The sequence below is a fragment of the Haemaphysalis longicornis genome, unplaced genomic scaffold, assembly GCF_048455015.1.
Source record: "Haemaphysalis longicornis isolate Haplotype H1 unplaced genomic scaffold, Haemaphysalis longicornis Haplotype H1 scaffold_7, whole genome shotgun sequence".
NCBI lineage: Eukaryota > Metazoa > Arthropoda > Arachnida > Ixodida > Ixodidae > Haemaphysalis > Haemaphysalis longicornis.
The window spans coordinates 148,289,969-148,362,057 of record NW_027526422.1 but is presented as its reverse complement, the minus strand read 5'-3'; the positions used below and the strand labels follow the sequence as shown (position 1 = coordinate 148,362,057).

Below are 72,089 nucleotides of genomic sequence, written 5' to 3'. Positions count from 1 at the left end.
CCTCAGTACCCAGGTGCTGTCTGAATCCAATCTGAGCGGGATGATATTTTCTATTGTGCTCCAGCCACCAGGATAACCGAGTGGCCACTATTCGTTCAAATATCTTGCATACTGTAGGTGTCAAGGAAATCGGGCAAAGTGCACTAATACCAGTGGGAGGTTTCCCGGCTCGCGGATTGGCACTACCACTGAGTGTTTCCGCTCGGGTGGAATGACACCTTTGCAATTATGCTACAATAAACTTTCACTGGCTTTGCAATGAAATGCAACAGGGTGCCATGGAGATATTTTTATTACTGGCGAGTCTTTTGAATGCCATAAAGAAAATGGTTGGTTCAACATGTAGTTCCATTGCAGCCATGTCAAACTTTCGTGCAAACAGTTTCATTTCTGATAATCTCCCTGAAGCCAATAATCTTCTCCTATGTACACCAAACAGTGACGTGGAACACTGACTCCCCCATAGAAAACTCCAATGAACGGCTACTGTTTGTATTCACTGGCGAGGCCCGCATGCAGGCAACCATCTGAGTGCGCCGTTACTCGTTACGTCAGGCTCCGCGGGATGGCGGTACTTGTCCTTGCGAAGCCCATGACAGTTTTAAAGGTCAACAAATTCTACCTCACCGAACTCAAAGTATTGCCTCAAGTCCAATGTGAGTGCGATTAAGAACATCTCTGTTGACACTACCGTTGAGAATAGGGTTGAAGCGGAGCAGACGACGCACTCCGGTGCTTTTTTTTTTCTTCAGCGTGCGGGCGCAGTGGCCCAATCCACGCCATGCCCGTGGCGCATCGTATACGTCTGTGGCCGTTTCCAGTGTTGCCAAGCTAAGAAATTGACAGTTAAACTTTTCAACGAATACCACCTATACAAGTGCACGCAATTGTACTGCAACTATATAGACAACTACACTCAGCAGGCCCAATAATATCAATATGAATGTGATATCAAAGTGACATATTTAAAAATGTGCCGACATCCCAATGCAAGCATTTCTATTCTTTTGTCCACTTCTGCAGCCAATCAGAGCACTGAATCTGAACAGGGAGAAGTATGTAGTTCTCACTGCTTCTTGTCAAGGTGTCATGGGCTGCTGCACAAGTATTTTCTACTCTCCCCACACTTTCCAGCCAACAGCAGCGAAGTGGCACCCAGAAAGCCCGACATTGAATTCATGTTGATTTGCTGCACCTGTGTTTGCATTGCCTAATGCAGCTGTAAATCCAAAAGCAACAGTGTGTGTGTGAGAAGCAGCGACTTCACAGCTTGAAGGTGTGCATGAATTCATTCTAAGAGTACTACATATTCATTTAAAACTCTCACCCCAATGTCATGACCAGGAGCTACAATGTGTGTGCGAGAGAAGCAGCGACTTCAAAGCCTGAATGTGAAGTATGACTTTCATGTAATCTACTTTTATTTTATTAGAGCTTTCATTTCTTAGCATAGCTTTCTAGACAGAAGCAACAGTTCACCCTTGCAAAGGAGTTACATAGCACCTTGAACAAGTGACGTGAAACCAATGCGACCTGTTGAGCAAATCTTTCCAGTAGCTACTTAGTCTGTACAGCCAGAAGCAACAGAGTGTGCTCAAAAAGCATTGACATGAAACTCTGGACGCCTGAATTTAAAACATTCTGATATGCCGTATCGTTGTTTTCTATTCTTGCAGCTCTATAACCAGTAACAACAGTACATGCTTAAAAGTAGGAACACAGCACTCTGAATGGGTGACATAACCCATTGACGTGCTACACAAGTGTTTGCAAATACGTATTACTGCAGCTCTTCAACCTGAACCACCTTCAGTCACTGTTTGAAGATTCTCCAACTCTGGTCACATTGCCGTAGTTGCTGGTCACATTGCCAACATTGCCGGGTAGGATTCATTTATACAGCGCAGTATACCGACTCTCCGCAATCTAAATCCTCGTACCCATGTTGTGACATATGTCCTACCCACATTACCAACTCACTAGGTAGATATTTCCGCATACAACTAGACCGCATCAGAATCGTTCCTTACTCTAACTCAATTTCCTGGATGCTCTGCACCACTAGTTGTCATGAATTTGTATAGGCTTCCTAAGGCGAGACCCGCTTTGGGGTGGGTAGGTAAGCTCCTCCGGTCCTACCGCGATCATGTTGGTGTTTGGGCTGGGGAGTTTAACGCTCCACATCCCGATTGGCTATACACCTACACCTCACCATCAGGTCAACTCTTAAGGCGGGTGAGTCAGCAACTGCGATTCTCTGCTTAATGACCAAACCAGTCCCACACGGCAAGGTAATAGTTGCCAAAGAGATACGGTTCTCGATCTCATTTGGGCATAAGGTTTACCTTTGGCTATATGGAAGGCCCAAGATAATTCTCTTGGCAGTGATCATCAGATTATTCGCACAACTGTACCCTTGAATGGTGCTTCAATTCTGTCACCGCGAAGTGCTCGCCTGAATAACGAGTGGTTTCCCTGACGCAATCGGTACGGCTGCGATATCTGATTTAAGTACCTGGAATTCGGCCATTCTTGACGCCTCTCGACACCCCACCAAGCTTGGTGTTCTCTCCGACACACGTCCTGCTGTTGATGCACATCTCTTACGACATTGGGATCAGCGCCTTGCGCTTATGCGCCGATTGAAGCGGAATAATAAGCGCTATCGCTTCCTCAAAGCACTCATCGATGCCCTTACAATCGAGGCTCTAGAATATGCGCGCACACTTGAAACATTCAACTGGCTGTCTTTCTGTGACTCTCAGAGCGGAGCGCTGCATACAACTCGATTGATTGATTGATTGATTGATTGATTGATTGATTGATTGATTGATTGATTGATTGATTGATTGATTGATTGATTGATTGATTGATTGATTGATTGATTGATTGATTGATTGATTGATTGATTGATTGATTGATTGATTGTGGGATTTAACGCGCCGACGCAACGCAGGCGATGAGGCGCGCCGTAGTGGAGGGCTCCGGATTAATTTTGACCACCTGGGGATCTTTATCGTGCGCCGAAATCTCGTACACACGGGCGTTTTTGCTTTTCGCCTCCATCAGAAAAGCGGCCACCGCGGCCGGGAATCGAACCCGCGACCTCGTGCTCAGCAGCGCAACGCCTTAGCCACTGAGCCACCGCGGCGGGTGCATACAACTCGAATTTGGCAACTTATCCGTTCTATGTCTGGACAGGCACGACGATCCGAGCACATCACATCGCTGCGGCTGCAGCCATGTCTTACCTTGGCTGATTTGGCTGGCAAACTTCAAGCGTCTTTCTTTCCTTTTCCTTCTTTGCCTCCTCCCTCACCTGCTGTCACTTCTTCGACCCAAGAACCTATTGATGCAGAATTTACGTTAGCTGAACTGCACGCAGCACTCACCGATTGCAAACGTGCACAACAGAAGGACCGGACATGATTACATACTCCCACTTAAGGAACCTTCGGGACTCCTATCTAGAAATTCTTCTAGATTTTATCACAGAAGAATGGCGAACAGGTACTATCCTCCCTGAGTGGAAGACTGCTAACATCCGCCCCATCCACAAACCAGGCAAATCATTTGGTTTGAACATCATCGTTATCATCACCAGCCTATCTACGCCCACTGCAGGGCAAAGGCCTCTCCCATTATTCTCCAATTATCTCGGTCCTGTGCCAACTGTGCCCAATGTATCCCCGCAAACGTCTTGATCTCATCTGCCCATCTAACTTTCTGCCGCCCCCTGCAACGCTTGTCTTCTCTAGGGATCCACTCTGTTACCCTTAATGACCAGCGGTTATCTTGCCTTCGCATTACATGCCCTGCCCACGTCCATTTCTTCTTCTTAATTTCTACTAATATGTCTTTAACACCAGTTTGATCCCTGACCCACTCCGCTCTCTTCTTGTCCCTTAATGTTTCACCTATCATTTTCCGCTCCATTGCCCGCTGAGTCGTTCTCAATTTAAGTTGAACCCTCTCAGTGAGCCTCCAACTTTCTGCCCCATAGGTGAGTACCGGTAAGATGCAGCTGTCATACACTTTCTTCTTCAGCGACAATGCTTCACAATGCCGCAGCGACAATTCAGCGACAATGAACAGTCTACGCCCAATTTCACTTACGTCCTTTGTTGGAAAACTGATGGAACGTATGGTCCTGAATCGTCTCATTTGGCCTCTCGAACATAGCCAATTCTTTCACTGGACTATGACTCGGTTCCGCGCTCAGAGGTCAACAAAGGATACAATGCCGAGAATCCGACAAGAGGTGTACGTATATCTGAGTGCAGCCACCTTAGAGCAATCATGAGTCTACACTTCCAAAAGGCGTTTGATGCAGTTTCTCACTTTGCCATTCTTGAGTGAATCCGGATACTTACGCATAGCTCCCGACTGCACAACTACATTCACAATTTTCTGACCACACGACTTCACTCTCTGGTGTTGGAGGACTACCGCCACACCCCCTGGACTCCTACCAGGGGCGTTCTTCAGGGATGTGTCCTTTCCCCTACTCTTTTCAATTTGGCACTTCGCTCCTGCCTCGTCTGCTTCATTCCATTCCTAATCTCCCCTTTGGACGGTACGCGACGATATAAAATTATGGTGTTCTACATACCACCCAGCTGAACTGCCCGGTACACTTCAGGCTGGTATTGATGCTGTCCACTTTTCGGGCCAAGCGTAGGTCTCACACTATATTCACAGAAATCTGAGTACGTCATGGTAACTGACGAGCGTATGCGGGCTAAAGCTAGCGACCAACGTTCTCACGTAGAACTCACGATTTATGTCACCCCTCTCCCACGTAAGGCCTGGCTGCGCGTCCTCGGCTTTGACCTGCAGGATGAGCGCAAGCCCTCACAGTGGTTCAATCGATGGAAGGTTCAAATTGCCACACTCACTCACATAATCGTCAGGCTGACCCCACGTCGCCAAGTCCAACGAGAACACGATATTACGAGACTTGTGAACTTTCTAATACATTCTCGCATTCGTTTTGCCCTGCCATACGTAAAATTAAAGTCATCACAACGATCGCAGCTTCAGCGGCTCCTCAGGCCAGCCACACGCCTGGCTCTAGGGGTACCTAGATACACCCCTTTCACTAAATTAGAGGCTGCTCAGCCGTTCGCGTCACTGTCAGATCAGGTTGATCTTCATTTGGCGGCACAACGCACTCCTCTCCAGCTTACTGGGCATAGCCGTCTTCTGCTATCCTCACTTCACTACGAGGTATCGTCCTTACCCGACATTACACCGACATACCCCCTTGGTATCCCCTCCCACGCGTAACAGTTCCTACCATTCCAATCAAAGTATCCGCAACATCACATCCAGGATGTCGTCGAGCTCGAATATGCACTCTTCGCTACCGCTACGGTGATCTAACAACAGCTACGTACGCAGATGCCTCCTTCTCCACCAAAGACGCACGCGGGGTCACAATAGTTGGTCGTCCTGCCCACCCGCCCTTGCAGAAGAGATACTCGGGCGTTCCTTCCGTCCTGTCTCTCGAGGCTCAAGCAATCACTGACGCCGTCTTATCCTTAGACACTCCCGGTAACCACGTCATTATCAGCGACAGTCAGGATGCTATTCGCTTGTTTCAGGAGAAGTTGCTACCCATCAATATGATGCGTGCACTTCCCTCTCATCTGGCCAAACACACTGGTACTAGCTACGTGCTGGACTGGGTTCCTGGTCACGCAGGCGTCCCGGGCAACGAGCTGTATCCGCTCCTTGTGCTCCGTCCCTACCGGAAGACTCGGAGACGCCCTGACCAACCCCTTTCCACCCACCCACGCAGGCGCGACAAGCCCGTCTACATCGACGCCAGACTGTCGACGAGTTAGTCAGCAATAGGCAGACCCTACCGTCTCCCTGTTGCGTGTTACCCCGGGCAGATACTTGCCTTATCCGGCAAGCGCAAACAGACAGCCTTCCAACCCAACACGTACTACATCGATTAGAAGGCCGTCGCAGCCCTGCACGGTTCTCTAAGTGTTCTGGCTTTCCCAACACGCCACATGTTCTTTGGGACTGTTCTGCTTCGCACCCATCACTCTCACCTCATCTTAAATCCCTTTCACCTCCTCCCTCTTTCTCCAAGACTGGCTCGCGCCGCCGGAGGGACCTGACTAAGCGGCCTGGGGGCGAGCTCTGGTGGCTCACGTTCGTCAGGTACTCCCGCCTGTATAGATAATTTCCTTTCCAGAACCCCGGACTTTGGGGGTTTTGTGTGTGTGTGTGTCTGTGTGTGTGTCTGTGTGTGTGTGTGTGTGTGTGTGTGTGTGTGTGTGTGTGTGTGTGTGTGTGTGTGTGTGTGTGTGTGTGTGTGTGTGTGTGTGTGTGTGTGTGTGTGTGTGTGTGTGTGTGTGTGTGTGTGTGTGTGTCTCAAAAAAAGTTTACCAACAACAAGAAAGATGAACAAACCAGATGTTCCAGACCAGATTTTCTTGAAGTGCATTTTTTTACCGATGAAACCATGATTTCGCGGTTTACCCTCGTGTTCTAATTTTTTCTATGTTTGGTTACTTCTAATGTTACCCCCACCTTTTTTTCTTTTTCCCTGGATTTTGATGTTACTGTTATACCCGTTTTGCACCCCTTGTAACTATAATCTTTGGTGTTAAGTTGAGCTTGATATCCATCTTTTTTTATTGTCAAGCACATGTTTCTACCACTTCTGCTTGGGCTTCATGCCTGCAATGTTGCGTAAATAAACCAACTGGGATAGCGCGCCGAATTTCTAAAAAAAAACACTAATCAAGCAAAAATACAATCTCACAATAAAAATCAATTGCACAAAAGTGTGGAAGGGGGTCAAATGAGGTCAGAGTCCATGCACCAAGATACAACCGATGCAGTGCATGAATATGAAAGAGTCTGCGAAACCAAACCAAATAAACAGGAATGAATCAATGCAGAAAAAGTTTTAATAATGATGGCAAGAACTGTAGCGATTGAAACTAGCAGCAATTTTCACGAATACAGCGCATAACAAAGGGAAATCTTTGCATAAAAAGGGGTAAACAAAATTCTAAAACGTCATACGTGGGGATTAAATTTTTCCCTCTTTTTGCAAAATATACATATGCCTTCACGTGCTGACAAATAAAGTTGTTTGTTTCTGGTAATTCACACAGAATAACCAAGGCGTAGCGTACTTGCAACAAACAGGTATGCTACACCAAGTACGCTGCAACAAATAACAAATAACTTGCGTTATCACGTACTAAGCTCCGCACGTTTTCTGTACAAGTCCAGCTTATGAAAAGCACAAACTGAACCAGCTGCAGCACTGTGTATTTGAACAGTAACAAACAGATGTCCACACAGTATACTCACAAAAATGCCTTACCTGAAAATTTTGTGTTGTATATATAGGTTGTATCTTGTAACTACCATAGTCACTATAAAAATGGGGTATGATGCCATTGTCCACCCCTGCATCCACATGGGCCAGGAGGCCATCTGGTGTGTCGGTAGGGAGGGGTGGGTTTGCGTGCTGCACTGGGCGAATACATTTTATATGCCCGAGAGGCCGGTTGTCGTCGCACACCCACCCACGTCGAGGCCAACTTGGCTGCTCTTCCTCCGAAAGTAATGTACCCGCTCCCGTTTCTGCAGCTGTCACTGCAGGACAAGATTCTACTAAACAACTGTCGCTTCGGCGGTCCTCATGTGCCTTTTTTCCTCCGCGTTGGACTGACCTTCCTGCTGGCTTAAATCCTGCGTGTGGTCGTCACGCTCCGATGAAATCGCCTGGGCGTTGCACTGACGTCTGGTGTACGCGCAACAGTGACTTCTAGCCTTGCGCTGACTTACGTAACCTGCACCCACTGCGCTGCTTCCGCTGCGGAAGCGACATTGGACCATTTCCTGGGGACACGTCCAGGACTCCCATCAGCTTGAACCCGGCACATGGTAGCCACAAGACATCGCCCAGGCAGTGCGCCCGATATTGATCGGGGTTCGCATGATCCTGTCTACAAGCAGCTGCTGGACTTTCTTAGTGCATGAAGCCGCTTGTCTTCCGTCGCTTCCCTTTTTTTATCCTTCCAACTCCACCGATTTCCTGAGGCAAACTGGCGCAATAAAAAAAGAGGGGGCCTATCCATCTTAATAGGCGGGACCTTTTAGATCTAGGCAAGGTTGCATAACTGCCCCGGCGTTTCAGGCAGCGCGGAAGCCCCGGATGGCTGAGTGTTGATAGTCGCAACGCCGACATTGCCCAAAATCAACAAAATCTAGCCTAGCACGATAAATAGGCGCATTGTGGGAATCGAGGATCGAGAAACAATGACCTCCAAACACACAGGGGTGACCCTGGAGATCGCTAGCTCCAATGGCGACTACAAGTTAAGTATGAAGCAGCTCTTTTGGCCTCGTCTCGCCCGGCACATTACCCACGTGCGGGGCCCCGACTCCTGCGAAATTCTTGCCTGAACGCATTCCAGGAACACCAGAGCCCCATTTTCGGCAGGCCGGACATGGGCCACTTTAAATAAAGTTTGATCTCTCTCTCTCTCTCTCTCTCGAGTGAGCCTCCACGTGATGATCAGCACCGGTGATGATGATGGTGACAGTGCATCAGCAATGGTGGCACAAGACGTTTCTACACGCCCCCCTCTTTATACTGACAATCAGAGCAACCGTACGAAACCTATGTATACAGCACTAAGGCGTTCAAATGTGCCAGTTAGATATATTTACCTTCGCTCAGAGAAGCAGCGATATTAAAATAATTAACGTTCTAGCCTCTCAGGTTGGTTAAAAAAACTGGCAAGACGAATCTTGTAAGGTTGTTTTTCGCAGGCGGAAAAATAAGAAGCATTTCACGTGAACCAATTGTCCCACCTTGTGGGTACGTGCCAGAAACAATAATGGCATCAGCATCACAATCATCATCACCATCATCAAAAGGGGTGAAGAAGAAGTGTTAATTGTGTGGAGTCCCCACACCGCATCCCGATAGCGCCCCGACGATTTTAAGGTAAGATTTCACTGCGCATCTCTAATTCCCGCGCTTCCTGGGCCCCTTTTTCTCGCAGTCTTTGGTGCCGCGGATGCCAGTGGCGACTTGACAGGCGGCGGTTTGTAAAACTAACACCGCCGACTTCATGCAATCATGCACCTGCGCGAACCGCACCGCTTAATCTGTTAGCACTTCACCTGTTTTAGGTGCCTCCCCGCATGCTCCAGGCGTCCTCTTGTTAACGCAGATTGTTTAAAATGTCATCATTTCATTGTCGGTCGACATCGAGATTACGCACCCGTCCCAAGTTTTGTCGCAGTAACAAACGCTGTACCTTGCGTTTGTTACTGGGACTATCCATGCCCGAATAAAAGCTCGGAAGGGCAACGGGCTTGATCAGCAGTCAAAAGTCGACTTAGGGGAATTATCACGTGTGGGGAGGGTAAGGTGAGCAAGAGGAATCGCATTAGCCTGTATAGTGGTTGTGATTTGAACACTGAAATGCATTTACAACTATTGCGGGAGAGAGCGAGAGAGAGAGAGAGAGAGAGAGAGAGAGAGAGAGAGAGAGAGAGAGAGAGAGAGAGAGAGAGAGAGAGAGAGAGAGAGAGAGAGAGAGAGAGAGAGAGAGAGAGAGAGAGAGAGAGTTGAGACTTTATACGTCCTCCGCGGTCAGGTATTCGGGTGTGGAATACACAGAGGGCCGCAGCGACTGGCAGGGCCGTGAAAGGGTCAGGGGCTCGGCCTGACTTCTTCAGGTCGTGAAACATCTGCTCCCAGAGGTGCATGGATAGAACGGTCTGCCGTGCATTCGCAGAAGGAAGTGTAGTGAACGTCCAGTGCCCGCAGGCTGAACAGAGGGGCGGATTCACAACTGTAGATTCCTGTCTGATTTTTAAGTCTCATATTTTTCTCCACATATGTAAAAAAATCTGAGGACACCTAAGGACTTCTGAAGGGTTGTGTATACGAAAGCATTAACGAATGACCAGCTTAACGCTTGAGGCGTCTCGCTTCCACGTCGCAGTGTCGAAAGGCTTAGCCATCTTGCCGCTTGAGACGCATGGTTTTACGATTCGCCCTAACGTTTTCGAATGGCTTCGATCTTTTTCGTACGCGTTGCGTCGCTGCTCGTTCTTGCCGCTGTGTGATGAGAGGGTTGACGACGACGGGTGTGAATTTCGCTGCCTATTCTTCCCCTTCCCTCTTCTGTGGGGTACTGACCTCCGCCACCTCTCGCTACTGCCGAGTTTAGGCTCGTGCTCTCGAACGCATCTTAATGGGGCCGTTTTTCGCTTACGCACTCCGATGCCGGACGCCGGCTTCTTGAGTAGAAATCCTTATTCCCGCTCTACGTGTGCAAATTTACCTTCGAATTCACGGCTGCGGCGCCACTTGTCTGGGAAAAATATTTATTTTTGTTGCTGCCGTAAATTGGCAAATGCTGAGCGGAGTTCACAGCGTTGCAAGCATTCAATTTGCCGCAGCGACAAAATTGCTTTTTTTCTCGCACGAGCGGCGCTGCAGCAGCGAATTTGCAGTTAATTCGCACTTTATGGAAGTGTTTAAGTGTCTCATCACGCTCGAAAATTGGCAGTAGTTGTCGACATCAACCCGGAAGGCACCGAAATGGCCATCGCTGCAAAGAACAAAGAAAAACAAAAACAACTCCACTAACGTGAAACCTGGTGAGCGGCGAAGAATGCAGTGTATAAGTGTATTCTTGGCGCCTTGACGTTTCTGCCAACGGTGATGAAACCGTTGGGAGGTAGAGGTATACAGCTTTGCTGCAAAAGACTCTTGTCTTTCAAGCACACGCCACGGTGGCTCAGTGGCTAAGGCGTTGCGGTGCTGAGCACGAGGTCGCCGGTTCGGTTCCCGGTTCGGTTCCCAGCCGCGGCGCCCGCTTTTCTCCTGGAGACGAAAAGCAAAAACACACGTGTGTACAATATTTCGACGCACGGAAAAGATCCCCAGGTGGTCAAAATGACCCGGAGCCCTCTACTACGATGCGCCTCATCGCCTGCGTCGCGTTGGCGTGTTAAACCCCATAATCAATCAAGCAATCAATGTCTTTGAAGCACGAAGCTCTCTAGCACGAGGCGTAAACGAGGATCCCGGTGTTTTTTTAGTACGCGCTACGAAGCGCTCCAGCGTGTTGCGTAAACGATTTTCCCGGTGTTTCAGTACCGTGGCTACACGATACGACGCTTACGACGACGACATGAGACGCCGACGGCCCAAGGGGTTTCGCCCCTAAAAATAAAGCAAATGATCAAGTGGGATCTGAACCCGCGTCGCCAGAGCAAAAATCACGTACGTAAACCACTGAGCTAAGGCGGCATCCTGCCCCAACGAAACAAAGATTAGCCTGACGTGTTTCTTGTGACAGATGAACGCGGCCGCAAGTGCGTGGAACAGGTGCGCGAGGAGGAAAGCTCTCGCTGTGGCCAAGCCGCCGCGTCAGTTGAGGCCAGCATGCCTGTCCGAGTAAGTCGCGTCGAAAGACGAAGAAACGAAAGCGGAGAAAGATGTGTGAACCCGATGCAGCAGCGCTGACGCCTTTGATTGTCGCTGGCTTTCGCCATCAATTCACGTAAGCATATTTAGATGCCCGAGGAATTTTTTTCCCCTCAAGCTCCCGGAATGGAACATTTAATAAAATGAAATGCCTTTTAAGCAGTCTTTTTTGCCGTCACGCATGCAGGACGCCGGGTTTTTCCTTTAATGGGCAACTTGAGGCTCCCGCCATTCAATTCAGAGTGTTTACACGCGGAAGGTATACCTTACCAGTGAGGTGCGTCGTACAGAAGGGCTCGGAAAATATTTAGACAAAGTGGTTTTCTTCAACGTGCGCCGAAATCTCAACACACAGGCTTTTTTGTATTTTGCCTTGACTCTTGAGCTATCTTTTCTGAATGATGGCGCTAAAGAACCAATATTGACTTCCTTTTTTCTTGTTCCGCGCAATGTTGGGCTGAAGTCGGTTCCGTAATACTTCTTGGCACCGTTACGTCAGGACGTCGGTGCCGAACTATGAATGAATGACCAAGACCAGATGGCGGTACTTAGAAAAACAGCACGAAAATTTATAGCGCAGGAAGAAACGACCAACACTCGTTTCTTTATGTCGTATCGTTTTGAGCGCTGTTTCTCTAGGTAGCATAATGCACCAAGTAGCCCGCTTCAGTTCACTTGTTAAATGGCCGTACTCGAATCTTCCCTGCAAATAGCCGGAGACGAAACCTGCAGTGGAGCTCGTTACTTCCTAGGCCGCTGAAACACCGTTATAGGTCCAAACACTGATGAGACCCTTTTGTGGGGCGGGGCGAAGCTAATAGCCAACCTTAAAGTCTGAGAATCTACCCGAGAACCAAAAGTACAATTATAAATAACAATCACGGTAGGTAAAAGTGCCGTTTGATCGATTATTCAATCATACTCGTTAGCCAAAGCTGTGCTTCAACTAACTATTCAACCGAAGCTGTTTTATTGCTATTTAATATAAGTGTAAGGACTAGATAAATGCATTTACAGACGACGGTCTCCAAGTGAGCCATTGTGACGACATGACTCTAACAGTCAACGACTGTAAAACGGGCTGTTCGCTTTTCTACATTCACGATGTGGTTGCTTGCTCAACATTCCTTTATGCACTTCGCAACGAGGTGACGCATTTACAGTGAGCGTGCGAAGGATTCATCCACTTAAGGGTATGCAACTAGTGTGCATCCAGCTAAGATGAAGGGCAGCCAAACTGGGTTATAGAATACCACCGATAAATAGGAGTTATAGTACTTATTTGGGAGAGCGATAAGAAGATTCGCCTAAGTAGCAAGAAGTGCGCGACAAGGCTAGGGAAGGACTCGTCGCAAACAATGAGAATGCATCGGGTGAGTGGTAAGTGGGATTAGTTAAATATCTACTCATTCCTATAGGTTGTTTAGACTTTACACTTTACCAGCAGTGAAGTCTCATCTCTCCAAGGCTAGCTCTCACAAACTGTATCCTGCTGTTTTTGGCGTAGATTTACTTCTAACACAACATAACCTTGAAATCGTACCTTGTTTGGGTTCCCTAGCTCTTGCCAAGCTACCTACTTTTCTTTGTCAATAGACAAGCGTATATTATTTTCTGTAACCCCCCTGCATCTCTCAGGCTTTCATACAACCGGGCTTCCGGTGGCCGACTTTATACCCGCACTTCAAAGCTCCAAGTCTGCGTAATTCTGTTGCAAAGCTTCTGTGCTCTTCCAGCGCTGCCTGCGTACGGCGATTTAAAGAATACGACTTAGATACAGCCATAATGTACGACCGTCAATCGAGACATTTTACATCTTTCACCTTGAAACGTAAAGTGCGCACAAAACTATGCACTACCCCCCCCCCCCCTTTGTAATTCCTCCACGTGTGAATCCAAACTCACGGCTGCAAACTCAAGAATTCCCGCACAGCAAGCAAGGCCCATCCAAGTTTCCGCATGCAGAATGTAATCTCGTTCGTGGTCTGAATGCAACATTGGCACTTAGTAGAGAGTTTTAGCCTAGCGACTAGCGTACGCTACGCTACCGGCGGGCACCGGAACGCAACTGCGCAAGCATGCGCGTTCACAGCGGGCACTTGGGGCACCGAGAGCTGGACACCGGACCGAATCCGCACATGCCAAGCGTGTCGCGGTACTCACAGCAGGTATCGTCGCGTAAGCTAGACGCTACAATAAATCTCTCTAGTATACCGGAAGTGCAGCACCAAATTTGCTGATCATTAAGAAGAAGAAGAAGAAAAAGAAGAAGGAGGAGGAGGAAGGGGAGGAGGAGGAGGAGGAGGAAGAGGAGAAGGAGAAGAAGAAGAAGATTATTTTTCAACAGACGGTGTTACAATGCCTGCTGATGGGGCAGGAGCTGAGTGCCTTAAGAGGGCACCTGACCCTCTGGATTCAGGAGTTCTCGTCAATTATGAATTATGAAGAGCCCATTATGAATGATGCGCTTGCAGAAGCGCAACTCTCCTCAGTCGAAATACATTTTTAATGGGCCATAGTTCGCAGCTACGGGTGCCGTCGAAACATAATTGCAACACGGTCGCCTACATTTACAGGACTTTCTTCGTGAAACTGCCTGGTTGCATTGGTGTGCGTTTAAAGAAGCCCTCCGTATTAGAAAAAGCTTTCTTGATACCGGTAATGGCGTTAATAAACTCAGTAACATAAGTATTTTGTGATTTTCACAAATCCTTGTTCCGATTACTTATGACGCCACCAGTACAAAACACGGGGCATTAACGTACTATACACGAGGAAGCAAAACGCTACTAAAATAACGACACACAACGAAGTGTGCATACCGGGCTACAAACGAATGCGTTCTCGATACGTCAGTATGCATCTTCCTAAGCGTCATCTTCATCCCGAAATGCTCTTCCTCACTGCCTTAAGAGGAGATGGAGTGCCACGAACTTACTGCTACACCTTAGGGAAGTGAATCGACTGGGAATAGGCGCACAGACAGGGAACGTCTCCTGGTGTCAAAATGAGCCATCCTGCTCCTCGCCAGAGGGAGAAAAAAAAATTAGCAGAGGCCCCTTATACTCGCAAAAAAGGAACACTGTTCACGCACAGGCAAAATGCATTAACTCGGCTTCGAGCTTTAACACCCCCCTTCATATGTCTTCAGGGCCCTTCTTCTTAAAATAAACTAGTGCAAGTTTTTGATGTTGCGGTAAATCAGTTGAGTTCAAAATTGCGGAAAATAATTGCGCTGCCAGCTACCGCAACTTCTGCGGAGACTTCTTTTGCCTTTCTAGATGCCGAATTCACCTTCTTGAACACAAAAAATTTGCCCCGTATCTGCTCCTTTCGTTGCAAATGTCGACAAAAGACGATAGTCTTTATCGACTTTTGCCACGTAAATGCCTCCTTTCGCCTTCCCGCTCACCTCTCATTTTGTTCCTCTTGCGTCGCGCTTTTCCCAAGGTAAAGACGCCAAAGGTTTCCTATTTTAAATTTAGCGCGTTCCACTGCTCCAGGCCGGGTGTCTCGATGAAAACGCTGCCGTACGGCGAAGACGCGCGTGAATCGAGGCGCCCTACTTCAATGTTTATAGAACCGCGTTTCCCTACTCCACGTGCGTTGCAATAAGAACGTGGAACCCATCTAGTGGAACCTTTCCGTAATTGTTGCTGGTTTATTTCTTAAAATGGCGCCAGAAGCTATAGTGGCAAGGGCCACAGCAGGCGACGGCGAAGTGAATTTTTTTTCTGTAGTTGATGAAGTATTTAATTTCGCAAAAATCAAGCATGTATGATTTTTTTTATAAAGGAACACTGCAAATATCACTTCTGTATTAATCAGTTGTCTTATAATTGCGTAATGTCTTGATCTTCTTCAACAATGTTGACAATCATGAACATTACACCGGGCTTAGATGGGTAGATTTAGCTGTGACTATATAAGACTATTGCGCAGGCATTGTTTTACTTTGGCCGGGTGGCTGAATCGAGTCACACACAGACGGACACACAGACGGACAGACAGACATACAGACAGACCAAACTTTCTGGGTTTAAGTAGCCCAAGAAAGACTATCGTCTTTAAAATCGAGCTTTTTTACGATGATGTGCCCTTACCTGTGTTTTCGTACCAGTGCAGACACGACGGCCACCCCCGACGAGCGCAGCGCCGAGCCCCAGCTGGTCCAGGAGAAATGCAAGACCCTGGTGGCCTTTGCCTTCCTCCTGACCACCGTGATCTTCAACTTGACTTGCATAGCTGTGATTCACGAGCGCGTCCCCGACCGCGCAACGCACCCTCCGCTGCCGGACATATACTTCGACATTTTCCCGCCAGTCGACTGGGCACTGGACGTGTCCGAGTACATCATCATCTTCTGCATGTGGACCACGCTGGGCCTGATGCTGGTCCACCGGTACAGGTGGATTGTCATGCAACGCGTTTTCTTTATCATGGCTCTCTTATACTTGATGCGGGGCATTACAATGTCTGTCACTCAAGTCCCGATCGCAAGTACGACGTACTTCTGTTCTCCGAAAGCGAATAGCACCGACCTCCTGCTAATAGTGAGGCGAGTTGCCAAGCTCATCAGTGGCTTCGGACTGTCCGTAAATGGCCAGCACACGTTTTGCGGAGACTACATATTCAGCGGACACACGTTCACTCTAACCATGGCCTACCTTGTCTTCAGGGAGTATTCTCCGCAGCGCCTTAAATTCCTGCCCTTCCTCTACTTCGTTCTGGCAGCGGTGGGTGTGTTCCTGGTGCTGCTCTCCCGTGGCCACTACACCGTGGACGTGGTGATTGCCTACTATGTGACCACTAGGGTGTTCTGGATCTACCACACATTGGCGAACAACGTGTCTCTCAAGGTTGCCTCCGAGAACAACTTCCTCTCGCGGTCGTGGTGGTTCCCCTTGTTCACATACTTCGAGAAGAACGTGGGTGGCGTGTTGCCCCGCGAGTACGAGTGGCCGCTGCCTTGGCCCCGGAAGTGGCAGCCAAAAATTCCGACATCCTCGCACCCCTCGCACGGTGAGGACAATCAGCATGGTCCGTGAGTGTGCCATTTTGTAAAGGACGACTGAGGGCAATGCTTAAGAGCCCGATCCGAGGTTCGCGAGTCTTGACCGGCCAACCAGCCACCTGAATGCTCTGCCCACAACGATTCTCAACGGATCACCCGGGAACTCCGACCGTGTGTGCTGCTTTTTTTGTGCGTGCCTCTTTTGACTTGCTATTTAACGGACTGTCTGATGTAACCAATGAAAGCAAAGAATTAGCTCATTTTATTGCAAATTCATACTTTCTTATTCGCGAGCATTGCTTCATTTGTACGGCTTCCCCAAATAGCCCGTTAACAAATAATCCGCATTATCTCACTTTTGCTTGTTTAGTGTCGTGTTTTACAAATAAATGGCAGTGTTAATCAAATCATAACAAATTCTATCAAATCCTACTTTATTCAACGTCGTTCTCTGCGGTGTTGAGAGCACGGACGAAAATCCTTAGTATTGGCTTAACTGTGGTTCTAACTACTCAGCACTTGTTCTATCCAGTACGTTGCTTTGAGTCAACCAATGTTGACTGGGAAGCAGCGGGTAGAGCGGCATACTATAATAGTGCTGTCGTAAGCAAATAAAAAACAGTATCCCTTACATGTTTCCAGGCACGAAAAATATTGTTCCCAATTATTAGATGCGGAGCATCTCATGCTCGGGGCTGTGTCTCTCCTTCCCTTGTCGTCGTCATTGTTATCCGCCATCCGCACCCCCACTGCGCATGCCTCGCCAGGCACCGCTGATGATGATTGTGGCAGGATGCCCCTAGGGATTGGCCAACCAAAGAATCTATCACGAGATACCTTCGCGTTCAACCACCGTCATCATCTTCCCGTAGGAGAACCGCTCAAGAAGAAGAAGGAGAAGACAAAGCTGGGAAGAGGAGGGCGTGTACGTTGCTATCAGCTGATGCTCGGGGCTGTGTCCCTCCCTCCCTTGTCGTTGTCTTTGTTGTCCGCTGTCCGCACCCCCACTGCGCATGCCTGGCCAGGCATCGCTGATGATGATTGTGGCAGGATGCCCCCACGAATTGGCCAATCAAACAATCTATTACGAGATAGCTTCACGTTCAACCACCACCGTCATATTCCCGGAGGAAAACCGCTGAAGAAGAAGAGGACAAAGCTGCGAAGAGTGCGTTTACATTGCTAATCTCTTGGGTCATTCTGCCACAATCATCATCAGCGGTGCCTGGCCAGGCATGCGCAGTGGGGGTGCGGACGGCGGACAACAACGACAACAACAAGGGAGGGAGGGACACAGCCCCGAGCATGAGATGCTCCGCATCTTAAAATAACTGACCAGCTGGGGCTGGGACCCTAACCGTCAGCGCCAGTGCTCGGCACTCTGCGTCGAGGTCACAGAGCCCGTACAGTGGGCTCGTATTAGCAGGCTTTCAAAAGAATTGCGCGCAAAATGACATCACACATGTCACGTGGGTGCTCTGCGCAGCGAAGCGTTTGGAACGCACGGGTCGGCCGTGGATAGTTCGCACGACCATGAGAATCCGCGCTTCGAGAGGCTCGGTGTACAAAGGATCCGCTAGAGGCGATTAACCGCGAGACACATAACGACGAGAGCACGCGATTGGCATGCTACTTATAGCGACGATGGTCATACAGGACCGGTTTTGGCGCCGTACTCTGGTCGGAGATATCTCACGACGTGCGACTGGTGAGTCAGATGCAGTGGTGCTATCGTTGCGACCATGGTGCGGCCGTAGCCAATGAGAGCCGGAAGGTGTCGTCATAATGACGTCACTGTGAAAGTTTTTTTCAAGGCCTCGAGGATGTGCTAGAGGCAGTTCCTAGTATTTCGAGGGGAGCAGCGCGGGGCGCGCTCGCGCACTCACCGACACATGTTGCCAGCGGTACCAACAGCATGGACGAGCGGAATCGTCAGTGTTAACCCTCCCCACACCACTTTACTGAACATATAAAATGATTATATAACGTAATAGCACTATTAATTTTTACTTCATGTTAATCCATGTTCTCTTTTACTGCTCGGGTTTTTCTTTATCATACTTAAATCGGCCGGAGTGCGCCTAAACAGGGAGGCAACCACGGAGCGAAAGCAGTGGGCGGAGCCACGCCGACGACGCATCGCACGCCCCGGCCACGGCAAATAAGCCGGTTGCCAGGTAATCCGGCAGAAACGCTACCTTAACCGATCGTTTGGATCAGTTTCGGGCAAACGACTTATTACCTAGACAGCGCTAAAGTCGTAGTTGAGAACTTATTCCCACACTTATCGCGTTCGGGCAAACGGGCCCAGGTGTCCCAAATTCACGCGTGCCGCTAGTCGTGGCATATTTCTGACCAGTCATGCACCGCATCCGACGGCGCCGTCGTGCAAGTCTCGCGTTTAAGTCGCTCTTTCAGAGTGTCGTGCGAAAACGTCGATCGAAACGATGAGCTCACGCTGGCCTCACTCAACATAAGGTCATTGAAATGCCCTGCCGCCGACGTCAACCACGACAGCACAACGATACTAAATCTCAACTTTCTGTCCGTGAATGATCCCCTACACCAGCTTCGACATTCAAGTCTTGCGCGTGAGTGCAAGCTTCCAGAATTTTGTTACTGGGCGGCAGTTCAACTCCAAATGTTCGTGAGCCCAAGATTTCGAGGGCCCCTAAAAAACCCTGAAATTACGTTCTCCTTAGCAATGTGGATCCGTTGATGTTCGAAGGATCATGATATCTCCATTGCACTCAGGATATAATTCAAATCATTTGGGATAACGTCGAAGTAATTTCAAACTTGTGGACAGAATTCTTTTTCTGCAATTCGCACTGCCATGAAAGGTATTCCCAATAATTCGCCGCCTGGGCCTGATGGCATAACGAACAACATCCTCCATAACCTTGACGATAGAACGGTATAAGCCTTAACGAACTGCAGGAATCATGCTGGGAATTGGGTGCGGTTCCCGCCGCGAGAACCAAAATTACTGTGATTTTTAACTTACGTCCGACAATCTCTGGCCAATCTCACTAACTTCATATGTCAGGAAATTATATGAACACGTTGTGCTCGCTCGCTCTCATTATTCCATGGAGAACCAGCTCCTTTTTCCACACAGAATGGTTGGCTTATGTCCCGAACTTTCCTCGCAATCCGTCACGTTATGCCGTAAAAATCAGATAATTGATGACTACGGCTGCTCTCCTCTAGACACCAGGGCCGTTCTTATTCTAGATTCAACTAAGGACTTCCAGAGAGAGAGAGAGAGAGAAACGTGGAGGGCGAAGCTAGCCTGGCTAACCATGCTGATCTCAGCATTGTTCAACGTGCCCATAATTATATCAAAGACTGGCTTTCCGTCCGCGAGTTCTCCTTTCGCTCTAATTTAGTGGAAATGCCACCCCTCCCTCGTGCCACTAAGAACATGCGAATGATCGCCATCGCCATTTCCAGATGGCGCACAGAGTTTCTACACATCTCGAGAGAGAGAGAGAGACATCTCGAAGCTTCCAATTCTACTACTGACCAGAACTGCGTCGTATATTGACGTCCACTGCTCGAGTATCCGAAGGGTTTCACTACAGTTCGCTCTCGTCGCGTCTGGAGACATTTTACCCTGAGGTGGGACTATGCAGATACTCTGAGTTCCGTGCAAGTTGCTGAGTGCTTTTATTACTCAGCAAATAACGGACTGTCACTGCGATCTTTCGCGCTTACTTCGCCACTTTGTGCTTACTTCGTACGCTCGCATGACAGACGGAGGGGCCCAAATTTGCCTTGTACTGAATTCGTCCTGCCAGAATGCAGTTGAAGTTAACCAATCACTCCGCTTCTGTAACCACTTCATCCTGTCACAGGGCCAATGTTAAAATTTACGCTGATCTAATGCTTCAATGTTGCGCTTGTTTAGTGCACGTATACATGCAGCCCAGGGACGTTAACCATCGAGCGAACTGAATTTTAGTCTTGATTTATTTGCACAGCGTGCCACTTTCGCATCCCGAAACATTTAAGACAGGCTACACTACATGGCGTCTGACTTTACAGCGGACAACTTAAAAACTGGAGTTATAAAAAGCGATTGTGTTAGGAGTTGCATGGTTACTTGATTGCTTCAATGTCGCGTATCGCGCGCGGAATAAGGAGCTGGTCCATGAAATGCGCCGTAGTGAAGGCCTCCGGATTAATTTCGACCACCGGGAGATCTTTAACAAAGTGCACCGAAAGCTCTTCACACGGGCGTCTTCGCTTTCAGCCTCCATCAGAGAAGTGGCCACCGCGGCAGGGATCGAACCGGCATCTTTGTGATCAGCAGCCCATCGCCTCAGCCACTGAGCCACCGCGGTGGATTGGCTAGGGTATTCAAGCACCGCACTGGAGTCGCGTTCGCACCAGCCGAGCAGCCACTATTCCCTCTAGATAACCGTCCCGACGTATGGTGGAATGTGTCAAGGAAGAAGAGGGTTCGGGGCGGCTCTGGTCGGGTTCAGCCCCTAGTTAGTCTAGTGGTACTGTCTATTATCCCGGCAACCGCGAGAATTACCATCACAAATTTCTTACCGCGGTTGCGTCATTGGCTAAGCGCGCTACTCGGAGATTCTATGCGATAAATATTCCCAAAAAAGCCGTCTTTGCAGCTGCCACTTTAGCGCTGTGGTATAGTACTTGGTTTTAAACGAGAAGGCTGACGTCCGACAGTGCGATGTTCTTTTTTAGCTTTCAGAATTTTTCGATCAACATGATTTTATTAATACTTTTGTAACTCGTGTTCCTACTTTATCAAGAGATCGACGCAGAGGACGTCTAGAATGGGTTGAATTACGTTTAATATAGGTTGTGTTGTGTGTCGTTGGGCTAGGTTACATTAGGTGCTGCAGTTGGGCTGGATTTGGTTAGGTTACGACGCGTTCGGTTATGTTACGCTAACTTCGGTGAGGTTATGTTAGGTTACGTTGGGACGTAATATTATTCAGCAAATTGTAGGCGAGCCAGCTTTGGAGGTAATTCTCAGTGCTTCCGTGAGATTAGAAGCAGCCTGGTCTAGTGTTTTTGCTTTCAGCCTGCTCGGGGAGACACAGTCGCTTCCGCGTCCATTCATGGTGTTGTCAGCACGAAGCGTCGACTTCAGTGGAGTATGCGTCTAAATCCGCGACACTGGCGGCGTTGTACTGCCGTCCGAGGCACGCGTGTTTGGCTTTGGTTGGGATCTCAAGGTGGGGTGCAATTGTTTTGGAAATATTTCAACTGATGTTACGTGGTGAGTTCACCAGGAATACAGCTTTTTGATGTCCTTAGACCAGTACAACAGTTTTAATACATATTCCTGCAGATTTTTATTTAGTGCTTTAGTAGCGCCTATAAAATCACCGTCTCGTGCCCGCAGTTGTTCACCCAGTCTGTCAACAATGTCGAACGGGACGAGCAAGGGCGGCCACCCCGTCATGGCCATAAGGAGTCACCCGTCTTCGGCAGCGACCGAGAACCACAAGCATGGACACCACTACGCTCCCTCGCGTGTCTCCAAGGAAGACGCTCGAGCTCTGACTGCTGCCTCGTCGCTGCATCAGTCCCAGCTAAAGAAACCTGCGCAAGGCGGCATCCCTCCTATTCCGCGCCGACAGAGAGACCGGCAGGCTGAGAGACAGTATCCATCATCTTCGGGACGGCGCCAAAGCCCGGGCCGTGGAGTAACCACCCTACGCTCTGCGGACTCCACAGAGCACAGCCCCAACCAGGCAGGCAGGCATGGCACTTCATTTTCTTTCTTCCTTGGTGGGGTGTACTCATTTGAGGGACTCAATCAGGAAATCCGAGAAAATAGCCGATTCTCACATCCTAGGATGCTAGCAGTTAGAAGCCAATAGGTGAGGACTTCTTCCTGTAGGTGTCACAAGTGTGTTGGTGATGGTGACAAATCCAAATGGTTTATAACTAGTAACTCTTCGCAACAGAGCGCATAACAAAATAAATTTCAGAGCGACGCTTAAGACGTTTTCTGTGCTTGAAGCTACAAGTTCACAGACCTATGTTGCCTCGAGTAGCTTTGAGTGAACTACCAGCAGGTGTGTTGACATCGCAATCGCAAGCGCTGTTTCCATTGTCTTTCATTTAACTCTTGATAACTGGGTTGACAAGTGTTAAACTGTGTTCATTTTTGCATGTTATTTTTCTGTGCTCCTGTGGACGCCGTCTTACTACGCGTTATTTTTTTTATTTGCATAAAAATCAATCCAACGTCAACCTTTATTAAAAGAATGCAGTAATGCTCACTGACGTCCTCATGTTTCCCCTCAAATATGCTCAAAATCTGCGCTGACACAAACCATGCTGAAGTGTACGAGTCGTGCCACGAGTGGTTACAGTTTGGAAAGGTCTTACCTACAATTCTGCTCGAGCTCTGTGTTACAGTATACGTGCATCCGCAGCGATGCTCAAACGGTTTCAAGAAAATCTGAGGGACTCCGAACAATCGGCGCATACAGCCTACTGGACCATCAATAGACATGCTTCGTATACAAAAAAGGTCGCTAAAATACATAAGTGGACTTCGCAGACTCCAGAGCGGAGACTGTGGAACCGCCGGAAAACCGGAATAAGAGCTTGGAAATGCCCGGCTAAGTTTGTGAAATTCTGTGGAATACAATCCAGTAATAATACTAGATTAGGAATGTAATAGCAAGCACTAGGGACGCAATTGAAACGAATACTTCCAGACAACCTAACATTTACGTCATCGGATAGGGTCGTAAAGCCAATTTTGTGCAAGGTTCCGCAAGATTGCAGTCTTGATTGCGCAAAGCGCAATCAAGACCGTGCATTATAAACAGCATGGTCTCGCTGGCCGGTCCCTAGAATTGGAAACGTCGGTTCTGTAGGCCGTTATCTGGAATTCCCGGTTGAGCATAGGCTTGAGACAATTCGTTATGGAATTTGCAGGATCCGGGCACACTCCTTCAGCACTTGCAACATGTCCAAGACATTTCAGCTTCTGGAATCCAAGATGACATTTTTCAGGCTTGATAGTTAACTACGCAGAATGGATCGCTTCCAGAACGCTTTTAACCCTGTCAAATGTTCTTAAACGAGCTAGAAAACACTACCACGTCGTCAAGGTAAACGAGACATGGCTGTCACTTCAATCCTGCGAGCACAGTATCCATCATTCGTTGGAACGTTGCCAGCGCAGAACACAGGCCAAATGCGATGACTGTAAATTCGTAGAGGTCGTCAGGTGTTACGGAAGCTGTTTTCTCTCGGTACCTCTCAATAGTTTCGATTTGCCAATAGCAACTTTTTAAGTCCAGAGACGAAAAGAATTTATCGTCCCGTAAGCAGACCAGCGTATCCTCTATTCGCAAAAGCGGGTAAACATCGCCTTTAGTGACAGTATTCAATTTTCAGTATTCAACGGAAGCCAATAGTTGTTGTAACATTGAAAGGCTTTTTAAAAGCCAATGGTGGTCCAAACTAACTCATTTCTTCCTTTCCTTGTAAACACAAAAACACTTCTACAACAATACTGTTGAAGTTCTTTTCAAATCAATTTTCGATGGAACCGTACAAAGTCTCATTAACAACGAGGAGCGCTCAGTGACGAAGGAGACTTCAAATCTATGTTTCGGACAGCTGATATGACAGTTTAATCAGCCTGTTTTACATCAAAATAAATTTTGGAAAAACAACCATGCATTTATTATCTACAGGATATACCAAAATGCCGGGGGTAGGGCATCCTCAAAATTACAGCACTGCAGGTAAACGCTTTCAGTTTTCCTAGGTACATAGACGCAGTGCGAAAGCAATAGTTATTGCCTGCTGCGGGAGTGGGTAATTAGCTCTCTTCAGCACTTACGACTTTCAGTTTCTGCTTTGCGCTTATTGCCGTTTTGTTTAAATTAGCTATGGAAAGCGTTTACAGCTGCAGTTAAAACCAAAGCCATCCTACAGCCATGATATAGCTTAAGTGGCGTTAGTCACGCGCGCAAACCTTGCATGAACCGCGAAAGAGAAAAATCTTTGTAAGCTTCAGGTGTATGTACAGCCGTTATATTTGGCTTGAGTGCTTTGTATTCCCTTAACATAAGTACTGGATACCCCTGTTGACTAGTATATTCTCAAAGCCTTCCAGATTTTGAATAAAGTTGGAAACGGGGTTGCAGGGACACATGATGGGCAGACGGTGTGCTGCAGCAAAAGAATGTGTTGGGGCTTATGCTCATTGTTTCTCCTGAATTCAACCAACAAACGGAATTTCATACACTTCCTGGAAGTGACGCCAGCACCGTGAAAGCGCTGCCATTTTCGTTTTTTGAAGTGCAAAAAAACTTCCCCTCTTTTTCATGCTCACGCAGGTCACCGAGATCCACCAACTCGCCAGACTTGGCAGCGTCAACCGTAAGCGCGCAACCTGGGACCTCTGCTGTTCCTTCTCGGTCCCAGACCGAAAACTGCACAGGCATCTTCCCCACCGGAGGAGTCGACAAGAAGGTAGCCTGTAACACTCCTTGCTGCGGTTGATTGATTGACTGATTGAATGATCGCTCGATTGATTGACTGCTTGATTGATTGATTGACTGCTTGATTGATGGATCGATTGAGTGATTGCTTGGTTGATCTCTCAATTGAATAATTGATTGATTGATTGATTGATTGATTGATTGATTGATTGATTGATTGATTGATTGATTGATTGATTGATTGATTGATTGATTGATTGATTGATTGATTGATTGATTGATTGATTGATTGATTGATTGATTGATTGATTGATTGATTGATTGTAGCGTGTAAGGCTCCGATGCAACGCAGGTGATGAGGCACGCCGTAGTGGAGGGCTCCGGATTAGTTTTGACCACCTGGGGATCTTTTACATGCGCCGAAATCTCTCACACACGGTCGTTTTCGCTTTTCGGCTCCATCAGAAAAGCGGCCCCTGCCACTGGGAAACGAACCCGCGTCCTTTGGCACAGCAGCACAACGCATTAGCCACTGAGCCACCGCGGCGGATAATTGCTGCGGTGCTTAGATATTAAGGAAGACGCTATTCAAGCTACCTTACCAGAGCGAAAGCCTTGAGCGCCCCTTTCTACCTAAAACGTACGTTGTAGTTATTGTTGTAGTCCAGTACACAAAAGGCCGCTACGATGAAGAGTATTTACATAACATACGTGAATTCGTGTGGGTATTAAACGGAGGTCTCTAGAGTGTACGAGCGCACTGCGCTGCCACCTCTCTGCCTCAGCATGTTTCCAGCGGTGGAAAAGCAATTAACCAAGCGTTTGCGGTGCTGACGTCGTTACCTCGTTAAAAATCAACATGACGGCGTGCGAGTATAACACGTGCACCCCAGCCCCGTTGGTAATGGGGAATTTATAGCGTGAAGTGTCGCCCAACTCGCCTGTCAATGCAGTTTGCGTCAAAAGCGAAGAAATACACAGAAACATGCTGCTGGAGTAGGCTTTCATAAGTATATACAGGGGAAGCTATATTGATTCCCTCTTCAAAGCACGTGAGCAGACCTTAGTGGCCTGAATCATTTTTATCCCGGCATTGTTCCTATTGATTTTGCTTTATCTGTTAGATACAACACGCCATGAAACACGCTTTAATTCATACACGTGGCTCTACAAACAACGAAACCAGAGATTCTGCCAGCCGTTACCTGGAATTCAAAGGGGCGGCGTCCGGAACGGAGCAGCAGCGTCGGCCACGGCCGGGCTAGCGCGGCGGACGCCGTCGCCGTAGCCCGGCCGTGAGTCGGGACAAAGAAAACCGATAGGAGCATCTTTCCAAGGGTGAGACAGCGGAACCTAGCCATCCTGATGTGCTTGCTCGGGGCTACACCACCACGCGACACAAGCTCTGACACCGAAACAATTCGGCATGTGAGCTTAGCGATTCCCATTTATGCCAATTAAAACTAGTTAGTTTAGTAAGTTTGAGAATAGCGATAAAGCAGGGAGAACTTTTTATCGTTATTTATCAGAACCAGTTTCTCCTTTCGCCGTTTGTAATACCTCTTAAAACACAACCGAATTGGTGTTCACCAATTTCGAAAACACAGTCCAATTCGTGGCAAGCAGTGCGCAAAAGGTAGCGTTTCCCTAGCAGCCAGATGTCTATACCTGGTTTGTACATTTTGTTTTCTGGCCCTGCAAACCAATCCTTAAAGTATCTTTGCCGTGCGACCACTTATTTCCGTCGAGTACAGGTTACCGAGGAGGTGCTGTCGAACAAGTTAATCAAGCCGTGCGAAGGATGCGCGCATTGAACGCGAAGCTGGCCAAGAACAGGCCCAAAACAACCGTCGCTAAAGCAAACGACAAAGCCGTCCTGCCGACGCACCCGCCAGTGTCAGCAGGCACCTCCGCGTAGGGAACGCTGGGTAAATTCGCCGCGCCATCGACAGTATGCTCCGTGAGTTACCGCGATCTCTCCGCTTCCCCTGCCACATCTGCTGGCGTTTATTGTCCCGCACGCCGCGAAAGAAACGTGCTCTGGTTGAGGTAGAAAGCGTTGCTTAAAAATTGTTCTTTTTTGCTGACATCGGACCTCTATAGCTTTTATGAGTGCTTGGTGCTGCTCAGACTACGGAAGTTTCGGAAGAAAAACTGCAAATCAAGACAAAGCAAAGATGATATTTTAAAACACCTGTTTTTGGCATTTTTTGGTCCCAAAGACCCATGATCCCCTTCAAAGCCAAATTGCACTCAAATTTTTTTTTGCTCAAATTTGACAGAATCAGTTCTTTATGCTGTAAAAATCCCCACGGGCAAGTTCTACGCACGATACCCACTCAACAAAATAACTGCAGGCGTTAAAAGTAGCTCAGAGCAGACGAAGTTTGCACCTGGCGAAGAGTCGCCGAAACAAGTTCCAAAGGCCATGGCCGGACTCCACTCTCCTCCTCCAGCGCGGGAGAAGGAGAGTAGAGTCCGGCCATGGGAGGAGGAGAGTTGAGTCCGGCCGCGCGAAGGCCTGTAACGGAGAAGACGAACTTGTCCCGTGGAGCTTCCGCTTCACCGGCGACTGACACCGCGCGCTGCCGTGCGTAGGGGTGCGTTCACAGTGTATTAATATGAAAGTGCTTTATTTCCGTGTACACGAAGATTTCACTGACATTATATCCGTCACGGAAGTGACGCCTGTACAACAAAGCAAACGGCCTGTAAAGGGTACATCTCTGCACACAGGCTCTTCTTGCGGGGAAGCAACCTTTAGTACTAAAAATGAAGTTATACTTAGGGTTGTTCGTTTTCGGGTTTTATATTTTAACACGAAAGTGTATGATGCCCAGATACCCCAAGATTTCACTGACGTCGTATCCGTCACGGAAATGACGCCAGTACACCTTTGTGGAAGCCACTCGCCAGCAGGACGTGGCTCGTCAAACACGCCCACAAGACAGCCGCCGACCCGCAAATCATGCTCAGCTGCATATTTCGCTGCACATTTCACTTTCGTGTTTTATCGATTTCTATGACAGAGCAATCAACCACGGTTTTTTTATGGAGGGATTTCTCTGCCACATTGCGGTGCTGCCCCGCTGTCACATCATATGTTTCAAACTAACCGCATTGGTAGCATTGCCCGCAATTTGTTTAGAAGCCCACATACTATGCTCACGCTTGCGATGGTCATGCAGTTAGCAAAGTTTTTTATTTGAAAACTTTATTCTTACAAAAATAGTGTGAAAGGCGCACTTGCCTGTCCGTCTAGCACCTGTATTGCGTCAGCCATAATTTTCTTATATAAATCATTGGCTTGCGTTCCCGCGGGCAATATTTGCTCTGTCTGGGCTGGCTCCAACCCAACTACCAAAAGTTGGACGACCCAACTTCAGCAGTTCTACGTCCCGTATAAACATTCGGTGCTACTTTTTCCACCTCTCGCTAAGTGAACGAAAACCAGCCTTGCCCATGCTGACGAATATTGTCACGATGCCAATGACGACGCAGTTGTCTTCAAGCAAAACAAGTTTACTGGAGCGAACTTGTGTTCCCCTAACAACTCAAAGAATACACGGGCGGCGTAGCAGCAGTCAGCCGAGTGACGTACGCAAGCGAGCGTCGGCAATCGGGATCCCGCGGCGTCTGCTCCGCAGGCTTTTATCTTTCGGCGCGAGTGTTTCTCGAACCGTCTATTTACATCTAGACCGTTGTAGATCAAATATTATTCGACGCTAGTGACGTTAGGGCGAACCGCTCTCCGTATCAGAATGGCATACCCCGTGCGGTATCAAAATAAAGAATGAAACATGCGCTTCGCTTTGGACACAGATAACATAGCCGGGCGCGGCCGGGAAGTGAAAACAAAACATAAACAAACAAACCCAGTGCCTAGTTCACCGCAATATATGCGCACATAGATCGGCCTTCGTCTTCGCGAAGTGCGAGAGCTAACAGAACTGCTTTTTTTCTAAATGACAAATTACACCGTTGTTTTATTCGAGAAAAATAATACTTACTTTTCTATAGTGTCACATTTCGTTTGCCTGAAATAAAATGTTATCAGTTGTCATCAAACCTGGCGAAAATACCAAATCTCGGTAGATAGGCGACTTTCTCGCGTTTCAGTGCCATCTAGCTTTGAAAGCTACCATATACGGTTACAATTACAATTACAATCTTACAATTCTGTAGAAAAAGATGCACCTCGACTCCCACGTGCAATCATAATCATCATCATTGTTATGTTCCATTAAACCACGCATCAGAACGGGTCTCGGCGGCTTGTCCCTTTTCCCACATTTTTGGTGCCGAAAACCCGTTGCTCGACGTTCTCCGAGCTTGCGACGAACCGCCGGGAGAACAGGGAACAAGGGACCTCCAGAGGTGAGCCACACCGAGCGGATTTTGGCTTACTTTCGACCGCCTTCTCACCTCTGGGGAACAGTAATGAAGCCGCCGTTCCAGCGAACCCGTTGAGAAAGGTTGGGCCAGCTAAAGAAGAAGGAACCAACCGGACCTATTCGTGCTGCACCTTTGCCGACAGACATGAGATGCGCCTTCGCCGCTGCGTACCTGCCAGAATTCCCGCGCTGACCTTTTGCCCGTGAGTCCGATCCCATCATCAACGATGTCTGTGACGCTGGACTGCACCATGGAGGCCCTATACGAAAGGCGGCGGATCGTCCGGGAGAAACTGGCAGATGTGATCGGCAAGGTAGAAGACTTTCTTCGCGTGGAGCTACCACCCATTGGTGAGTTGACTCACCTGTTCGAAGCTCTCACTGAGCAAAACGAGTCATTGATCCAGATTAACCGAGACGTAGAAAACACCGTGGAAATTGAGAAGCTTGAATCGGAGATGTTTGGAGCATTTTTTTTTTGAAGGCACGGTGATATCGGCAAAGGTTAAACTAGAAATGAAGATAACCGATGTTAAAACTAATCGGAAAGTTCTCCTCATATCCACTAGACATCGAATTAGATCCGATCCCACACAGCGCCCATAAAGAGAAGAGAATGATACAGAAAATGAGGAAATTGTGAACGGAAACACTACTCTCGTAGCCGAACGACGCCAAGACGACCAGTGTAGACAAGACATGAATTGGCAAAACATACTACCAATAGACAACAGACGTCTTGATTTCTGCGCAAAAGACACCAAGCGCCATCCGACGTACATTAACTGTGCGGGCGAAACAGAAGTGATAGTTACTGAAATGAGACATGTGGGGCCAGGAAATAACGGTGACGAGTTGACCGCAGGTGATCCGGCATCCAAAGCAACGAACGCTACATGTCCTTTTAAGAGAGCCGTATGGAAGAAAAGCAAACGCAAGACTGTTTTGCCATACAAGGGAACAGATTCACGACGCAACCGGCACCGGAGGATGCAAATGGCCAGGATGGACATGATGTACCCAGTCGGTAAAAGCTCAAAGCAAAAGAGAAGACAAAGAGAGATAGCAGCTGTGATACCAAATAAGTCTTCCAAGTGTTTCAAGCGCCTACGGAGAAGGCACAATTCGGCGGGGAAGGCGACTGCGGACTGGCGAACGAAGATCTGTGGACCCAAAGCCAGCGTAGGAAGGATCGGTTTGCGTACTCGGTTTTACGCAGCCAGTTCAACTGGGATTCACCAAATCAGAAGGCCTGCGCCATGGTACGCCAAGAAGCACCTTTATCATCGGTGGAAGCAGAAGCGGCGAGGCACCCGAATCTGCTTGCTTCAACGGACTTGAATTCTTGATGCCTGTCAACTGGACTAATTTTTCGCCATGGACTGTAAAGCACCGTGAAACGTGCAACTATTTTCGCGCGGGGGAGTATGTAGAAAAAGATGACACCTCGACTCCCGCGTGCAATCATAAGCATCATCATTGTTATGTTCCATTAAACCACGCATTAGAACGGGTCTCGGCGGCTTGTCCCTTTTCCCACAAATTCAATCTTCGGTGTGCGGTGGGGCGAAGTTGCTCAACAAAGCTGTCTGCACGTAAATTCACTGAAAAAGCAGTTTATCATTCATCGTCGCCCGTGTGAGGTTCTTTCCTGTCAAAAACAACAAAAGAACGGGTGGATAGCCTAGGTACCAGCTAATCAAAGCTGATTTTGGGTATTTGGATAGCATACGAGCAAACATCCCGTTTTTTTCTGGCAATACGAAGGATTGCTACTCCGGCGGGTATTCTAAACTGCCCATAGTATTTTGTCTCACTTGATAGAAATGCGTGGTCTGAATTGCGCCTCACTTCATTAGCCCCGGCAAAATGTTTGTTGAAGTTCTCCTGAGGATACAACAGTGCGAAACCTGACGCTACCATGCCCATTTGGAGGCTGATGCGAGTGGCCCCCGGCACGGGCACACCCGCTCCCGTTCCATCACCTACGTCACGTCCGGCTCCCAGTAATGGCTGCCTTTTCTTCCAGTTTCGAATCCGAAAACGCCAATGTTCGCCATCCGTTTGCGTCGCCCGTGTTCCTGTTTGAAACACAGTGACCTGCACTTAACGCTCTTATTATATTACGTGTACTAGTATATGACATTATTCTGCGTCGGCGAAAATTTGAGTGCCGTGGGCAAGCAGTCACCACGTCCCGCATATATTCAAATGTCAGACTTCTCCGCCGTCCAAGGATCCGAACCATACACGGACGGCTAAATACGAGGAGATAAAAGTGAAATTAAAAACTGAGCACGGCATCTTTCTGTTTTTCTCTCGCGTGCTAGGCCGACAGAGTTCACGTTTCAGTTCCGGCGAAAGCTTCATTCGGTAGCGGCCGCCTCTAATTAAGCAAGTATGCAAATAAAAAATCAAGCACACACACGCGAGCACCTCGCGCTTGAAAGACACGTGGGTAAAGTCGGCTTTGTTGCAGGACGTTTTTTGATGACGCACAGCAATAGTGCAGGCAACCCTACCCATAGACAGCCCCTCTGCCGAAGTTCTCCGCAAAGTCTACTTAAACGTCTGTGAATCATCTTTATTTATCTAAATAGTTACTAGAGCACCGTAGGGCGTGCGTTCGAATTGAGTTACAGATGCTGGGGTTCTTCAATATTCCAAATCTTTTGTATAGGCAAGAAACACAATGCGGGCCTTTCAGACCCCTTCAGACGTCTTTTTTTGTCACGTGAGACCGTTTCACAACGCGTTTGTGGTGTAACACGGACATCGGCAATGTGCAGGGCTCTGGAAGCCAGTCGGTGAGTTCCAAAGTGCCGACCCTGTCCACCGCTCGAGCGACGGACCCAGGCACTAGCAGCACACCCCACACGTCACCGCACTCACCCAAGAGGAGAAGACGCGGGCTCAGCGCCGCTGTAAGTACCTGCCTAGCATGGTCGCCCTCCAGAGGTCACCAACGACCACCTCATAACAAATTACAGCACAGGGGGCGGAATGTCAGCTTTGTCCATTTCCTGTCGGTTTCAGAGTGTCTATTTTGAGCGAGCCTCGATTGGCTGAAAGCATACGACCCCGATGCCACGTAGCACAAACAAGGAGGGGTGGCGGTTTATCTGCATGTCATTGATCAGAGGTTCCACAAGTGCACGTATACGTCACAATCAAAATAGCCCCAGTGTGGGCGCTTCTGAAATGGGCACACGAGTTCGGTCTGTGCAATTCTCCCTTTCGTATCGTGTTCTTTCGAGCTTCTTTTCAAATATAGCACAATTTGGAATTATGCCCCTAGACTCAATCAACGCAACATAGATATGTGATCTAGCGTGAAACTACCGCCGCGCATCACGACGCGTGGAACCTGTCAAGATGTGCTGCTTACAACTGAGTGCCACATTTATGCGGCACCTTATATGAGGTCTTCGATCTGCTCAAAAGCAGTGCGCTGAATGGGATATACGGGCGTCAGGTTATGGCCATATAATTTAAAGATGGCCTGCATGCGAGCCAATACCGAGTTCATTGTAAAAGATGCTACAGCGCGAAATAAAACACGTACACAGAAAGACAACGGGATGAGCGCTGAGTTCCAACTAAATTTAATACGATGAACCTTGTACCTTTTATAAACATTTTTCATGGTAACATAATTACAAAAAATTATAATCTCTAGTATTACACCACCATATCAGCATGCGTTCAATTCACTTGGCACATCTATGCAAACAACTAATCACCTCATGCCCACAGTGCACCACGAGTTCGAAAGAAAATCTATGTCTTTTAAACCAAAGCTTTATACCTCTACCCTCCAAGGGTTTTTTCGCGACAGTTGGTGTAAACGGAAAACTCCCGCGAACAAATAAAAGAATTTACTGGCACCGCCAGGAATCACACCTGGAACTAAGAGAGTAACAAAGCCAGAGCCGGTTGTCTCACCTATTTAGCTGCGAGCCCACGCGGAGACAAGGAAGACAGGTGGTGGACTCACCAAGCACAACTACGGGTTTACCCCCTGCATTCACGCTGAATGCCACGTGATAGCTTCGCGCGACCTCCCGCGCCGCTGTGCGCTCCGTCAACGGCATGTCTAGCGGCCCTGTGCGCACCTTGTGCGTGTTCCAGGAGTTACAAAAATTAACAGAAGCTCACACGAACGCCTGGCATCTCACTTCAAGTACGCCAACGGGCTAAAGCTTCTGGCCCCCAGTGTTCACGTAAAAAATCGCAACTCCTTGTCGCCTGCCCTTACTCCAAACGACACATCAAGGAACACATGCAAATACTCCATGATGGCCAAGCCATCACTAAAAGCCCCCGCATCAAGATCCTGGGCCTACATTTTCAGGCCTACACCAAGAGTGACGTATCGTTGCAGCGCCTCAAACACAGCATCAATCAAATCATACACATGATCAGGCAAGTTGCCACCAAGAAGCGAGGCTTCAAGGGATCCGATACCATTCCATTAATTGAAGCATTTGTCCTCTCGAGAATCACTTACGTCAACCTCCTATCTTCTTCTCGGCAAGGAGGACATAAAGATTTTTTATATAATGATTAGAAAGGCGGTTCAACGGGCCATTGGTCTTCCCTTGAGTGCGTCCACAGAGAGACTGCTTAGCATGGGGCTCCACAACACGGTGGAAGATCTGATAGAGGGTAATCTTTCTAACCAGAAGCGCCGAATGAGCAGAACAACTACGGTGGGCCGCCGCATCCTTCACCAGATTGGCTGGACAGCACAGAATGTCACTCCGCTTGATGTACTCCCGCTCTCTTGGCGTCAAGAACAATGGATGTTCCCTTTGCTTAGAAATACGGACCCCTCACACGACGATGGTCACCGACAAGCACGGGCTCAAGCGCTCAACACCACCCTCTTTGGAGATCATGCTGTTATCTACACTGACGCCTCCCAAAATCGAGGGCAGTAGTACGCCATCATCGCGGCTACCTCCGGAACCAACCTCCTTGCGTGTGCCTCACTCAAGACCCAAGACATGACGGCAGCAGAAGAGGCAGCCATCGCCTTGGCTCTCACTCAACCAGCGGTTCGGAAGGTAGTAACCGATTCCCAACAAGCCTACCGGAATTACCAGTCGGACTGGATGTCCCGACGTGCGCTGCGTGTGCTAAAAACCCACTCCCCAAAAGGTTCCATTCAGCTCATCTGGACTCCCGCTCACGCTTCCATGGAGGGCAACGAATGTGCCCACCAACAAGCCTGCGCTTTTACCCCCGTGATATAGAGCTGCACGAGGACAGTCACCCGCTTGTCTCGTTCAGGGACATAACTCAGCATTATAGCCTTCAGAGACAAACCCTACCTTTGCCTTACCCTGACCTTTCCAGAGAAAAGCAAACTACCCTACGGCACATGCAATCCAGCTCCTTCCCACACCCAACGCGTGTTCACTTGATGCATTTGAATCGCTACCGCGCCGAATGTAAATATTGCTCAGAAATAGGAACACTCCGCCACATAATCGGGGTGTGCGACTTTAGCCCTGACCACCTTCCTCTCTTTCCGTCAACTACCCAACAAGAGAAATGGGAGATGCTGCTGTCCAGCCCCTGTATGCCTACCGAGCTTCGGTTGGTGGACAGAGCACAGGCGGCGCGGACTGCATATGGGCTCCAGTAAAGGAACAACGACTCCGCTGGGTCGGACTCTGGGCCGTTCAGAAATCTGAATAGAAGTACTTCTTCCTGCTTCTCCTGCTCCTACTCCTCCTTCTTCTCGGCCTCCTCCACCGTCTTGGCCGCCGATCTCGCCGCCTCCGTCCGCGGCGGCAGAGATGGAGAAGTGAGATCGTCCAACACCTGGTTTAAGCTTCCTTTAATTTTATAAAAAAAGTTTCCACTCCTGTGCTACAACGATACAACTCAACCAACCACCGTTCATGCATCACCATTGATTGAACCTTACCAAGAATATCTCTTTGAAATAATAAAGGATGTGGTTAAGTGCATTGCAGTTCTCGCTGATTTGACTATCGGTAGAGCGACGTGACCGAATTTAAAAGACGTCGCATGGGTAATCCTTGTGGGGGCCGTTTACAGCTTTGCTTTCCAACCACATCCACAGGGTGGATTGGCGCAATTATTTTTGAAAACGCAATAGACGCCTGGCTTATACATTGACTTCCATGCCTTAAAATTTCGTGTGCTTCAATAATTTCTCGAGTAGTTTGATAACCGCTTCTTCCTATCACCTTGTACACTTTAAACTGAGGTTTGCATACGCAAGATTTGCAATGCATGGCCAAGAACCCATCGTTTCCTTTTTTTACACTGCTGTCGTGCTCCCTCAATCGGTCATTAAGGCATCTGCCAGTATGACCACCGTACACGGACCCACATTTGCTCAGGGGAATGCGATAAACCACACTATCCACGCAGGGGACGTACTGTGTACGATGCTTTACATGGCACCCACGGTTGTTCGCAACTGTTCTTGTAGTTTCATTGGCGAATTTCACCAGCTTGTCTGGAGCACTAAGCGCTGCATTCACGTCTACACGGTTGGCGATCTTCTTTAAACCGTTTACACGTCTGTGCATCCCCTCAAATCTGCAGCACTGCCACAATCCGCGTCATTTTTGGACGATACAGATTTGAACGGTATCGTGCACAGTATAATATTTTAGTTCGGTCTGAGTTCTCCGGTCGAAGCGTTGGCTTGTGTTTAGAAACAAACGAAGCGCACAAAAACAGACGCCAGTATGCCCGCGCTCTCGGTGATCGTAGTTCAGTGCACGCAACCACGGAGCTCATGCAAAGAAATGAACTGTAGCAGCAAAGGCGTATCTCTCACGCCGAAAATGAAATTTAAACCAGTTTATCGGGATCTGCATTGGGGCAGTGACACAAAGCAGCTACTTCACCCCCCCCCCCCCCCATGTGGCTTTCTCTCCATTGCCAAAGAAAGTTGTCTCCGGGAATTGGCACGTTCGGAGTGGCCCGTGGTATGTTTCTTTTTTATTTAAGTTACCTCACACGGTACTAGTATTCAGAATTCCAGCGGCATCACGCAGCATTGCAAAGCGCACATTGAAAACCATCTTAAGCCAAATTTAACGGGTAGTTTTCACTTCAGATGCAGCCGAAAAAATCAAGAAAAAAGATGGTTAAAACGCGAAGCTTGCTCTCATGCCACATGAGTCAAAGTACCAAATCCAAACTGCTTCGACCGCTTTGGAATGGCACGATCGGCTCATAACGCGGGGAATTCACCTTCGATTCCGACCACAGCGAGCGTTCTTCTTCCTTTTGAGGCGCTTTGTGTAAAGCCGTCATCATCACGTGTCCTTTCATGGTGCAGAGTGTGTTTTCCTGCAGTGAGTTTTCGCGTGCGGTCGCCATCAGTGATGCAAACAAAGCTTTGCTTCAAAAACATTGAACACCTACTACCACCACAGGACAGACACGGGTTGCGCATCGCAATTAAGTCACTGACCGAAGAAGGTTCGAAAACACCTAACCACTTCCCAAGTGTTCCGAATGCGAAATCATTAATGTCAAATTGAATACGTCACATGCTTTGCTTTCCCCGCTCTAGAGCCACTAGATTAGGTTTCAGAGTATCGGTACTCTTTCCTGTCATCGTTCTATGCTGCCGACAGCGGGCATTGGTCGAGACGCGTCACGTGACATTTGTTTACCCCGGAACCCCTTGGGCGCTGACCTTTTGGTGCCTCTGCGTTGCCGCGGGCGCGTGTTCGTCTATAAATCGTGATTTTCGGAGCACCGTGTGGCTGTATGACACATGGAGAGTGAGTTTTTAAGCCCCAGGCAGAGTAGCGATGCCGTGCTGCTCTGTACCGGGCTGTTTCAACCGGACAGAAGGTGGAAAACGCCTTCTTCGCTTCCCGCTGCGAAAGAACGACGGCGGCCTAGCATAACCTACAGCCACTAGTAAAGCGTAGCTTATGTAGTGGCTCTACCGTAACATAGATCCACTAAATAAGCAACGCTAGTGTAACCGAGCGTGACCCTGTCGAACCGGTGGGCAGGCTCGAAATCCTCGAAAAGTAAACACAGCTGACATGGCTGCCAAGCGGCGCCCGGACCAATTCCGCCCGTCAATGCCGGCCGCAATAGTATAGTGAACTAGAGCAATAGGTCGAATAAAGCCGGCCACTCTGGCGTCAGGCACCAAAATGGCTGCCGCCATGCGTCAGTGTCGTTACTCTTAAGTATGGTCCCTAGAAATATGTGTTATTCTGCCGTCCGGCGGCCGCGAAGGGGGCTCCTCCGTGATGCATGCAGCGGCGGCGCGACACGCAGTCGGAGCGCGACCGGCCAGTGTCGGCGTGGGGAGCAGTGCAGCGGACGGCGCTTCGCTGTGCTGCATTCGTAGGTATGGGCGCTTTCAGCCGATTTTAAGGGCGAATTTTCGTCCTTCACAATACAGATTAGCCAAATAAATTGGTTCCTACGAATACGAAGAGTTTGTTACCGAAGCATGAATTGATGCCAGTATGTTTTTGCGAATTAAGAACGATCGAGCCGCCAAACCATGGAATCGTGTCACTGCGCTCTATCCTCCATCTCGTCTTCCAGGGAAAAAATTCCCCGCATTTCCCCGAGGGGAAGAATGTGAAAGTGCGAATGCATGAGTTGAATTTGCGCGGTTCGGTAATGTTCGCGAAAGAGAGATCACACACACACACACAACTACAAAGAAAGAAAGATGAATTTATTCACAGAGACCTATTTGTGTTGTCGTTGTACTTGATTGCTAGAGCGGATCTCAGCTTTGAAATTTCGTGTCAGTACTCCTTTAAAGGGGCCATGAAGAGAAAATACAACTGTGTTTAATTTGAAAGAACTAGGATTCAGTATCTCACTCAGCTCCATTACAGCCACAGAAGATGTTTTTTTAACGAAAAAAAGCAAGAAGTATTTAAAAACTTTCAAATTGCGCGCCACAGTGACGTGTTATGAGCAAGAATGACGTCATACGGGCCTACAATAAAACATGATTTTCAGTGCGTTAACGGGACGTTAGCATTCAAGTGATGCGGTCAAATGGAACTAGAGGCCCCATTACAAACGTCCAGACATGTGTCGTCGTGACAGGTCAGTTAGGCGGCCGCCAATCGCACAAACAAGGTTCCGTGACGTCATAGAAAAGTTGCGGGAAATTGGCTAGGGGGTCGCGACTGCTTCACACATTTTTTTTTAATATCTCCGTTATTTGTTCGAAGATTGCGATGATATTGGTATCATTGTTATCGGGACTAAGCAGTCTTTCTAATAAACACAACTTGTATTTTGTCTTCATGGCTCCTTTAAGCGGGTGCATTAGCCCTTCTCACGCCCGATTCCTGGCCAATCCCCCACGTGGGTATGTGCCATGTCAACGGCCAGGCAGCGCGCGCCCATCTCCCCCCGTTGCCAAAGAAGACGAGGAGATTCCTGGCCAATCCCCCACGTGGGTATGTGCCATGTCAGCGGCCAGGCAGCGCGGGGTGCATTAGCCCTTCTCACGCCCGATTCCTGGCCAATCCCCCACGTGGGTATGTGCCATGTCAGCGGCCAGGCAGCGCGCGCCCATCTCCCCCCGTTGCCAAAGAAGACGAGGAGATTCCTGGCCAATCCCCCACGTGGGTATGTGCCATGTCAGCGGCCAGGCAGCGCGAGCCCATCTCCCCCCGTTGCCAAGGAAGACGAGGAGCGCGCGCACCCGCAGCTGTTGCTATGCGGACGGCGGCGGAATGCGGACGGCGGCGGACGCTTCAGGCTCGCTTAAGAAGTGCATTCGCACTTAAAATTTCGACACATTCTGGGGGGCATCGGAAACGCTGTCGGCACTGAATCTTTTGCTAGCTGGGGCACATCACGCGGTATTTCGACTAAGTTGCCTAACAAAGAAGCATTTTTGTGTATACCACCACCGTACACTGCCGGTGATATATAGTGGATTGATTGTAGGTTTTAACGCGCCGAAGCAACCCAGGCGATGAGTCGAGCCGTTGTGGAGGCCTCCGGAATAATTTTGACCACCTGGGGATCTTTAATATGCGCCTAAATCACGTACACACGGGAGTTTTTGCTTCTCGCCACCATCAGAAAAGCGGCCGCCACGGCCCGGAATCGAACCCCCGACCTCGTGGATAAATAAGCGCGTGAAAATATTTGTGTTGTGTGTGTGCGCTTCATTTCTTTTTTTTTTTTTGAGGCGCTTTGGAACCATCCTCACTTCTCTTTGCTTGGGAGTCAAATACAGTATTCCCTCCTTATAACAGGATCGCTTTATTCGAAATATCGCTTTATTCGAAATTTCTTCTGGTCCCAGCCCAAACGCATGCTTATTTAGGCCGCATTACTCGAAGCGCTCGAAGAGTCTGACCCGCTTAGAGCGAAGTGTCGAGCGGAGGCGTCGTGCATCGGCGGCGACCCATAGGCAAGTCAGGCGGTCAATATGGCCGGTCAACGCAAGCTGGTCTTTCCCCGGCGATTTTCCGGGGTCAGTTCATGCTCAATTTGCGCCACACGACTTTAGACAAACGGTCGAACTGCGTGGTACGGTCCTTAAATTTTGTTCCTAGACATTGGTCAATGGCGTGGGCGCGACGGCGTGCGAACACCGACACTCGAACCGTAAAATTAGCAGTGTCGTTGACGAGGGAATGCCGAAAAGCGCTTGTTTTGCAAACTTGACGGCTGCACACCTCGAGGAAAATTTGCCCAGTGATTATGCTAAGCCTCTAGTGCGGAAACCGTCAGTTTTCATGATTGCGCTGTGTACCCATGCAGAGTGAGCTGGTAATCGTTTTTTGAGCGCAACAAGCTCAACCCTAGACTCTAGCCACGGCATTTGCGGCGGTTTCCAGCGCGAAATTCGTGTATCATTCCGTGACGCCCGCACGCCTCCCTATAAATTGGTCACAGCCACTGCCACTTTTATGGGCGACGACCAGGGCCTCATGCATTGCTGGTCAAATCGGAGATGGGGTTGCTCGTGCCCGACAAAATCTTGAAACAGCCAAAACTTACTTCCCTTTTTGCACTCGAATAAAGTTTTTCTTCTCTGAATACATTGTGTTTTAGTTCCTTGCAGTTGTGGTGCAAGTAAAGCTCAATTACTTAAGCTTTCTCGAGCGGTTGCCTATATCGAAATACCGCTTATAACAAAATTTTCCGCCGGCCTGCTGACTTTGTTATAACGAGGGATTACTGTATACGCTTTGAAGCTTGAACGGAATCTGACCACTTCGCATCGTTCATTAATTAGGCCCCATCGCACGTCTAACGCTGCCTCCTCAGTTGGGAATATCTATTAAATGTAAATGCCGAATAAACGTAAAAAGAATGTACGCACGCATATGATATTTTTGGCACTTTCAATAACAGGTAGAAACTGTGGTACTAGCTTCCATTTTGCGCGTGTGTAATTTTTGTGAATTCCACGATTTGGAAAATTCGCTAACTTGAGGAGCGCCAGAAACTTCTTCACTAGAATCAGGCTGCCAAACAGTAACTGCGCTTGCATTCTTAATTACACAGGGCGTTCTTTTTTCTTTTTTTGATCGCCGCATACTCGGAGAGAATCGCGAGATACACGCAAGAAAAGCAACAGAAGATAATATCTGTGTTATCGCCAATACTTTTATTTGCGGCTGTTTGAAATTAAAAAGATAAGCTCTTAAGGCTTATTTAATCCAATGACCATATGCCTTGCTTTGCACACTCCCCCCTAGGGGAAGTGGGAGGGCACGGCCAGAAGTATTTAGGAACGGGTTTTTTGGTAAAGCATTTCACTACATCTTTTTTTTTTTTTCTCGAGCCAGCCAGGACGGGTACATGCAGACCACCTTCAATTCATCATGCATGACGTTCGGGTATAAGCCAGCAGTTTTCACAATTAGAACAAACACTGCGTGTGGCGCCGCCGGGCTCTCTTGGAACGTGATCTCACTGTCTCAACAATGCGCGAAATAATGGTTCCAACGGCGGTAGCGAAGCAGCTACTCTCGTTGCTGCGGTTTTATCCTTCGGTCTGACTCGCGAAGGTAAGCGGCCGCAAATAGCCTAGGCTCCGTAGCCCGATTCGCGAAAAAAAAATTGGGCCCATCTCCCCGCGAGGGGGACTCGAGTAAATGCGTCGCATAGGGGGTGGGTGTATTGCGTTAACGTTTAGTGTTTGGGGAGTTGGTGGAAATGAATGCGTTGTATCAGCAGCTTCTTGACGTAGTTTGAATGAGTCAAGGATATAAGGCGCGTTCGTAGCCTCCCATTCTATGTCGGCTTTGTGGCGCAGTGGGTAGAGCACCATGTACATTGCGTTCCGCCCGCAGGGTCGAGGGATCGAAACCAGGCGCCGGATAGTATTTTTTTTTTATATAGTGTAGGGGTAGGGGTGCGTACAACGACGGTGCGGACTTCGACGGACGTCAACACGGGTGACATCGTCAGTTACTGAAATGCTCTGCATTTAAAATTCGGGCCACCGAAATTAAAAGGACCTATAGTAGTTCCATCGCATCTTCAATTGTGAGCTGATGTACCCCGAGCCGCTGGATTTCACCGCTCTAACTGGCCGTCAAACCCCCATGCGCGCCCGCTTCTCCGCGGCAGTAGCGCGCGGCACAGGCCGGCCCGCGGCCGCTCTCGCTCCCGCCGCTCGGGCGCTGCGATCGCTCGCAGCGCCCTCTGCGCAGCGCTGTCCGTGCATCAGCGGCGCGGACACGCCTCTCCATAAAGAAGGCCCGCGGACGGCAGAGTAGCAAATATTTCTAGGGACCATACTCTTCAGTGTAGCTAATTTAGTGGTTCTACAGCGCGCTATCGAGCGCTGCGTCCTCGTGCCGCTTCACACGATTAGCTTTGCGAGCCGCTTCCACCAGACGCTTTCGAGTTTCCTACGAGTAGCGTAGGGGATCATTCGTGCCGCGAATGTATTGGAGAGTTTACTACAATTGTGGATCTCGGTGCCTGTCTCGCTGGTCTTCGTGCTTTTGCTCTCTTGCTTTATGTGCTATGCACTGGCCCTACGGCCACCAGTCGCTACTGCTGAGTCAGAGCGTGTGCTGTGGAAGGCGTCGCGCTTCAAAGGCATTGCGAAACCTGGGAGTTTTGTTCGCGGCTTTTTTCACAGGGACAAAAATCTATAGCCCACGTACAGTGCCACCCTAAAATACAAGCAAAACAAAACAACCTGGCTTTAATATGTTATACAATTTAAACTGCCGGAGAGATGTGATAGCCATGGTCAAACGAGACGGGTATGGTTGCTTCTGGTGCAGGAGGTGCAACGAGCACGCCGAACAGAGCGTCGCACCCTGATCACCGCGGCCACAGTGGCGGGCGTCACCCTGCTGGCATCGGTGCTTGCAATCCTGGTGATGCAGCTGAAATCCGGCGGCATGACGCACCCGCTTCGGACCTGCAACACCACGGTAAGGATCAATTTCCCCACGTTGTTTTCACAGTTTGATTTCGCAAGCTGCGTGCAGCCCAGGGGATGCTTCATTATTATCAACAATACGCCCGTATCGACGTGTTTATCTCACTGAGGCACACTATGGTGGCAGGTTGAACAAACATGAAAATATGAGTTGGGGCCTTTGGATCCTCACATACAAAAATGCCTTATGGGCGTCTATGGAAAAATGTATGGTAAGCTATGGCGCCTATGCATCCCTATGGTTACCCATTAAAGGGCATAAATTAGGCTATATCTATCTATTGAAGTTTTAATACATCCTGCACTAAAGAATGTAAACCATACAATTATCTTTAAACGATTATAGAACATCCCAGAGTGTTTCGTCTACAGAGTAAAAGCTATTCGGTTACTGTAGCCAGCTAAAGAAATATGTATGACTTTATTTATATAGTCTAGCCGTGACAATTCTATTTTGGCTGGCTATAGACCATTTTTTAGCTTTAAGTCTATAGACATAAAACCATTCAGCTGTCTTTTGCCAGCTATTGGAAAAATTTGTCCTAAAGCTAAGAAGAGACAGCCACAAAAGCTCTTTTGGCTGGCTATGGGCTGTTGTTTAGATCTAACTCAACAGACTCAAAACCATTCAGATATCATTTGCCAGGTATTGATATTGAAAAGAGTTCATCCTAAAGCTAAAGAGAGAAATCCATAAAAGCTCGTTTGGCTGGCCATTGGTCATTGTTTCGCTCTACGACTACATACTTGGAACCATTCAGCTGTGTTTTACAAGCTATTGGAAATAATTTGTGCTAAAGCTAAACAGAGACAGCCATAAAAGCTATTTTCGCTGGGTATGGGCCGTTGTTTAGCTCTAACTCCACAGACTCAAAACCATTCAGCTGTCTTTAGGCAGCTATTGAAAAGAATTTGTCCTAAATCTAAAGAGAGAAAGCCATAAAAGCTCGTTTTGCTGGATATAGGCCGTTGTCTAGCTCTAAGTCCACATACCTGGAACCATTCAGCTGTGTTTTGCCAGCTATTTGAGAGAATTTTCCCCAAAGCTAAAGAGAGGCAGCCATAAAAGCTTCTGCGGCTGACAACGACGATTAGGGACATTTAGCCGGCATTAGGAAAGCGTTTGGCGCAGAATTTACACGCCCGCATCCATAAAAGCTTCTTTAGCTAACGACACAGTCACCTATGCTTCCAAGTCTCCAGCCGCTAATACAAAAGTGTTAGCCTATAAATGTATAATTCGAGCAACAATTAAATTCTATTCTGCTAGTTTCAATGTGACTTAGGAAGCGAAATTCATAAACTCGTGATTTACCTAGCTACATCTAAACCACAGATTAGATAACGATGATGACGTTGATTCGCCCGTTATATGAAAGTATTTGTTCAATAACGTTAGGCACTTGTACCAACAATACGGGAAAAGTACAATTAAACGCAACTGCTGAATAACGCTCAAATTCAGGTTGCAACATTGGATACTGCGCGTCGGCAAAGCTTGCAAATGAACCTTGAACAAAAAACGTTTACGTTCGGAGAAGTCTTCCTCTGCGGTCCTTCGCTGCCGCGGTCAAATAAAAAAGCGGGATTCTCTGAAACCGGCACTCTCAGTGTCGAAGAAAATTTGTAAAAACTTTCGCGGCCCACAGTACATGCGCACACGGTCAGAAATATGGTGGCAGCTGCGAACAACCGCAGGCCTCCTCCCGCGGATAACACTTTGAGATTACTCATCGAGAAAGGGGGACAGCGACCCACACCTGACCAAAGGACGCACGGAGAGGATTTTCTGGGAAGCGATGAAAATGTAGAGGGGACACCCCTGCTTCCTCTTTTATTTTTGGCTGTTTGTTTGGCACACTGGTTTTAAAATGGGTACCTAAGGAAACTGCCGGGGTAGAGGGGCGGCTTGCGCGCAGCGCGCGTCGACGCTGTAGCCCGGCCGTGCTAAGCAAACTTTTCGTTGAAAAGAAGGGTCAGGCATTCAGGGCTGTGTTAGAATTCATGCACGCAGCAATGATAGTGACAGACAACTTTCCCTTAGAACTGAGAACAGATACAGTTTTTTTCAGATGAAGAAAACAAAACGATAGGCGATGTTGTATTTACCAAATAAAGTAATTACCAGCGAACCAGTTAGAAAAAGGTCAAAAGATGGGCACGTATCTCCGCACTATTTGCTAGCGCGATGTACATGCTTATACCAGGATGTACTCAGTCAGCCACATCTCGTCTCCTTGCTCATGTGCTCGGGCATGGCACGTGTTGCCTGGTCCTGGGAATTTACGATTCGACCGCAATGTGTTCGTGTAGATGGTGTGACGCTAAGCAAATGTGTCGCTTTTCGCTGTAGTAAATTCCGGTGTTTACGGTAACAATGTTACGATAAATTCAAAATCAACTTGAAGTCATCCGAAAATGGATACCTGCGATACCGCGACAGAAATTTCATCGTACGCAAAACTCCAGGGTTAGTGATCTTACGAACTAAAGAGGCTGTATAGTGCGAGAAATGCAGGACTTTTTCGGTGTTCAATAATAAGTTTCCAAACTACCCTGCACCACATGGGCCTTGCAACAAAGATAACTATTCTTTCGCGAACTGAGAAAACTTACGAGAAACTAATTGAGTGGGCTTGGAAAACGCCTTTATTATTGCATTGTGTGCGACCGTCTTCATTGTTTTATTAAGAGTGGGTTTCCATTTTAGTCACGGTACTTGCAGCTTTGTACGTTGAGTACTGAGTGTAATAAACGATTTCTGTAGGCTCTCGTTTCTGTGGATTACCCAGCACCTGTCGGTATTTGTGGCTCGGTGGGCGTTCGCGGGGAATGTGCTGCGTAGTGTGGCTGTCCAGCGAAAAATGTAAGCGTCAGCCAGAGTGTTGGAATGCGTGGGCTGTGTGCTTCCATCGGCGTATGTGAACAACTGTTTACTGGCGGCGGAGTAGCGTATATAGTAGCCCTTCATGCAATGAATAGGTTCAATAAACCTCTTGGTTTACTTTCCTTGAATGCCTATGTTTAAGCCTTTTGTAAATGAAAACTGGCGAAGTGTTTGCAATCGCAACCTTGCACTACCCCTATATCGCTGAAGTGTTCACGAAGCATATATTAGAGAATGCAGCTAGGCACACAACCTAAGTGCTACAATAGACTTTCTAGAGATCCGCAAGGCTATATGCCGTCATTGCAGCCTGCTGGTAATTTCTCAGCGGCTGCTGCTGTTGGTGTTTCAAGTAGTGGTGATTCTCTTCCGGCTGCAGCCCATTCAAAAATATTGTATGGTCGGATATAGAACATTCTTTTTATGGTTGTCTTAAGCTTTTTGCCCAATAATACATTTCTATGGCTGTATTTAGTGGTTCGTATCGACATTCTTATGGGGGTCTTTAGCTTCTTCTATAGCCGGTTTTATGGTTGGCTTTAGCTATTTGTATCGGCATTCCTATGGGTGTCTTTATCTTCTTCTATAGCCGATTCTATGGCTGTCTTTAGCTATTCGTGTCGACATTCCTAAGGATGTCTTGAGAGTCTTTTATAGTCGGTTTTGTGGTTGTCTTTAGATATTCGTATCGACATTCTTATGGGTTTCTTAGGTTCTTCTATAGCCGGTTTAGGGTTGTCTTTAGATATTCGTATCGAAATTCCTATGGATGTCTTTAGCTGCTTCTATAGCCGATTATATGGTTGTCTTTAGCTCTTCTTTCGATATCGCTATGGCTATAGCAGAAGCTGAACACCCATAGGAATGTCGATAGAATTCACTAAGAAACAGCCATAAAACGGCTAAGGATAATCGGGCCAAAAAGCTAAAGACAACCATAAAAAAGTTTCCTCAATAGCCCACCATACGATATTTTTGCATGAACGGCAGCCAGAAGAGAATCACCACTACTGGAAACACCGACAGCAGTAGCCGTTGAGAAATCACCAGCCCGCTGCCATGATGGCATATAGCCTTGGGAAAGTCGCGAACTTCTCCTGTGGAAGTTAAATTGTATGCTTAGCTGCATTCTGTAATATCTGCTCCGTGAACACTTCAGCGATATAGAGGAAGTACCAGGTTGCGATTGCCAACACTTCGCCATTTTTCCATCACAAAAGGCTTAAACACAGGCATTCAAGGAAAGTAAAACAAAGGGGTTTATTCAACCCATTCATTACATGAAGGGCTACAATCTACGCTACTTCGCCACAAGTAAACAATTGTTCACAGACACCGATCGAAATACTCTGGCTCACGCTTACGTTACCCGCTCGACTGCCAGACTACGCGGCACATTCACCTCGAACGCCCGCCGAGACACAAATACCTACAGGTGCTGGGTAGTCCACAGAAAAGAGAGCCCACAGAAGTCGTTCATTACACTCAGTACTCAACGCACAAAGCTGCAGGTACGGTTGCTAAAATGGAAATGCACTCTTTCTAAAACAATGAAGATGGTCACACACAATGCAGTAATAACAAACGTTTTCCAAGTCCCCTCAATTAGTTGCTTGTATTTTTTCTGAGTACGCGAAAAAAAATCTTTGCCCCATCACCGCGGCCAGATCTTCATTTCTGTGTATGTTGCAATTCCCATGTGGTGCACGGTAGTTTGGAAGCGTATTCTTGAACGCCAAAAAAGTCCTGCCTTTCTCGCACTATACAGCCTCTTCAATTCGTAAGGAACTTTACGAATTGAACGGAACTTTGCGTACGATGAAATTCCTGTCGCGGTATCGCAGGTATCCATTTTCGGATGACTTCAAGTTGATGTTGAAATTATCGTAACATTGTTACCGTAAACACCGGAATTTACGACAGCGAAAAGCGACACATTTGCTTGGCGTCACACCATCTACACGAACACATTGCGGTTGAATCGTAAATTCCCAGGACCAGGCAACACGTGCCCTGCCCGAGCACATGAGCAAGGAGACGAGATGTGGCTGGCTGAGTACATCCTGGTATAAGCATGTCCATCGCGCTAGCAAATAGTGCGGAGATACGTGCCCATCTTTCAACCTTTTTCTAACTGGTTCGCTGGTAATTACTCTAATTGGTAAATACAACATCGCCTAGCGTTTTGTTTTCTTCATCCGAAAAAAAACTATATCTGTTCTCAGTACTCAGGGAAAATTGTTTGTCACTACCATAGCTGTGTGCACGAATACTAACACAACGCAGAACGCCTTACCCTGATCCCGCCGTGTACTTCGGTACTCATCGCCAAAACCAGTGTGCCAAACAAACAACCGAAAATAAAACAGGAAGCAGGGGTGTCCCCTCTACCTTTTCATTGCAACCCACAATTTCCTTTCTGTGCCTCCTTCGGTCTGGCGTGGGTCGCTGTCCCCCTATTTCAATGACTAATCTCAAAGTGGACTCCACGGGAGAAGGAATGCGGTTCCCAGATGCCACCACTTAAAGCAAAACAATGGTCTATAGCCAGCCAAAAGAGCTTTGTCGCAGCTGGTCTATAGCACTAAAGCGATACATATTTCTTTAGCTGGCTACAGTAACCTGAATAGCTGTGACTCTATAGACTAAACGCACTAAGATGTTCTAAAATCATCCAAAGAGAAATGTCTTGTTTACAATTCTTTATTGCAGAATTCATAAAAACTTCAATAGCTACCTATAGCCTAATTTCTGCCCTTTTATGGGTGACCATAGGAACCATAGGCGGTCATAGCTACCCATTACTTGTTCCATACACGGCCATAAGCCATTTTTACATGAGAGTGGTGCCTCGATTTCCTGAGCACGCTGCGCACGCCATCTCAAGACACGGGTACCACACCTTCTCAAAAGAAACTTCAATCTACAAAGTTTATAAGGCAACTGAGTATTGCTAAAAATCTTCCCTCACTACTGTAACTGCTAGCACGTTTAGGGTATGTCATACTAGTTAGCACGAAAAAATCCGTAAATACATGTGCAGCAAGAAAGCAGTACATAACCGAATGTAGCACTGTTTCGTTAATTAAAAAATATCACTGTATCCGTCAGGCAGTCCACAGACCTCCTGAGACTGGCCTCTATGCCTCAAGCAACGTGCGGCCGGCTGCATGCAGGGCTGTCTCGAGCACGCCAGCCAACTCCTCCAGGCGTTCAATCGGGAGGCCGATCCGTGCCAAGACTTCTACGAATACGTTTGCGGAAACTGGGGTCGCGTTTCCAACCTGTTCTTTGCCGAACACATGCGCTTTAAGGCAGCCGGGATGGTCCTCCACAACCTCAGAGAGGTACGCTCACGCCTTTCTCGGGCTCAAGTCTTTTCTCTCGCATTTGTAATTCGTGTTTGAGTAAAGGTCTGGTAGGCATAAGCCCTAGTGTATATGGATCGCTCTCTACTCTGAGGGAGTTGAAGGCGTGGATTAGACTCCAGCCACAACATAGCCTGATTACCACGCTTTCCGGTTTGAGCATCTTTAAAGTGCGAAGCAGGGCCACCAAGTAGCTTTCCAGTTTTTCTGCAAGAACACTATATCATACAATCGGCACACTTAAATGCATTTTCTCTGCTTATTGTATTACATTGCTAGTGTAAGCATTTTCGGTTAATGGGGCAAGCGGTACGACAACTGGGCTAGAAACACCTTTGCCACTCAACAGGTAGCAACCCGGCTGGTGTTGGGGGGGATGCGGCGGCGTATCCTTGAGTACTTGTTAATCGCATCATGCCGCCACCGGGGACCTTAATGATTCCGGCTCAAAAAATACTGGTAAAGCTTGCGCAAAGTCGCGTAAGACTTCAACCATAGTGAAGTTGCGGGATTTCTTTCTACGTGAGCACAGAAGAATTCGCCGCCACGCATTTGTACAAGTTTGAGCTTGGTTACTTACATCTTCCGTCATCTATTTGTACTGTGCTACTAATAGTCATCGCCATACGCATCGATATCGTCGTGTTCTTATTCCAAGCATTACATGCGCGGAAGCGCTTGACGACAGCTGGGGCGCAGTGGCGACGCGTACGTGCACGAGGCAAGCGCGGTGCTCCTGGATTCGCGTCAAGATTCCGTGGAGAAGGTGTTGGACGGATATGGCATTGCTGGTCGCTAGGCGACGCTTGGCGCTCCCCGGAGTTTTCGCAATTTTTTTTATGATGCCACTGCGCGAGCCGGGGACGCTCAGCGGTCGTCACGAGGCACGCGCTCACGCGCGCTCGGCGTATTCTTGGTATTTTTAACACGTTACGTGCCACCCATAACGGCCAGCTACAATAGCATCGTTGTTAAAAGGTAGCGAGCGTCGCGTGCAGCCTACTCCGATGCTTTCTTTAGGTTCCCTATACATGAATTTCAATATGTCAGTTTATTTGTGAAAACATGTGAAAACAGTATATTTGTGAAAACATTCTGTGCTACGATGTCCACCCAAAACCCTGTGATAATCGGATTTAATGGACATTAAACCATGAGGCAAAACGTTCAACAATGGGTGTCCGTGGTGTGGAATGTCTATGCCTAGGAAGTTATTTCGCGGAATACCAAAGAAGACTCATCTTCACATTGGATACTCCTAAGTACTGTCTCCATATATGAACAAGGTCTTATACCTAGTTTACCTCTATATTTTGCTGCCAATTTCTGCTTTTTTTTCATTAACATAGGTACCGGAAGCTATTTGGTATCCCCCTCCAAACAAAATCGATAAAACCTAACAAACCAATTATATCAGGAATTGTACACATATTTACGATATTGCCGCAAAAAACCGTTGTCGAATGTACCCTGCAGGAAAGTAATTTTTCCTTGCAAGCACATCACCAAATGCGGACATGATATACGCACTCTGTAAAACGCAGGTCAACAATATCACGCCCCCAAATATTATTTTATATGCTTGTTTATATACTATTTTTTTAATTTTATAGTGTTTTTTCGTCTCTATTTTTTGCCTTCATGCGTAGTGATTCTGCTCGTTTTTTTCGAAGCCCGGCCAAGGCTGTAGATTGGTTCAGCGTACTCCTCCACATCGCAGAACGTTGCGTGACATCACCTCGGCACGCGCCTCCATTTTGGCTTGTCAGACGCTGCTTGGTATTGCTCTGCGCTTACTGTTATTCTCGTGAGTCGCCTGTGATTGTTCACGACTTCGAGGACAACAACCACGCTTGCTGAACCCATGGCACATCACATGACTGCCACCCAACAACACCCCGGGAATATGGCAGAGCTCGATACCTTCGGGACTCGGTACGTCCACACTACTTAGAGCCGCTCCCACCATTCACTGGTAGCCCAAACCCCCTACTTGATGAGGAGCTCTATCTACATGATGTCGCGGCAGCCGTTACCGGTCTCCGCAGGAACACGGCAACGGGCATGTACGAAATCTCAAACAAGGTTCTGGTGAATTTGGACGATGAGTCTCTATTAGACCTCACCTCCTACCTTAACCAAATATGGCGGGCTGGTATTCTCCCAGCTAAATGGAAAACGGCAGAGTTCCGCCTAATTACCGAAAACACGCAAACCCTCCAGCATCAAAAATTTAGGTCCCATTTCCCTGGCATCCTGCGTGAGGAAGCTTCTGGAGCATATCTCCCTAAACTCGCTCCAAACGTACCTAAAAGACACATGAAAGCTTCCCGGTAATTAGGTAGGCTTCCGCCCCAATTCTTCCACGCAGGACATCCTATTTCAAAATCAAAGAGAAGGTAATGCCGCGGGCCACACGAAATTCTCCTACAGGCATTTTCGCACTAGACCTCGAACGCGCCTTTGGCCATGTGAAGCACACCACCATCTTGCTTCGACTCAACTCCCTCGGTTTCGGCGCAAGAACTGACCAATGCGTCCGAGACTTTCTCACCAACAGACAAGCCATCCACAGGGTCGGGAACCACGCCGCAGATCTCTCTGCGTGGGCGCGGTACACCTCAGGGTCAGATGGCAGTCCAGTCCTATCCCCCTGGTGTATAGCATCGCCCTACTCGGCCTACCCTCCCTCCGTCCTAAACGACATACCGGGTATCCAGCACGGCCTGTATGCGGACATTGCCATCTGGTCTTCCACTGGTTCTATAGGGGAGATTGAGAACCGATTGAAGGAGGCAGCAGACGTAGTGAACCTCTACGCTCAATCGTGGCCTTAGTTATGGCCCACAGAAGTCTGAACTGATACTGGTCTCCCCTCGAAAAAATCAACCACCTGGATCTCCGACGATCAACATGCACATGTCTCGCATACCAACATCCCCTCTTAACACATCAAGATACTTGGAATGACTTTCCAAGCAGACCGCGTATCCTCTTTTCTAATCAACAAGCTGAGACACGCCACAAAACAAGTCGCCCACATTATCAGATGCATTTCCTCAAAAACGTGACCTATGGGGAGGCGGACATGCTTCGACTAGTCCAAGCATTCATCATATCCAGGATAACCTACTCTATACTCTACGCTTTTCTGTCCATTGCAGAACTCAAGAAAGTAGACACAATAATCTGGAAAGCCTACTAGCAAGCCATCGAACTCCCAAAAAGCACCTCCACAGACAACTCTTCAAGCTTGGCATCCAAAACACCGCAGAATTATTTATTGAGGCCTACCTCTGAAGCCAAAGAGTGCGACTGGGAACCACAAAAGCGGCTGGCGCTATTCTCTCCCGCCTCGGACTCAGTCCCACTTCAACATTCACCTCCCGACCTAAGACGCATCCCACAGACTACCCGCCAAAGCCTCATCTTCCCCCTCTACCACGCAATATGCACCCTGTGCAGCACGTAGGCAGACGAGAAGCCAAAGCCAGAGACATTTCGAGGCAATAGGAAAACGAATCCGACACTGCCTACTGAGATGTCGCCCCACGCCCGGGATTCAGGCAACGATCGCTGTTGTACTTATGAAGGGACAACACCACAAGTCTCGCTATACCACACCACAACCCACTGCAACCAGAGGAAGCGGCCATACCCTCACTGTGAGTCAAACCACAGCTACTGTCATCATCACCGACTCGCAGCAGGCTTGCCAAAATTTTATCAACGGTAAAACTCAGCGCACAACCCTAAAGATTCTTGCACAAGTCCCCCCCAAACCATTTCATCAAGATCATATGGGCCCCCGCTCATCTCGACGTCCGGGCAACGAGACCACCCATTTTCTGGCGCGAGAACTATCCCACCAAGCCGCTGTTGCCGGAAGTGAGCCTGAGCGCATGCACACGATGGTCACGTATCAAGAAATCACACAACACTACCCACTAGAGCGACATAACACCCCCCCCCCCCAGGGCTAAAGCAACTCCCAAGAGAGCTGGAGCAACTCCCCCGTGTCCTTCAAACGAACCCTTTCCCCCACCCCAGGAGAAGTCACATTTTGGATCCTATCTGTTTCCCCCCATAGTGCCGCTTCTGCCAGGCCCTTGGAACACTTGGCCACATTGTGGGAGGCTGCGACCAAGCCCCACTTTCCCGCTCCAATTTCTATCGCACCCATAGCTTTGGGAGAGACGTGGCCAGCTCCACCCTCGAGGATAAGCGTCGGCAGGTCGAGATAACTGTGGTCGCGGCCCGAGTTCAAGGTGTCCTGTACTAAGGAAACCGCCCCGAAGACTCTTTTCCATTTTATTTTATTTTTTTGAATAGAGAAAGTTTATTCTGTCTGTATTGCTGAACCTGGTTTAAATAATCGCTTCTGCATGCAACAGTTCGGTGAATTTAGGTTCACACAAATTTTGACACCATAGCGATACCCTCAGCATCTCGTCGTTCCTGCTTGCCGGGCCTTTGCCTAATTTTTGTCTGGCGCATCTCGGTTAAATGGTGTCGCAAACAACTCGCTTCGGCCCATCGTTTTGTACCACGGTCAGGAAATCGAGCATTGCGAGGATGGTTCATTTTCAAGGGCCACGGAAACGACAACCATTCCTTCGCATCCACACGAAGAGTACGAACTGAACACCGGGATGTCTCAAACCACGCTCTGGAGTTGTCTCCAAGGGACCACATGGCTTCTAGCTACACATGCGCTGGCATGCCAACTCAGCTGTCAGCCCAAAAAGCAGTCATGGGCCTGCAGCCACCGTGCGTGCTGCGTTGCTACTTCCAAGCATACCGCCGTTCATCAAAAATGTGGTTTTCCCAATCTACAGAAACTCTCGACGTTGTTCAGAAGCTCTGAGTTTCCGATGAAAAGTGTTCAGCACGCACTTGTCGTAAAACCTAACCTTCACAAGGTTTTGCTAGCCCTTGCGTCTGAAAAGTATCAGTGAAGTGTTTCGCAACGTAACCGGCTTTTTGTCAGTTTCCAGGTTGAACTATACCCCAGACAGGAGAAATGTAACACACCGCTCACAATAAGGCAAACATTACCTTACATGGTGATATGATGAGGGAGATCGAAGGCGTCATCCGAGTTCTCGTAACCTCCAAGATCGCAAAGTTCCTCGTCTCCCCAAGGGCAGCTACCAAATCATTCTTCAAACTTATGTGCCATACGAATGCGTCGAGAGGAACTATTCACTGCTCGCCGCAAACTTTGTGGGAAACAGCGCCGCTGTCGAGAAAAAAAGCAAGTTACTCCTGGGTATACGTGCGACACACTGCTCCAGATTGGCAGTCGCTGACGTCGGGGATGCCCTGAGCGGTCTGCAGTGAAACGAAGTGTTCCAGCGGTGATCTCTTGTAGCAAAAATCATGGGAAAGACGAGTTTTTCAGAGTGGTCATTGTGGACATGCCTTCAATCTGCGAGCAGCGCAATCTAGGCTTGCTTTTCCTAGCCTCATGTCACTAAAGCTTCGGACAGTTTGGTCTCTAATAGAATGCCCGCATATTCGCCATGCGATACAATATTTTCGAAATCGCCTCCCCTCTTGCTCGCATACAAACTCGTGTGTACAAGCGTCGGGATGATGCAGTTGTAACCAGTGACGACTTCACATAAAGCAAGTGGAGAAGTTACGCCCCAAAATGAAGTGTGTAGGTAGACGTACAGCACCACTGGACAATGGCTGCTTGTTTGGTCCATGGGTATATTGTTATCTGGTATGTGCCATGCCAACGGCACCAAATGACCTTCTGCACACGGAATGCAGCACTTAAAGATACCGACAAGGTGAAAGATGGACGACACATGTTGGCACCCTGTTCCCACCATCATGTGTCACCTCCTTTGTCATTCCGGTCTTCAAGCGCTGTTTACGATGATCCAAAACCGGTTCGCAGAACAATGAATACTGCCCCCTTCTGTATGCCATTTCGAGCTTAGGCAGACGTATTCTCGGACATTGCAATAGCTGCTTTTCCTTCACGAAAAATTTAACGTCCTGTTTTTGTTTCATCCCCCGAAAAATTTAGTCCCTCTGCTTGCGTCCTCAGGAAGCGGGTTCCCAACAGCCGATCGACTGGGTGCCCGCCTTCTATGCGACTTGCATGGAGCCCAGCAAGGACAGTTTCCCACCCGCCTTGGCTCATTTTGCGGAGTGGAAGAAGAGCCTGGGCTTGCTGTGGCCTGAGCTACCGCAGACGCCGACGCCGCACCCGCTGGACGTCCTCCTGTCCCTCGGCCTCCGGTGGAACATCCACCTGGTCTTCACAACGAGGGTGCTGGCGGACCACAGGCGCCGCCCTCAGACCGTGTTCTTCCTGTCCAGGGGAACGTTGGACCCGCACTTGAAGCGACGTGAAGAAGCTCTGCGTGTCCTCGACTTCGCGGGCTCCGTCCTCTTCCACATCACGTACGCTGCACAGTCATGTTAGTGCACGCACGGGTTATGCGGGACGGGAATATGAGCTCTTTACGCTCGAAATTATGTCCACCAATTTCTTAACTGGATCGGGAATCGCAATTTACGCTCGCTCCTAGCACGTCCACACTTGTGTTCATTGGGTGACGGCCATGCTGCAGCGGAGGGACCCGCTCTTGGCCTAGTCCGGCCGCGGTTAAACACATGGAGTTCATTTTGATATAAACTTTATGGGCTAAACAAGGCCCAGTGCCACGGGCAACGCTTATGCAGTCATAGCATCACGCTGTCTTGTGGTGCCGTAACCACGACCTGTTGACGCAGCCGCCACCGCCTGCATACAGCAGCACGACAAATAGCTCTGTACATACGCCAGTTGATGTCCCTTAAAGCAGATTATCGTCCTTAAAAAAGCACACACACGAAATTTTCGTGTTATTTTTTTTCTCCTATGTCTGCCGACATGCCAAGTATTCATATCGGCCGATCAGACGGTCGATTGCGGCGTACATATTTATTTACAGCCTCGGTTATTCATTAATTTAAAATATGTTTTACTGAATGGTTACTGTTCACTCGGGCCTTTTATAGGACTCAGACCTCGAAGGATTAGATCTAAAATCTCGCTGTGGCCATTCCCACCCAAACTCCCATAACCCATTCCTATACTCCAATTTCCCTTCTCCTTCATCCCAACCGCCAACTTCCCAGGGGAGATCAGAGGAGTCTCCCCGGGCCCGCTCTCCTGGCTGTGGTGCCGCCTGGTAGCTTTTCCCCTTTTATTATTAAATGCAGAGCATTTCAGTAACTCACGATGTCACCCGCGTTGACGTCCTTAGTCGTAGTCCGCACCCCTCTCCCCTACACTATATAAAAAAAATACTATCCGGCGCCTGGTTTCGATCCCTCCACCCTGCGGGCGGAACGCAATGTACATGGTGCTCTACCCACTGCGCCACAAAGCCGACACAGAATGGGAGGCTACGAACGCGCCTTATATCCTTGACTCATTCAAACTACGTCAAGAAGCTGCTGATATAACGCATTCACTACCACCAACTCCCCAAACACTAAACGTTAACGCAATACACCTACCCCCTATGCGACGCATTTACTCGAGTCCCCCTCGCGGGGAGATGCGCTCAATTTTTTATTTCCACTTCGGTGGTCAAAAACATCTTTTGCCTCTCGGCCAATTCTTTTATATTAACATTGGGTTAAGCCTGTTATACCTAGTGGCACAGGTGGAGGCATTTAATATTTTATATTCTTTTTAATCTGCCTCACATTATCCATGTCCATGTTCACTCCGGCTGGGAGATATGTCCACATACAAAGGAAGCTTTCTATATAATTCCAGATAATTATCTCAGATTTGAAATCTCTTGTCAGTACTCCTTTAACTTTCGTAGCTCCAACTGGATCTCTCCCTGACCTGCGACTTCTGGCATAGAACATAGCAGTTGCACTCATCATATGCCGTCTCTGACTAAAAGTCGTAATAGCAGTAGTATGTGTTTAGTGGCGCCAGGCTATCTACGACCTAAGAGCGCCAATACTCTATTAGGTGGTCTTTCAATGTCACGTTGAGGCACAAAAAAGGTATGAAACGAATATGATAATGCCTAAAAAATCTTTATATACGGGCATAGAGCGCCCGTAGATTAAAAATTCAAGATGCTCATAAAGGCGGATAAAAGAGGGCTATGGTGGAGACGTAATATTGCCTGGAGCCTCAGAGCGTGCTGAGCTAGCAGGGCTCCCTGTGCACCCAAAAGAATCATCAGGACCTTCCTTGAGATTGAGGGCGTCCGAAGTCACGCCCTCCACGATATGAGTTTAAGCAGTTGATATTGTCACGGGCTCTTGCACCTTGGCAATGGAAAGGACTTCAATGAAGGAGCGAAGATTATCCAGGTGTTCAATTATGGCCAACCTCTCCTCCAGGCATACGCGCCACTGCGCTGGTCGGAAGCCAAACTGGTACATAGGCTTAGAAAATGAGACAACGACGCTGAGAGCCTTGCGGACGTGCGAGCTGTTCCTTGGACATTGGAGCTGCCTTAGCTATCGACTTGTATTTGCCTGTTATCACCAACTGTGCCTTCACCGCCATGTCACATTTTGCGTCACAATATCTACAATATAGGTTAGAACGCATTTGTCAGTGGCCATTGGTTTATCTCCTGAGAAAAGTGAAGGGTGTAGTGTAATGTTGTATGTGTAGATTTTAGGAAAGGGTCGTTTTCTCACGGCATTCGGAATGGGCATTCAATTAAAACGTGGAGCACGAAAAGCCGTTACCCACACTTGAAACAAACTCGTTGGAGCGTGCCATTAAAATGATATGCGTGTGTGGAGTGAGCGGGCCTATTCGCAATCTGCAAATTGACTCAACGCAAGGCGGAGCCACAAGTTGAGAACTAAATTCAACATTTTTAAGGATGTTTTACTGGCGGATCCATATACCCAGAGAATGCAGTTTAATGGTGCTGACGAGGTCTACCCAGCAGATAGCCTAACATGATACGTCAGGTGACTAATAAGACAAATGAAAAGAAACCGCCGGCGTGCGGTATCGAGACAGAGTTCAGTAGTGCAGGGTAAAAATAAAAAGTGGTGAATCGCACTGGAGAAATGTTCGAACGCACTGGAGAAACGTTCGCTTTCAATTTGAGCAGAGTTCAGACACCGCAGAGTTCATATATTACACTGCCATAGTCCAGACGCGACCTTATTAAGCTGTTGAAGAGACGCAGAAGACACGTTTTATCTGCTCAATAAGACTGCTGGGTCAAGACTTTCAATATATTCTTTGCCATAGTGCAAATATTTTTAATTCTTAAATGTATGGAATAAACGTCAACTTATCATCTCACACAATACCGAGAAATGAATGTTCTTTTTCTAAATGGAATCGTCCCACTATTCAGAACAATATTAGCCTCTGGCCTTATGCCCCGTTGTCTGGAGAACAAAACAGAACTGCTATTTTTTTAATTCACCATGAAACCATTTTCATCGGCCCACTTTGAAAGCTTCTTAGCACCCGATGGTAACTGCCACTCGCACATTAAGACATTAGAAGATTTGTAGCTGATTTAAAGTCATAAATATAGACCACGTAGAAAATATTGGGTTGCAGTGCCTTTTGAACCGAGTTCCTTTTGACGCTGAAAAGTGTGCATCTTAGTAAGCCCCCCTGCAGGACCCCGTTTTCATGACTCTGTGTTGTAGAAAATTATGCTCCAACCCTTACGCGAAAAGTTTCTTCAGGTTTTGTAGTGTTGAGCATGTTTTGTGATAAAGGGTAAGCCTTGAGGTCACGCAAGATGCCGTATTTCTATGCAGTATCGTACGCCTTTTCCAAGTCAAAGAATATCGACATACAGTGCTGCCTGTGGATAAAAGCATCTTTGACACACGATTCCAAAGCCACAAGCTGGTCCGTCGTAGATCTTACCGCCAGAAAACATGCATTTCACTTATCCAGAATGCCATGGTATTCTAAAAAGTACACATGTCTTCTATGAACCATTTTTTCGAGCAGCTTACTAATACAGCTGGTTAGGGCTATTGGCCGGTAGCTTTGAACACAGAATGCATATTTCTCTTGTTTTAGTATCGCCACCACAATTGCCTCTGTGCGAGCCCATGGGAAACTTCCAGCCACCATATCTTATTAAATACAAAACAGAAGTGTTTCGAGGGTGTCTGCATGCAGGTGTTGAATCATGGTATATGTGATCTGGTCTGCGCCCGGTGATGATGACTTACAAATCGCCAGGGCCAGCTTCAGCTCATGGAGGGAAAATGCGCAGCTGCAAGAGCCTTGTGGCGATTGCTTATATCTGTAATGGACTTGCGCTCGACAGACGTTTTATACCTCATAAATGTATCTGTGTAGTGTAAAGAGCTATATACAAGTTCGAAGTGCTCCGCCAGTGTGTTTGCCTTGATTTCTAACGTGCCACCACTGGTGTTCACCAGGGGTATATTGTTTGTTTTGCTTGTGTAAGTTGTTTGATTTTACGTTGTGGCCTTTAAACTTTCTTATTCGGTTCCACACTTTGCTTGTGTCTTTGTAAGAATTGGTGGTACAAAAACCATACAGCTCTTTGTTTTTGCCTCTCGGAATTACGTTTTCCAAGTGCCTTGGCATGCTTAAAATCAATGAGGGTATGGGCAGTTGGGTACCTGCATAGGTTACCCCAGGCCTTTTTTCACGCTTTAAGTGCATCTCGACACTGTTTGTACCACCAGGGCCTCCTGGGGTTTCATGTATTTCTAGATGTCTAGAGTGCCGAACTACTAGCAGCATCGAACTTGTGTGGTAAATATTCTACAAGCTTCGTCGATCTGTAAATGGTGTAGGAGTGTAGTCACTTTTGCGTGAAAACCACAGATTCTGCAAGAGTTTCTTTGAACCTTTTGTGGTACAGGTGCCCCAAAAAGTATGCGGAGCATGGGTTAGAGATTCTGAGGTGATTTATCTGCCATATACCTAGCTAGCAACCTCTAAGCGACTTTTCAAAAAAGTCATTCTTAAATAAAATTGGGCTGCACATACTCAATGTCAGCCGCAGCATAAAATCGAAATTATTCTAATTTCACGAAGCCTTGCTCTGTTTACTTTTGGGGGCACCTGTACATGACACTGTCGTGTAGTTAAGCCCTTCAGTGTGACAGGGAACTGGAAGCTCCCATAGAGGTTTAAGTCCACGTTACACCCGAAGAAAGAGAAAAAAATGGACTAACCAATTGCCAAATCAGTGTGTGAGTAGGTGTTGTGAATTGTGCTTTAGTATGTTGCTTTCTTTCCATTGAACAGACAGGCTCTAGACGATAAGATAAATATCTCAATTGGGCGGCCCCGAGCATCTTCACGTTCCGAACCCCAAAGTTTACTGTGGGCGTTGAAGTCGCCCATCAATATCAATGGGTCTGGTAGCTGATTAATTAGGGTTTCAAGTTGAGAACTCGATAGGCGTAAGTAGGGGGGTATATATATTGACCCTCTTGTTACCAATCTGTTGGAGATTACTGGTACAGCAACCACATCAAGACTTGTTGTCAAAGGAACCAGTTCATGGGGAATAGACGGCTGTGCGATTATTTCTACAGAACCAGAGGAGTGAGAACAGGTGTCCCTATCTTTCCTTACACAGAGGACCGATTTGTAAGTGTGTTTTCTGGAGACAGGATTGCAGCTGGTTTTTATGAAAAGTTTTATGTATATCATATAAGTTTTTATTAGGCCCTTGATATTCCACTTTGTAATGCTTGGTATTGCCATTAATGTTTAAAGATAGAATGCAGCACGTACGTGTGTGCGTTTGAGTGAGTGGTTTTATCTTGGTCACTCAGCCTTTGCTAGGCCCAGTTATACGCTGAGCCTGTTTCTACCCACAGTCACGTTGCCACGCTGGTCGTGTGGCTGAAAAGTTGACCGAGCTGACGTGGGCGTTACGTCCATATCTTCGTCTGACAGCAAACATGTAGATGCAGAATCTGGCTCCCTTTGCCGGGAACCTGTGAGGGTGTCCTTGATGTTTGCCGTGCGTGCCAGTGGCGGCTGAAGTGGCAGTGTGGGTGTGGAAGTTGATGCAGGGCGGTTCACTTCCATGCTTACTGTGTCCACAGCAAGCAGTGCAGCAGCCGCAGAAGGCAAGCCACCATTACCAACGGCGTTTTTTTGCCACCTCAGCTGCTACGAAGTCTATGCGCTGTGGGGCAACGTTCTGGACAGCCAAAGCAGCCCATTGGGGGTCGGGGATGGGACCAGATCTGTGTCCCTTCACTGGGGCGCCACCAAAACCTGACGCCGCCCCACCCCCCGGGCGAGCAACGTTTAGCGTCCTGACAGAGCATTGAATGCCGTTTCCGAGCTTCGGAATAAACGTTTTGCGTTACTTTAATGATGATTATTGCTTTTTCATGCTTGACTTTTTCAGAGGAATGGGAATACGCAGCGTGGGGCCCATCCCAGTTACAACACCAGAATTGTGTGGTGTTGTACTGGCGTGTCTGGTGTTCGTACTTTGAGCATTTTTACAAGAATCTTGCCCTCGGCAGTTGTTGCTACTATGCCTATACCTTTGATATTTTTGAAGCAGCCTCGCGGGGTTGGGATGTACTGTCTTATCTGGCAATGAAGGAAGCCTCCTTTGACTGATTCTGCGCATGTATACTACGATCAAAACTCGAGGTAATATGATTGGTTTTGATTTCATTTCCATCCCGCCTTGTTGTGATGCGTGGCGCGTTGCTCGCGCGACTCTTCAATAATATCCGTTTCACTTTCATTTATCCGTTCAGTTTATGAGATAACACCTTGGGAGCTGTTGAATGTTCGGTGAGATGTTGGTGACGTGTAAGCCATATAGACTGTTCCTTACTTCTAAGCAGTCACCAGACGCGTGTTTCTTTGGGTCATAGTTTTTTCCGACCATACTTTCAATAAACTTGGAAATTACGAAAACACATTTACAAGTTACTGAGGTTGCTTTGCCGACGGTCTGCATGACTAAAGAACGCCGAAATTTGTCAGGGGTTGTGATACCGAGGTTGGATAGGGGTTTGAAGATTGCTTCGGTGCGGGCCCTTTTCAGGGCCTGATCATTTGAAAGGGGCGATTTCAGAATTACCATACAGCATATTACGAACGAGGGTACGACGTATTAGGTCCACTGAGGTTACCCTCATGCTCTGTAAGGTCCCGGAGCCCCCTGCCTGATAAACACAAAGGACGCCTGTCCGCCGGAGCTTGCCCAACGCCCCGACGGCCACCGTTCGCGGCTTGTAACCTTTTACCTTTAAACTTTTCACCAAGGTAGATAATAGCTTAAGTATGGGAGCTCGGGGTACGCGCTGTCGCCACTCATCGTCACAAAGATTACTCAAGGTGCCCCTTGTGGAGCTCTCACTGTTCCTCATTTCGAACGGTCGCCCTGAAGCAGTTCTAAAGGCGTTAAACTTGGCTTCATGAGCTTAAATTGTGGCTGCAGTTGAAGCGTTTTTCTGAGTGGTTGCTCATTCTACGCTTCATAATTTGATATCGCAGACCACTCACCTTGACACCAACCGCCATAAACTTGGAGGAGTTGAGGGACACCGAAAACGCGCTCTACGACATCAGCCGTCAGTCGTCCGACCCGACCGGCAGTCAGGTGTGGTTCCCGCTTTATGCCTTCGGAAGATACATGCACTCGGTTAGCGCCGACCTCTGGGAAGACTTGCTCGCTAAGCACGTCGCCAACACCAGTGTTCACCTGAACGCCAACGACACAGTTTTCGTGGTGCAAAGTAGCCGGCTTCTAACAGCACTTGACAAGCTTTTCAAGGCGTACGCTGCAAAACCCGAAAGGCTTCTTGAAGGCATCGCGTGGGTCTTCATGCAGATGTTCTTGTGGACCACCAAGGGTGACATCCGCCGGCTGAAGTTTGGAGACGTCACCCCCGAATTGGCGCCACACGTCTGCGCTGTGTTCGTCGAGTCGCGTCTCGGGATGCGTGCCGCAGCCTCGTCCGTGCGCAACCGTTTCAATTCTTCCGTCCGTGCAGAGTTCAACAGCTTCATCAGAGGACTGGTGAAAACACTACGATCCAGCCTCAAAAAGCTCCCATGGATAGATAAAGGCGCCTTGCGCAAAGCTCAGCACAAGCTCTCCAACCTCACCATCGACATGTTTCCCACCGAAGATTTTTTTACCGACAACGGCGTGGCCGAGTTATACGACGATTTTGCGGCGGTTGCCCACAAGTCAGACAAGCTCAGCTTCATTCAATACTTCATTCTCTACTCGGAGACCCTTCGGCGGTACCTGGGGACTGAGCGCTACGAGGACGTCTACCGCAGACGGCTCACCGACATAGCACGTCAGCTCACCGAGTACCTCTACTGGCCGAACTTGTTGCAGGTGTCCATGGCCGCGCTACAGCCACCGCTCCACTCCCTGGATGGAACATACTCCATGAACTTCGGTGGTCTCGGCTCGTACTTGATGCGCGAGCTCAGTCGCTCCTTCGACATGGCCGGCGCATTCGCTGACACCCAGGGCAGCGCCTCCGCCTGGTGGGGGCCAAACAAGACCTCCGACTATAAGGGCAAGCTCGAGTGCTATCGCGAGAATTCTGAAACCGCTGACAAACACAGCGGCGTTGCTGGCGCAAACGCTTCCAAAGAACGGCCCGTGGAGCTGTTCTCGGACCTTCCGGCCCTAGAAGCCGCGTTCAGCGCCTACACGCAGGCCCTCGCCCAAACAGGAGACCATGTCGACGTGGTACAGCTTCCTTTCCTGGAGAGCTACTCGGGCCACCAAATCTTCTTTCTCACATACTGTCACGTGATGTGTGGGCGAAGCCGCCACGACGCGGGGCGGTGCAACCTGCCGCTCCGGAACTTCCTGCCGTTCGCGAAAGCCTTTCACTGCCCTGTCGGCTCGGCGATGAACCCGGCGAAGAAATGCAGCTTCTTCGAGAATTCGGTCACCTGAAAAGCTGCACGGCGTGAATCCATAACGCTGCACCTGAACGCCCACACGGTGCTCTATACTTTGTAATTAACCATAGCTCGAACAAACTGTGAAAAGCATAAATGCTGGTGTTGCACCGTTCTTTTTGGCAAATCAAGACGCTTAGCTGAGTAAGGATGTTCCCGGCACTTGTGTTACTTGTATATTTAGCATAGATTCATGTGGTTTAAAACGATGATTATTACGGCAAGTTCCTTGATGGAGTCAGCATTATTGTGCGATGGGTTCTGTGAGCCTCTAAGGCTCATTTGTTTACGGCCTCTTGGTCTCCCACCTGTACAGTGCGTGCGTTACTAACGCTTGCTTTCGTGCCTGCTGCTCTGAAATGCGAGAACCCTTCTTTGCAGGTGTAAAGTTGCGTTGCATTCATTCATTCCTTTTGGCACACTTTTAACAGCAGAGCTGTTTAGTGTTTATTTCCGCCATCGAGCGTTACCAGAAAACTCAGCCCAGCCGAGTGCACGTGAGCCTGCGCTTCGTGAGGATCACTCGGCGTTGTTCGGCCCTGCGCGTGGGCTTCCACCTCGTAAAGAGCGCCCGACTTCGCCAGCTCAATCTTCGCGTGCACTCTGCCCAGCGTTCATGGCGTGATCTGTGGCATGCTGTTCTCCTCGCCAGTTCACGTGCCTTCTTGCCTGTAGTGGGGAGCACAGACGCAGAGTTCCCGCTAGAGACGCCGTGTTCGCTAAGGCGGTTGCCGCTTGTTCTAGCGCGTGCGAATGCGGTTCGATTTATTTTATTATTTGTTTATTTTTTATTTTTATTTATTTATTTATTTATTTATTTATTTATTTATTTATTTATTTATTTATTTATTTATTTATTTATTTATTTGTACTGTCAACCCTCGCTTGAGGGTCATAACAGGGAGGGAGTACAATAGTAAGCACAAACAGAAAACCAAAAAACAACAACGGGCACTCACAAAGCAATGTACACAGGAAAACAAATTTCGCAGTAGTTCAACCATGACCAAAACAAGCATCCGTTTCACTGTTAAAAGTTTGCACATCGGTACTATTAACAACATGGTGGGGTAAACAATTCCATTGTTCTACAGCATCCGGAAAAAATGACCACCGAAAGATGTCAGTGCGAGCGTTGAAAGGTTTCATGGGGGCATCATGATTCAATCTGGCGCTACGTTTTCCGGGAAGGTGTATGTACTCGTCTTTAGGCATTTTTAATATCCCTTGGATTATAAGAAATAACGTTTTAAGTTTTTGTTTATTTCCAGTGGTTCTAAATTGCATGAATTGAGCATATCAGTTACTGAATCCCGCCTTCTATATATGGAGCACACAAACCGTTCTTCACGCCTCTGAATACGTTCTAACTTGGTGACCAAGTGTTTCTGGTCAGGGCTCCAAACCACGGAGGCGTACTCCAGTGTAGGTCTAATATATGTTTGGTATGCAAGCAGCTTAACGTGTTTCCGTGTTTTAGGCAACTTCGCTCGTAGATAACAAAGTTTTTTAAATGACTCAGAACAAATCGATTCAATATGACGATGCCAAGTTAAGTTGTTTGTAATTGTCCCCCCTAAGTATTTAAAATAGGACATTTTACAGAGGCGGTTGCTCCCGATGTTGTACTGAAAATTGAGAACATTTTTCTTATTGGTGATGTGTACATAAGTTGTACACCCTGGAAGTCAACGAGAATTTTCAGTGGCAAGTTTCGAAATCCATCTTAGGTGCAACAGCCGGGTCTCCTACGAAGGGGAAGGGGCCGCCAGCTTTAGTGTTTCTCCAGCCTTGCACTACTAGTGAAAGCTGCGCCAATTTTCGTTACCTTAATATGAAAGAGTAGTTCTAAGCTATGCAAATGTGCTACGCTGTGCTATCTCCCTCCACTTTCTCTAATAACTGAACGAACCCGCTGCTAAGACGCCTCGCTGCGCTTATTCTAATTTTTGTTAATCTTGACATTTATACCCACGCGACTATAACCGCACGTTGTTGATATTTATATCACTTAAGCCTGTGCCTAGAAAACATTTACATATGGTACAATCCTGACCAGTCTGGTCTCTCAAATTTCCACATCAAACAACATCGCAGCATCATAGTTAGATGCAAATAGGTATGCGAGCTCGTACGCTGTCTGGCAATCACCGGAATACCAGGCAAGTTTTGGATAGAAATTCGCGCTTCCTTGCCTAAATGAGGCGCGAGGATGGATTCAGGGTTTCCTAAATTTCGTTTTACGTCACTTGTTTCTGCCTTGAACCAATAGCGCATTGCCTTTCTCTAAGTGGAACTGGCAAAAAAAGTGCAAGCACGGACAGCCCTGGCATTGTTCCATCGATAGCGAGACTGAGGAACTATGCGCCGTTAAAGCAGCAGTAAAGCAATGCTGTAATCTGCGGGCATCGTTTCTTTCTCTAGTCTTCGTTCCTGTAAACGAATTGTTCTCACATTTCAGTCCATAAACATCCGCCTCTTTCTGTGGTTCGCTTCCGCTGATCCGCACCTGCAGATCGCCCATGCGACGCTGGGTGGTAAGGCGCAGGCGAAGCAGCCGTTTCACCCTAGCTACAGTAGCCACTGTACCCTAGCCTAGTCACGTGGTACCGCAGCAGCGAAGCTCTGAGCAAGCGAAGCGATAAGAAGGAAAAGCCCATCTAGCGCACCGCCGGCTGAAGGTCACTGCGACGTGATGAATGACCTTGAAAGATGTTGCGCTCGAGTGCTTTCGCTCTAAAGATGTATATCTCCTTATCAATTTTACAGCTAATCTCCGCTCGCTGGTCTTCCCGCGAGTTCCCCTCTCGGCGTTGTCCAGTGCCGTCCCACCGGGCAGTGACACTGGTCGAAGATGGCATTAAAGGGACCCTGCAACTCCTTCGATAATCGCTTTCACTCTTTCTTTTGCTTCTGGAACCATTGCGAAAGCTATAGTAATCGCCAGCACGGAGCGGCACTGCATGATTTGCTCGTCGCACCAGATACGCCTTCCAGAAACATGCACCCGCAGTTCCACGAGGGTAGGAGAGAGGCGCGAGTTAGAGCCCTGGAGAAAAACTACGGCTCAAACGATATGGTTTATTATACGGACGCCGCAGATTATGCCAGACGAGGAGCCATGGTAGCGACTGTGACGAAGAAAGATAGCCACGCCTCGAGCCTCACTCTCAACAACGTCTCGACGCTACAGGCCGAAGAGGTAGCTATTGCGCTGGCAATAACGCAGACCCCAGCGGAAGTGATAATCACAGATTCACAGTCAGCGTGTAGGAGCTACCTCCAAGGCCGCATCTCGTGCATCGCCATGAAGGTCCTCGGCCAGAACCCTCCGAGGAAAAGGGTGTCGATTGTCTGGACACCAGCTCACGCTTCCCTCTGCGGTAATGTCTTTGCTCATGAGACTGCTCGAGGTCTGACCAACCGAGCGCCGCGAGAAAGTTGGCTTGAGACAGCGATCCCTGTAACGTCATACCAGGAGGTGACCCAATTCTACAGGCTCACCAGGCTTATGCTACCCGCTGGCCACCCGTCCCTCAGCAAGGCAGAGGAGCGCTCCTGGCGTCTCCTCCAAACCAACACCTTCCCCCACCCGACCAAACTCCACTTATTCTGGCCAACAATATACTACTCACAGTGCCAATTCTGCAACGCGCCCTGCACCTTGTATCACATGGTGTGGGAGTGCCAGCTTAACCCCTCACTTTCCCCGATATCTAATCCCTCGATTGAGCAGTGGGAGGAAGTGCTGGCCAGCTCTAGCCTCGAAGAGCAGCTTCGGCTGATCCACCGAGCTGAGGCGGCTGGACGCTCCAACGGGGTCCTGAACTGAGGAAACCGCCCGCTTGACTCCTCTCATTAAATAAAGTTTATTCTCTCTCTCTCTTCCATTTCCGCTTTGTTTTTGTAGCATTATTTTTAAAGTCTCCTGAAAAGTGTTCATTGCTGCAACTGAAGAAAAATCGGCCAACAGCCGCTGCATCGTCTTGTTGACGCAATTCGAGCGGTCGAAGAACCTCAAGACCGGCAAAGAGAGAAAAAGCTTTTGAGCGAGTTTCCAAGTTATCTGATGGGCATAGAGCAGTAATTTTTCGCTGAGGCACTTTGCGACCCCCTAATCTTAAGTACTGGTCGTGTTGGGTGACCACGTTCTGCAAGCATTTAGGATTTCAGAAAAAAGTTGAAAAAGTGTTGCAGGGTCCCTTTAGGTTCTCCCCTAACATTCGTCACTGGCCGGCGTACGACCGGTGAAACATCGCGAACGATTAGCGAAAGCGCATCCGAACTGTTTTAGCTAGAAGGATTTAGGCCTTATGTTATGGTGTTGGCTGAACTAAACGGTATTGTTGCGCCTCAGGAACTGAACGTGCTACGTTCTGTGTGCGCTTTGCAGCGAAACTGTCTATGGCTAGGATACAGCACATCGTGCCTGGCGACATACCGAGCACGCACGAAATATTTCCAGCGTATAAAAAAACGTTAATTAGAATTTTCCGCGCATCTGCTTCTTTCGTTGCAAATGTCTACTCATGCCGATAGTCGACTGATGCACCTGGCAAGTAAATGTATCCCTTCTCTTTCCCGTTCGCCACTCATGCTATTCCTAAACCGTCTTGTTCCTTCCAAGATAATACGCCAGATGTTTGCTCAAGTCAATTTAAATTTACCGCGTTCCACTGCTGCAATTCGGGTGCCTCGATGCCAGCGCTGGCACGGCGGAGACGCGCGTGAATCGAGGCACCCGAATACAACGTTTATGGAATCACGTTGCCCCACTCCACGAACGTTCCAAGCGGGACGCAGAACCGATCTAGTGGAACCTTTCGTTGCTGTTGCCGCTTGATTTTTAAAGCAAAGCTTTCTACCTCTACCGCCCAAGGGTTCTTTCGCGACCGTTGGTGTCACCAGAAAACTCCAGCGAACAAATAAAAGAATTTACTGGCACCGCCGGGAATCGAACCTGGAACTAATAGACTAACAAAGCGAGAGCCCGTTGTCTTACCGATTCAGCTACGAACCCACGCGAACGCGGGAAGACAAATGGTGTACTCACCAAGCACATCTACGGGTTTATCCCCTGCCTTCTCGCTGAATGCCACGTGAAAGCGTCACACGACCACTCACGCCCATCTAGCGGCCCTGTGCGCACCTTGCTCATGTGTTAAGAGTTACAAAAATTAAAGGAAGCTCACACCAATCCATGGAATCTCACTTTTCGCCAATGTGCTAAAGCCTGTGGCCTCCAGTGTTCACGTAAAAAATCACAGCTCCTTGTCGTCCGCCCTCACGCCAAATCAAGGAATACATTCAAATACTCCTTGATGACCAGGCCATTACTCCAAACCCCAGCATCAAGATCCTGGGCCTACATTTCCAGGCCAACACCAAGAGTGACGTCTCCTTGCCGCGCCTCAAAAACAGCATTAATCTAATCATACACATGATCAGGCGAGTTGCCACCAAGAAGCAAGGCTTAAAAGAATCCGGTACCTTTCGATTAATTGAAGCTTTTGTCCTCTCGAGAGTTACTTACGACAAACCCCTATCTTCTTCTCGACGAGGAAGACATAGAGATGCTTTATATAATGATTAGAAAGGCGGTTGAGCAGGTCATTGGTCTTGTCATGAGTGCGTCCACACAGAGGCTGCTTAGCACGGGCGCCACAACACGGTGGACGAGCTGATAGAAGGCCATCTTTCTAACCAGAAGGTCCGACTCAGAACTGCGGCGGGTAACCGCATGCTTCACCAGATTGGCTGGGCAGCCAAGAATGTCACTCCGCTTGACGTACTCCCAGACTCTTGGCGACTAAAACTAAAGATGCTCCCTTTGCTTACAAATATGAACCCCTCACATGACGAGGGTCCACGAAAAGCACGGGCTCAAGCGCTGAACACCACCCTCGGTGGGGCTCATGCAGTTATCTACACAGACTTCTCCTGACATCGAGGGCAGCAACACGCCATCATCGTGGCTACCTGCAGAACCAGCCTCCTTGCGTGTACCTCGCTTAGGACCCAACAAATCACGGCAGCAGAAGAGGCAGACATCACCTTGGCTCTCACTCAACCAGGGGTTCGGAGGGTAGTCACCGATTCCCAGCAAGCCTACTGGAATTACCAGTCGGGTTGGGTGTCCTGACCTGCACGGCGCATGCTAAAAAACCACTCCCCAAACGGTTCCATTCAGCTCATCTGGACACCCCCTCACCGTTCAATGGAGGGCAACAAATACGCCCACCCAACAAGCCTGCGCTTTTACCTCCCGTGCTATGGAGCTGCACGAGGACAGTCACCCGCTTGTCACGTCCAGGGAGATAATCCAGCATTATCGCCTTCTGAGACAAACCGTACCTTCGCCTTACCCTGACCTTTCCAGAGAACAAACTACCCTACGGCTCATACAATCAGGGCTCCTTCCCACAGCCTAGGCGTCTTCACATAATGCATCCGAATCGCTACGACGCTGAATGTAAATTTTTCTCAGAAGTAGGAATACTCCGCCCCGTAATCGGGGTGTGCGACTTTAGCCCTGAGCACCCTCCTCTCTTTCCGTCAAATATCCAACAAGAGCAATGGGAGATGCTGCTGTCCAGGCCCTCTCTACCTGCCCAGCTTCAGCGGGTGGACAGAACACAGGCCGCGCGGACTGCATATGGGCCCCACAGAAGAAACAATCACTCCCCAAGGCTGAACTCTGGGCCGTTCAGAAATCTGAACAGAAGTATTTCTTCCTCCTCCTTATCAGCCGCAAGTCTCGTCGCATCCGTCAGCGGCGCAGAGATGGAGAAGTCAGATCGTCTAACACCGGGTTGGAGCTTACTTTCATTTTATAAAAAAAGTATCCACTCTTGCTACACCAATACAAGTCAACCAAACACCGTTCATGCATCATGCATTGATTTAACCGACCAAGAATATCTCTTTGAAGTAATAAATGGTGTGGTTTAGTGCATTTCACTTCTCTCTGATTTTACTATTTGTAGAGCTATGTGAGTGAATTTAAGTGACGTCGCATGGGTAATCGTTCTGGGTGCCGTTTACAGCTTTGCTTTCCAACCACATTCACGGGGTGGATTGGCGCGATTTTTTTTTAGGATTCCACCAAGTAGCGCGGGCAACAGCAGGCGACCGTTTTCTGTAGTTGATGTAGCATTTTATTTGCTGACGCAAAAAGCAAGCATCCGTAATTTTTTTAATAAAACAACACTGCAAATATCACTCGTGTATTGACTTTCAGCCTTATATTTGCGTAATGTCTTGTTCTTGTTCAACAATATTTCAGTTAGACGTTTCGATTTGGCTGTGAGTATATAAGGCTATTGCGCAGATAATGGTTCACTTTGGCCGGTTGGCTGAATTAAGTGACAAACGGATATACAGACAGACAGGCCACACTTTTCATGTTTAAGTAGCCCAAGAAGGACTATCGTCTTTGGGGCATCTGTGTTTGATATATAGCGGCATATATGGCGGCATATATATGGCGGCATATATAAATGTCTTCCCATTACTGCGCTTGTGTTTCGAGGCAAAGTCAACCTAGAGCTAAAATTTGCTCTTTGTAAGCCAGCTTTTCCGCATTGTGTGTTGGAGAGCGAAGCATGGAGAGTAACCAGGGAGTACGGTTGCACCTCTCCACTTTACACTCCTCTACGTCACCGCCATCCCTTTACCCAGCCGTGTAAACTCCTCGCTACGCGCGGCGTCCCTCTCCCCCCGACAATCCGCTACGCCGCGCGCCTTTCAGCGGTCATCTGTGCTGCGAATTAGAGCCTGCTCCGTAGTGGCGTAGCCACATTATAATAAAACGCCATCATCTCTACCCACTTATGGCCTTATTGAGTAACGTGGGAATCGCGCCACTGTCCTCACAATTCAACCTAGCAAATCCCATCAGAGCGACAGCTTCGTTGAACTTCCCTCTAACACTTTAGATTTCTACCTCCACCTGACTCCACTCCTAGTCCCCGACGCAGCAGTTTATATGCAGCTGCGAAATCTGCAATCGCAGAGCAGTAGCAAGTAAAGGCTCCTAGGATGGTCCGGAACCCATTGGCTAGCCCAGGGAGGCCCACTCTTGCAGATTGCCGCCTCTTTCTGGTGGCGACTGCATGG

General features: G+C 48.3%; 2 protein-coding genes across 2 annotated transcripts; both read left to right on the top strand.

The window, feature by feature from the left end:
* The first annotated feature begins 11,449 nt into the window (after positions 1 to 11,449).
* On the top strand, positions 11,450 to 16,848 carry LOC144145288 (phosphatidylcholine:ceramide cholinephosphotransferase 1-like). The gene is made up of 2 exons (XM_077676838.1): positions 11,450 to 11,570; positions 15,615 to 16,848. Exons 1-2 carry the CDS (start codon positions 11,506 to 11,508, stop codon positions 16,540 to 16,542), a joined length of 993 nt encoding a protein of 330 aa, XP_077532964.1. The 5' UTR covers positions 11,450 to 11,505; the 3' UTR covers positions 16,543 to 16,848.
* Positions 16,849 to 21,916: 5,068 nt separating this feature from the next.
* LOC144146593 (neprilysin-2-like) lies at positions 21,917 to 63,966 on the top strand. Its single transcript, XM_077678533.1, has 5 exons — positions 21,917 to 22,246; positions 42,624 to 42,776; positions 48,848 to 49,018; positions 55,104 to 55,462; positions 62,535 to 63,966. Exons 1-5 carry the CDS (start codon positions 21,917 to 21,919, stop codon positions 63,964 to 63,966), a joined length of 2,445 nt encoding a protein of 814 aa, XP_077534659.1.
* Positions 63,967 to 72,089: the final 8,123 nt, after the last annotated feature.

Bases quoted from the DNA above. Each gene is read 5' to 3' on its own strand.
- LOC144145288 (XM_077676838.1), top strand. From the start codon at position 11,506: ATGTGTGAACCCGATGCAGCAGCGCTGACGCCTTTGATTGTCGCTGGC. The intron at 11,571-15,614 runs GTAAGCATATTT...TTTTCGTACCAG, and splicing joins GGCTTTCGCCATCAATTCAC to TGCAGACACGACGGCCACCC.
- LOC144146593 (XM_077678533.1), top strand. From the start codon at position 21,917: ATGTCGAACGGGACGAGCAAGGGCGGCCACCCCGTCATGGCCATAAGG. The intron at 42,777-48,847 runs GTAAGGATCAAT...GGCTGCATGCAG, and splicing joins TTCGGACCTGCAACACCACG to GGCTGTCTCGAGCACGCCAG. The intron at 49,019-55,103 runs GTACGCTCACGC...TTGCGTCCTCAG, and splicing joins TCCTCCACAACCTCAGAGAG to GAAGCGGGTTCCCAACAGCC.